The 72,089-nt window shown below is 33.1% G+C and overlaps 1 protein-coding gene and 2 non-coding genes across 3 annotated transcripts; 2 read left to right on the top strand and 1 right to left on the bottom strand.

The window, feature by feature from the left end:
* Positions 1 to 12,775: 12,775 nt before the first annotated feature.
* LOC128040730 (small nucleolar RNA R71) lies at positions 12,776 to 12,882 on the bottom strand. Its single transcript, XR_008195536.1, has one exon. It is a non-coding gene; the product is annotated as a small nucleolar RNA R71 (small nucleolar RNA).
* A 30,109-nt stretch (positions 12,883 to 42,991) lies between these two features.
* On the top strand, positions 42,992 to 46,020 carry LOC105781014 (laccase-7). Its single transcript, XM_012605580.2, has 6 exons — positions 42,992 to 43,151; positions 43,469 to 43,620; positions 44,068 to 44,312; positions 44,427 to 44,555; positions 44,650 to 45,621; positions 45,726 to 46,020. The coding sequence occupies exons 1-6, from the start codon at positions 43,059 to 43,061 to the stop codon at positions 45,854 to 45,856; spliced, it is 1,722 nt and encodes a 573-aa protein (XP_012461034.1). The 5' UTR covers positions 42,992 to 43,058; the 3' UTR covers positions 45,857 to 46,020.
* An 18,783-nt stretch (positions 46,021 to 64,803) lies between these two features.
* LOC128040715 (small nucleolar RNA R71) lies at positions 64,804 to 64,910 on the top strand. The gene has a single exon (XR_008195521.1). It is a non-coding gene; the product is annotated as a small nucleolar RNA R71 (small nucleolar RNA).
* The last annotated feature ends 7,179 nt before the right edge of the window (positions 64,911 to 72,089 follow it).

Raw genomic sequence — 72,089 nt, 5'->3', positions numbered from 1 at the left:
AGCATTATGCGACTTAGGTACAAGTATAAATCTAATGCCTATGTCTATTTTCAGGAAGCTTGGAATAGGAAAGGTGAGACCTACAACTGTCACATTACAATTAGTTGATCATTCATATGCACATCCAGAAGGTAAAATTGAAGATGTGTTGGTAAGAGTTGACAAATTTATTTTTCCAGCAGATTTTATTATTCTGGAATGTGAGGCTGATAAAGAGGTACCAATCATACTTGGGAGATATTTTCTAGCAACTGGTAGAATATTAATTGATGTACAAAAATGTGAATTAATAATGAGAGTTAATGATCAACTGATAACCTTTAATGTTTTCGATGCTATTGATAACTCTTCAAAAGAGTTTATTTAAGGCCTCTAAAAAGAATTAATTGATAGTAATTAAGTGCATACATTTGCGTTTCTAGGATATTTTTAGAACATTGCATAACAAAGCTTGGATTGTGATATAATTGTATTTATTTGTTACTTTTATCATCTAGGTAAGAAAGGTGTGGTTTTATGTGAACGCAGGTGTAGGAAGAGTAAGAAGATGAAAAGGGAAAATAAGGGAAGTGAAGATTGATTGCTAGCAGAATTGCCATGGCAATTCTGAGAAAATAACTCAGCACCCTATCCACGTCACTCTCAACCAGCTGGACGTGTACCAAAAAAACCAACCTGAAAAGAGGAATGAAAAATATTTGTTGAGGTAGGACGGATCTACCCAATAAAAGAAGAAAGAAGAAGGAAAAAAGGATGAGAATTTGTGTGAAAAAGAGAATAGTGACAGCAATCCTCTCTCTGCATAGAGAAAAACTCCATTGGAGTATTTTAGAGAGTTGCAGCTACAAAGAGCAGAATACACACGCAAAGAAGGGGAATAAACATCTATCCTGCTTTCATGTATGATTGAAAGATAAAAGAGAAGCTAGACTGTGGTGAGAAATCCTGCAGTTCTGCCTTTAGTTGTCGTAATTTCTGTGACTCAAACTTATTTAAAAGTTGATGAATTATTTAAATTTAGTGTTTACTTTTTCCCCCATGAACTAAATCTTTTCTGGGTTGGAGTTATTTGGGTGGATGTTTATCATCTTTAATGTTCATGATTTGAAATTGCCTCTATCACTATTTCATTCGATTTATGCCTATTTTAAATACATACATACAAGCTCTAGACGTAGCCGATTGAATGCTGTGTTCATAGATGTATTTTTAATTCTAAAAAGGTTAATTATACTGGATCTAAAATTTAGATTGATGCAAATGAATATTTGACAGAATATTTGTAGCACTCTAGACATAGATGTTGCGAGTTGTGCCGAGAAGAACGTTCATTGCAGTTATTAATCTAGAGTTCTGTAGACATAAAGTAACTTAGATTTTTAGCTTAAATCTAGCTATTGAAAGAGGTAGGTGTAACACCCCTAACCCATGTCCGTCGCCGGATTGGGGTTACAAGGCATTACCGAACACAAAGCTTATTTTAAATTTTATGTTAACTTATGAATTTTTTTATACACAACCGAATAATGCACTATATATAAAATATGTTTTTATATAGCATAAACAAAAATGAAACAAATCAAGTATAACAAATTTGAATGCTTAATAATTAATTCAAGTACATATACTAATCATTCAAGCAAATTAAAAGTGCACATTTTACCATTTCAACCTAACTCAAATAACCTAGACATATTCACCATCCATATTTCACAATCCCCATATAGTCAACATAAGCATATTAGGTCATTGCATATAAATTATTTAATCCTTAGCATATTATAAAAAAATATAACCAAACTTATTTTAATCAAACACTATAACCGAATATGCTACATAACCAAATTATAAATTTAACGAGTTAATAGCTCACTTAACCAAATATACAAGCACATAATAGCGAATTTGGCAAATACCTATGAGGCCAAATATATATATATATAAATATATTCAAACTTAAACTTAACCTAATGAAGCTTGGCTATTATATACATATACATATAATATCCCATACCATTACAAATCAAATAATTCACTAATGGCTTAACACTTTCATATTTCCATGTAAGATTTATACTTACTATACTCAGTAACTTAATTTATCACCCACTATCAAAACATAATAACAAGTTAAACAAAACTTACTTAACCAAAATTATACACACAAACATAAACACAAAGAATTATATTACATGTATAACAAGCTAAGGCTCAATTCTTAAATCAATTCAATATGCACAAATAAAAACTCATACCATAGTCGAATATACATAATTAACAATATCATTTCAAACTCATTATCAAAGGTTTATGGATTAAACATAGCTCTATACTTATAAATCGAACCGAATCTATATAATACCAAAAGCCAAATTACACCATACAAGTATAATATACTTGCTAGTATCTATTCACACATATATTTCATTTAGCAACAATATATATATATATATATATATATATACATTCGTAATTTAGTTCAACTCATAACCAATCAATCTATCGTCCAATGCATAACAATTATACATGTACTAATCACAAGCTTATACCATAATCAAATATGCATAATTATAAACTCCATTTCAATGACCATAAAGACCATATACATAAACACCAAATTCGATCACAAGAAGATGAGCCATTTTTGAATGGCCATTTATATACATGTTCCAAAACTAACCAAAAACATAAGCAAGCCTATACATGCCATAATATCGAGTTCAAAAATTTATCAAAATACCCAAAAGATGTCGATAGTGTGATAGACTTTTCTGACGATCCCGGAGCTCGTATCGTGACTTCTAAATCTATAAAACAAAGGTAAACAAGAACACATGCACAGTAAGCTTTTGCAGCTTAGTAAGTCATAGGCAAACATTATTCATTTTAACATTAATATCAAACCACTTTACCAAGCCAACCAAATCAAATAAAAGTAAACATTTAACTTTATAAAGCATAATGCACAAATACTCAAATACTTGTATACTTAACAATTTATAATTCAAAAACTATAATAATAGGCCAAATTTCCTTATACTAACGAATCACTTATAAGCACGAACATGCTCACATATTGTTCATATATCAAATAACTTTGTATCATCAATTCAATATACAATTTACCTTAATTCATACCTGAACACTATTATTATTTCGATTTCACATTCGGACTTCACTTAACATTGCCCATTGAACCGTTTGGAATTAAAAAGGATACACAGATACTCAGAAAGCTCGTACAATGCCAATGTCCTAGACGTGGTCTTACATGTAATCACGTACGGATGTCACTGTCCCAGACAGGGTCTTACACATAAACACAGGTCGATGCCGACGTCCTAGACTTGGTCTTACACGAAAACACATATCGGGGTTTTATGTCATGACATAAGTATCCTATCTATTCCTAGGGTTCGTACGGGGCTTTTAGGCGTTGATTATCGATTGAATCAAACTCGAAACAAAATTCCTATCTCAATAATCCCATTCCGCCAAAACATATAACAAATAAAATAATTTAATTTATCACTTATCATATATATATTCTTGAATTTAACAACATTTAAATGCTTATCGACTTACCTCAGATATCGACAGACGAAATCAACTACTCGACTACTTTCGAGTTTCCTCGATCTAATTCTGTTTTCTTCAATTCTTGATCTTAATCAAGACTTGAAAGTGCCAAATACCTAGCTTGTTTCTTATTTTATTTCTCTTTTAGTTTCGGCCAAGAATAGGTGATAATGGCCTCTTTAATGTTTCTGTTCTATTTTTATTATCATTATCATAATAACTTTATAATATAATATAATATATATTATAAGCTTTATAAATAATATAAAAACTATATATATAATATAACATAATGCCATCCACTATCTAAATAAATGGCCAAATTTCCTATTAAGGACTTCACGTTATAAATACATTAGCAAGTTAGCACTTTACATATTAATTAGTTAATTTCACATTTTACGCGATTAAGTCCTTTTATTAAATTAAATACACAAACAATAAAATTAATTCATGAAACTTTCACACATGTAAATTCACACATGATTAACACAGAAAATAATATTAAAATTATTTTTTAGACTCAGGTTTGTGGTCCCGAAACCACTATTTCGATTAGGGCCAAAATCGGGCTGTTACAACTCTCCCCCTTAGGGATTTTCGTCCCCGAAAATCTTACTGGTGAATAGGTTTGGATAACTCTTTTTCATTGTATCTTCTGACTCCCAAGTTGCTTCTTCAACTCCGTGTTTATGCCACAATACTTTAAGTAACATAATTTTCTTATTTCGTAATTCTTTGATCTCACGAGCTAGAATGCTAATCGGTTCTTCTTCATATGACATATTAGAGTTAATTTCAATCTCCGTCGGACTAATCACATGCGAAGGATCAGATCTGTATCTACGAAGCATTGAAACATGGAATACATTGTGAATCTTTTCTAACTCAGATGGCAATAACAATTTATAAGCAACCGGCCCAATACGCTCTATAATCTCACACGGTCCAATGAATCTCGAACTTAATTTACCTTTGCGACCAAATCTGAGTATTTTCTTCCACGGTGAGACTTTCAAAAACACTTTGTCCTCGATTTGAAATTCTATATCATTTCCTTTTAAATCCGTATAGGATTTTTGACAATCCGATGCTGATTTCAGACTGTCCCGAATCATTTTCACTTTCTGTTCAGTCTCTTTAATCAAATCGACCCCGTGTATCTTATTTTCACTAAGCTCGGTCCAATACAATGGTGTACGACATTTACGACCGTATAAAGCCTCGTAAGGTGGCATTTTAATATTAGATTGAAAGCTGTTATTATATGCAAATTCAATCAAAGGTAAGTATCGTTCCCACGTACCTTCAAACTCGAGAAAACAACATCTCAACATATCCTCAAGTATCTGAATGATTCGCTCGGATTGACCATCTGTTTGTGGGTGGAAAGCTGTGCTAAAATGTAGTTTCGTACCTAAAGCATCTTGTAATTTCTTCCAAAACTACGATGTGAACCTCGGGTATCTGTCTGAAACAATAGAAATAGGCACACCATGCAACCTCACAATTTGTGAAACATACAATTCAGCAAGTTTATCAAGTGAAAAATCAGTACGGACTGAAAAAAAGTGAGCCGATTTTGTTAATTTATCAACAAGAACCTAGATTGCATCTTTCTTGCTCGGTGTTAACAGTAATCCGGATGCAAAATCCATCGTGACCAGGTCCTATTTCCACTGGGGAATCATAATCGGCTAAAGTAATCTAGACGGTACTTTATGCTCGGCTTTAACTTGCTGACAAATTAAACATTTCGAAACAAAGTTAGAAATGTCTCGTTTCATACCGTGCCACTAATAGTGCTGTTTCAGATCGTTATACATTTTTCTACTACCCGGATGAATAGAAAATCGACGATTATGAGTTTCATTCAAAATCATCTAAATTAACTCTGAATTTTTCGGAACACATATTCAATTTCTAAATCTCAAACAATCCTCAGCATCAACTAGAAACTCTGAATCAAATTTTAAATCACACTAGGCCCTTTTTGCAATTAAATCACTATCGACTTTTTGAGCTTCACAAATCTGTTGAACAAATAACGGTTTTTCTTTCAACTCAGCTATTATCGCACCATCATCAGACATAGCTATATGCGCGTTCATTGCATGCAAAGCAAACAGTGATTTTTAACTTAGGGCATCAGCCACAACATTAGCCTTTCCCGAATGACAGTCAATCACAAGCTCGTAATCTTTTAGCAACTCTAACCACCGTCGTTGTCTCAAATTTAGATCCTTCTGGGTCATCAAATATTTCAAGCTCTTGTGATCAGAATAAACATGACATCTTTCGCCAAACGGATAGTGGCGCCATATTTTCAATGCAAATACAATAGCGGCCAATTCCAGATCGTGCGTCGGATAGTTCTTTTTGTGCGGCTTTAACTGTCTCGAGGCATAGGCTACAACTTTACCTTCCTGCATCAAAACATAGCCCAAACCATTTAAAGATGTATCACTATAGATAACAAACTCTTTACCCGATTCTGGCTGAACTAATACTGGAGCTTCGGTCAAAAGAACTTTCAACTGATCGAAAATTTTTTGGCACTTTCCTAACCACTCAAACTTAACATCTTTCTATAGTAGCTTTGTCATCGGGGTCGCAATCATAGAGAACCCTTTCACGAACCATCTACAATAACAAGCAAGTCCTAGAAAACTTCGAACTTCTGAAACATTTCTCGGAGGTTTCCAATTAAGTATAGCCAAAACCTTACTCGGATCAACCCGGATACATGATGCTGATATAACATGGCCCAAAAAACTGACTTCACGTAACCAAAACTCACATTTACTGAATTTTGAATACAACTGTTTATCTCGTAAAGTCTGTAACACAAGTCTCAAATGTTCGGCATGCTCTGCCTCATCACGGGAGTAGATTAGAATATCATCTATGAACACTACCACAAACCGATCCAGATACTGTCTAAATATCCGATTCATCAAATCCATGAAAATAGTAGGAGCATTAGTAAGTCTGAAAGGCATAACAAGAAACTCATAATGTCCGTACCTTGTTCGGAAAGCAGTCTTTGGCACATCAGAGTCTTTAACTCGCAACTGATAGTAGCCTGATCTCAAATCTATCTTCGAAAACACTGAAGCCCCTTTTAGCTTATCGAACAAGTCGTCAATACATGGCAATGGATATTTATTCTTTATAGTCACTTTATTGAGCTGCCAGTAATCAATGCACATTTTCATCGTTCCATCTTTCTTTCTCACAAAGAAAACTGGTGCACCCCAAGGAGAGAAACTTGGTTGTGCGAAACCTTTATCAGTCAACTCTTTCAACTGTGCTTTCAATTATTTTAATTCGGTCGGTACCATACGATACGGAACTATCAAAATTGGAGTCATCCCCAGAACTAACTCAATACCAAACTCTACTTCTCGAATATGTGGTAAACCCGATAATTTTTCGGAAAACATATCTGAATACTCACACACAACTAGCACTGATTCATTCTTCTTTTCGGTCACCTTACTATCAAGAACATATGCAAGATAAGCTTCACAACCTTTTCTTACATACTTCTGAGCCAACATTGAGGATATCACTGCTGGTAAACCATTCAGATCATTAGATTCAATCCCAATAATCTCGTCATTCTGGCACCTTAAATTGATAGTCTTTCTTTTGTAGTTAACCACAACATCGTGTAAAGTCAACCAGCCCATACCTAGAATTATATCGAACTCTTCAAATGGCAACAACATCAAATCAGCCATAAAACACAAATCTCGAATCATCAACGGACAATTCTTACACACTTTGTCAACCAAAACACACCGGCCTAGGGGGTTTGATACTCCAATCACAAACTCAGTAGACTCAACAAGCAAAGTCTTACTGGATACTAAAGACTTACACACATATGAATGAGTCGAACCAGGATCAATCAGTGTGATAAAATTAGTATCATTGAGAGTGAAAGTACCAGTAATAACGTCTAGGGATGAAGCCTCATCACTTACGCGAATGGCATAGGCTCTGGCAGGTGCGCAGGCCTCGGATCTAACAGCTGTATCTTTAGTCGCCCTCTGACTGCCACTCATATTACCTGTGTTTCTGGGTGGTCTACCTCTAGCTGCAGTGTTACCTGATCTCGTATTCTGTACCGAATTTTGATCCGCTAACTCTGGGCACTCACGAATGAAATGATCCCTCGATCCACATTTAAAACAAGCTCGATCATGCAATCTGCAACTGTCGGAATGTCATTTACCATAATGTTCACACTCGGGTTGATTTGATCTGACATTACCCACACTCACTACTGAGGTAGCTTTCAAGCTCACAGGTGGTCTATCTCGATCACGTCGTGAATACCCGGTAACAGTCTTTGAATGGCTAGTATCATCTCGAAACTTCTTTGAGGTCGACTGAAATGACTTACTAAATGATCTTTTACAGAAATCTCTAGCTTCAAAGTCAGCTTTTCTCTTCTCTTTCCCGAGCTCCTCGGCTTGACAAGCTCGTTCAACAAGTACCACGAACTTTTTTATCTCAAGTATGCCAACTAATAGTTTAATATCTTCATTCAGCCCATCTTCAAATCTTTTACACATAATAGCTTCAGTCGAAACACGCTCTCAGGCATACCTACTAAGTCTCACAAATTTCTGTTCATATTCTGTCACTGTCATCCGACACTGTTTCAGTTCAAGAAATTCCTTGCGTTTCTGATAAATGAATCTCTGGCTGATGTATTTCTTACGAAACTCAGTCTGAAAGAATTCCCAGGTCACTCGCTCTTTCGGAACCACCGATACTAGTGTATTCCACCAGTGATATGCAGTGTCCCGTAGCAAAGATATGACACATTTCAAGCACTCATCAGGGGTGCAAGATAACTCATCAAACACTAGAATAGTATTATCGAGCCAAAGCTCAGCTCGCTCAGCATTATCATCATCAGTGGCTCTGAACTCTTCAGCCCCATGCTTTCAGATTTTATCGACAGGAGGCTTAAGCAATCGGATTACTCAGTTGAGGCATAACAGGTATCGGAGATGGATTAGTCGGGGGTAGAGGTTGTTGTGCAGTCGGATTAGTCCGGATATATTGAGTAAACCAGTCGTTCATCATTTGGTAAAAGGCTCGTTTAGCCTCTCCCTCCTGGTTACTCGAGGTCGGTCTAGAATCTACCGGCTCTGTCCTTTACACTGGAGCAGGCGCTATACTCTCAATATCATCAGCTATGGCTCAATCGGGATCCATTACTATACGAAAACACATTTTTAGATGTTAGAATTTATCACACTATCCCAGTATAAAATATGGCATGTATAGCTAGACTCATACGCGCTACGTTAGTCCTAGAATCGACTAAACCGTAGCTCTGATACCAATCAAATGTAACACCCCTAACCCGTGTTCGTCGTCAGATTGGGGTTACGAGGCATTACGAGGCTTATTTTAAATTTTATGTTAACTTACGAATTTTTTTTATACACAACCGAATAATGCACTATATATAAAATATGTTTTTATATAGCATAAAAAAAATGAAACAAATCAAGTATAACAAATTTGCATGCTTAATAATTAATTCAAGTACATATACTAATCATTCAAGCAAATTAAAAGTGCACATTTTACCATTTCAACCTAACTCAAATAACCTAGACATATTCAGCCATCCATATTTCACAATCCCCATATAGTCGCCATAAGCATATTAGGTCATTGCATATAAATTATTTAATCCTTAGCATATTATAAAAAAATATAACCAAACTTATTTTAATCAAATACTATAACCGGATATGCTACATAACCAAATTATAAATTTAACGAGTTAATAGCTCACTTAACCAAATATACAAGCACATAATAGCGAATTTGGCAAATACCTATGAGGCCAAATATATATATAAATATATTCAAACTTAAACTTAACCTAATGAAGCTTGGCTATTATATACATATACATATAATATACCATCCATTACAAATCAAATAATTCAACTAATGGCTTAACACTTTCATATTTCCATGTAAGATTTATACTTACTATACTCGTAACTTAATTCATCACCCACTATCAAAACATAATAACAAGTTAAACAAAACTTACTTAACCAAAATTATACACACAAACATAAACACGACAATTATATTACATGTATAACAAGCTAAGGCTCAATTCTTAAACCGAATTCAATATGCACATATATAAAAACTCATACCATAGTCGAATATACATAATTAACAATATCATTTCAAAATAATTATCAAAGGTTTATGGATTAATCATAGCTCTATACTTATAAAGCATAATCGAATCTATATAATATGAAAAGCCAAATTACACCGTACAAGTATAATATACTTGCTAGTATCTATCCACACATATATTTCATTTAGCAACAATATATATATATATATATATATATATACATTCGTAATTTAGTTCAACTCATAACCAATCAATCTATCGTCCAATGCATAACAATTATACATGTACTAATCACAAGCTTATACCATAATCAAATATGCATAATTATAAACTCCATTTTAATGACCATAATGACCATATACATAAACACCAAATTCGATCAAAAGAAGATGAGCCATTTTCGCATGGCCATTTATTTACATGTTCCAAAACTAACCAAAAACATAAGCAAGCCTATACATGCCATAATATCGAGTTCAAAAATTTATCAAAATAACCAAAAGATGTCGATAGTGTGATAGACTTTTCTGACGATCCCGGAGCTCGTATCGTGACTTCTAAACCTATAAAACAAAGGTAAACAAGAACACATGCACAGTAAGCTTTTGTAGCTTAGTAAGTCGTAAGCAAACATTATTCATTTTAACATTAATATCAAACCACTTTACCAAGCCAACCAAATCAAATAAAAGTAAACATTTAACTTTATAAAGCATAATGCACAAATACTCAAATACTTGCATACTTAACAATTTACAATTCAGAAACTATAATAATAGGCCAAATTTCCTTATACTACCGAATCACTTATAAGCACGAACAAGCACACATATTGTTCATATATCAAATAACTTTGTATCATCAATTCAATATACAATTTACCTTAATTCTATAGCATGATATAAATAGATACCTGAACACTATTATTATTTCGATTTCACATTCGAACTTCACTTAACATTGCCCGTTGAACCGTTCGGAATTAAAAAGGATACATGGATAATCAGAAAGCTCGTACAATGCCAACGTCCCAAACGTGGTCTTACATGTAATCACATACCGATGCCACTATCCTAGACAGGGTCTTACACGTAAACATAGGTCGATGCCGACGTCCCAGATGTGGTCTTACACGAAAACACATATCGGAGTCCTATGTCATGACATAAGTATCCCATCTATTCCTAGGGTTCGTACAGGGCTTTTAGGCGTTGATTATCGATCGAATCAAACTCGAAACAAAATTCCTATCTCAATAATCCCATTCGGCCAAAACATATAATAAATAAAATAATTTAATTTATCACTTATCATATATATATTCTTGAATTTAACAACATTTAAATTCTTATTGACATACCTCGAATATCGACGGACGAAATCAACTACTCGACTACTTTCGACTTCCCTCGATCTAATTCTGTTTTCTTCAGTTCTTGATCTTAATCAAGACTTGAAAGTGCCGAATACCTAGCTTGTTTCTAATTTTCTTTCCCTTTTTTCGGCCAAGAATAGGTGATAATGGCCTCTTTAATGTTTCTGTTCTATTTTTATTATCATTATCATAATAACTTTATAATATAATATAATATATTATAATATATTATAAGCTTTATAAATAATATAAAAACTATATATATGTATTATAACATAATGCCATCCACTATCTAAATAAATGGCCAAATTTCCTATTAAGGACTTCACATTATAAAGACATTAGCAAGTTAGCACTTTACATATTAATTAGTTAATTTCACATTTTACGCGATTAAGTCCTTTTATTAAATTAAACACACAAACAATAAAATTAATTCACGAAACTTTCACACATGTAAATTCACACATGATTAACACAGAAAATAATATTAAAAATATTTTTTAGACTCAGACTTGTGGTCCCGACACCACTATTCCGATTAGGGCCAAAATCGGGCTATTACAGTAGGTTATAGTAGTAATTCTCTAAGCAATTGATTAGACAATATTTTTCCATGACCTTATTTTGATATGAGCATTTCACCTGAATAATTCCAGCCCTATTCATTCAACAACAAAATTACTCTTTCTTTTCTCTGTAAATTGCCACTACATTTTATTTTTCATACCAATTTTCTGTTTTTAGCATTAAATTACATTAATTCATTATACCAACATCTTATTTAGTTTAAGAGTATTTCTTGCTATTTAGTATAGATAATAGGATTATAATAACTTAATCAATATTTTACCCATTTCAGATCTCTCTGGAGACAATACTAACTTATCATTTATTACTTGAAAGACGTGTACACTTGCACAATTACATTAGTTATTTACACACAACAAATTTTTGGCACCATTGCCGGGGATCAACAACATTGGTGAAAAGTTGATTTGTTATTATTCTTATTATTTTTATTAGAACAATTAATTAGTATTTTATTTTATTTTTCAGGTTTTGTACTAGTGCATGAGAAGAAGTATTCCAAAGGATACAAAATACTATTTTGATCTTGCGGTTGAAATGACATTAAGGCAAAGAAGGAAAACATTAAGAGAAATTGAGAGGACTATAAATGATCCAAACAAAGAAGATCAGGTACTCCAGAATGAAAGGAATGCTAATATTCCTCAAATCTTAGATGACAAAGATAGACCCATCAAAGAACATGTAGTGCTTACTTTGGGTGATCTAAGTCCAATAATTGTTAGGCCACAAATTCAAGCCCAACACTTTGAATTAAAACTAGTAATGTTTCAGATGGTGTAGACGATAGGGAAGTCTAGTGGTTTACCAACTGAAGATCCCAAATTACACTTGAGACTTTTTCTTGAAGCCTGTGACTGATTCAGGCAATAGGGTGTTCCTAAAGATGCCATTGGATTAAAATTATTCCTTTATTCATTGTAAGATCGTGCCAGATCATGGTTGAATGCATTACCATAGGTACGGTGGTGTCTTGGAAGGAACTATGCCATAGATTTTTGCTTAGGTACAATCCTCCCAACATGAATGCCAAACTAAGGAATGACATTACATCGTTCAGAAAATTTGAAGATGAAACATTATATGAAGCATGGGAGCATTTCAAGAAATTAACTAGAAAATGCTCGATGCATGATTTTCAGTATTGGATACAAATGAAAATGTTCTACAATGTATTAAATGATCATACGCGAATGGTGGTGGATGCACCTGCTAATGAGACATTGCTTGACAAATCCTACAATGAAGCATATGAAATTCTGAAAAGAATAACAGACAATGATTATCAGTACCCCACTACTAGATTTGGTACTAGTAGAAGAGTAGATTGAGCAATGAAACTTGATGCGATTACATCATTAACAGATCAGGTATCATCTTTAACAAATATGATCAAAACTCTGAAAAGACCCTCTGCATTGCATGAATGAAGGTTGTAGAACTAGCATGTGTATATTATGTAGAAGATCATGTTTTTTATGAATGCCCATCCAATCCAGCCTCTGCGTATTACATGGGAAATTTTAATTGTAGCAACAACAATCCTTACTCCAACACCTACAATCCTGGGTGAAAGCAACATCCAAATTTTAGCTGGAGTAATCAGGGAATGGAAAATACCAACATTGTTAATAGATAGAATGCAACTAGTGTACCACTTGGACACAGCCAACCAATGACGCAGCAAAATGTGCAACAAAGTTCTTTGTCTTTAACATCAACTATGGAAGCTTTATTAAAAGAGTATATGACTAAGAATGATGCAATTTTTTAGAGCGAGACAGCTTCCTTAAGAGCATTGGGGAATCAAGTGGGACAAATTGCCATGACATTAAGCTCTAGACAACAAGAAGCATTGCCTAGTGAAGCAAAAATTTCTAGATCCCAAGGAAAGGAACAATGTAAAGCCATAACACTTCGAGTGGCATTCAACTTCTAGGAGTTGTTAATGATGCCTTATCTAAAGAGAAAAGTTCTGAAGTTCCTGGAAGCATAACTTTCAAACCAAAAGTGGAACAAACTATAAAATATGGGAATAGACAAAAGCATACAAAAGCAAATTCATCTTGTTGAGCCAATACAAATGACATGGCAAGACAACCTCAACAACTGGAAGGAAGGTCACCGCTACCTTTTCCCCAGCGTTTCCAAAAGTCAAAACAAGATGTTTAATTCAAGAAATTTCTAGAAGTCTTAAAGCAATTACACATCAATATACCTTTGATGGAAGCATTAGGACAAATGCCTAACTATGTGAAATTTATGAAAGATATCCTATCCAAGAAGAGAAGGTTAGCGGAGTTCAAAACTATTGCACGTACTAAAGGGTGTACATCAATGCTAAAAAACAAACTGCCACCACAATTAAAAGATCCAGGGAGTTTCACTATACCCTATTCAATTGAAAACCATTTTATAGGCAAAGCATTATGCAATTTAGGTGCAAGTATCAATCTAATGCCTATGTTTGTTTTCAGGAAACTTGGGATAGGAAAGGCAAGACCTACTACAGTCACACTACAACTAGCTGATAGATCATATATTCATCCAGAAGATAAATTGAAGATGTACTGGTAAGAGTCAACAAGTTCATCTTTCCAGTAGATTTTATTATTCTGGAATGTGAAGCAGATAAAGAGGTACCTATAATACTTGGACGACCTTTCTTAGCAACTGGTAGAACATTGATTGATGTATAGAAATGTGAGTTAACAATAAGAATTAATGATCAGCAATTGAATTTTAATGTGTTTGATGATTTAAAGTGTTCAGATCCAGATGAAGAATGTCATGCTGAAGAATTTGTTGACATTGTAATTCAAGAAGAATTTACAGGACATATGCATAACAATTTTGATACAGAATCTGTCAAATTAAATGAAACAGACCCGATTGAAGAATCTGAAGAGCTAATAGAAACTTAGCAATTTGAAATTAGATGCAGAATGAGCTTTGAATAATTAGATTTATCAAGTCACTCTTTCAATCCTCCTCGCTCATCAATAAAAGATCCACCGGTGCTGGATTTAAAGCCATTACCAGTGCATTTGAAGTACCCTTATTTGGGAGAGAACGATATATTGCCTGTAGTTTTTTCTACCGATCCTGCAAGAGACCAGGAGATGTAATTACTAGAGGTTTTAAAGAAATCCAATAAAGCTTTAGGATGGTGAATTGCGGATATCAAATGAATTAGCCCAACAATCTGCATGCACAAAATAATACTTGAAGATTGCCATGGCAAATCTATTGAACAACAAAAGAGACTTAATCCTATCTTGAAGGAAGTAGTTAAAAAGAGTTATCAAATGATTGGAAGCTGGAATTATATACCCATTTTGTGATAGCTCTTCAGTGAGCTCTATTCAGTGTATACCCAAGAAATGATGAGTCATAGTAGTCAGCAATGATAACAACAAACTCATTCTCACACATAATGTCACAGGTTGGAGAGTTTGTATGGATTATCGAAAGCTCAACAAAGCAATCAAAGTTAAAATTACAAATTGGAGAGTGTTTAATAACTTTATCCTGACCCTCAACAACCTAGCCTTCAAGACACTAGGGAATGAAATGACATGCACGTATGTGAGGATGGCTGCGAAACTCTTGAACATGTGTTCCAAGATTGTGTAACTACGAAGGAAGTATGGGGTAAGTTAGAGATTAGGCAGCTACAAAATCTTTCAACAGTTGAATATAGTGAATGGATGACATACCTACTAGAGAATGGAACAGGTAGGTAGAAGAGTTTAATAATCGGGGCTATTCGGGCAATCTGGACATCTAGGAATCGGGTCTTGCATGAAAGGCATAATCAACCAGTTCAAGAAATTTTGGAAATGGTGAAAAAATATACAACAGAATGGGGAGATGTTAGAAAAAACTTATCTTTTAGATTTCGTATACCAAAAGGATAGACACTACCGATGTCAAATTTGATCAAAATATACTTTGATAGATTTTTCCAAATGATCACAAAATATACTAAAATTTAATTTTAGTATGCTTTCATTTTAGTTATTTAATTGTTAAATTTTAAGGGTGATTGTCTATACGTGTTACCTTGTTTAAACTTTCATTTTAGTTATCTAAAGAAATCTTTTTTTGGTAAAAAAATTAAGGATTAAAGCTAAAATTGTAAAAACTAAATAATGCATTAAAATTGTCATATTGTACTTGTTTATCTTATTTTCAAAATTGCAATTTTTTCAATATTAAAATTTTAATTTTAAAATATCAAAATCAATTAAACAAATTGTTGGAATTTTTTATTCCTTGACATTGTCAACCAAGTTGTTATTGTTGTCGAAACCACTTTTAAATTTTTTAAAAATGGGAATCGACTTTGAAAATGAAAAGGGGAGTCGCCGCTGATCTTTTATTGAGGTGAGAGTGGATCACCTTGAAAATAATTTTAGGTCTGCGAATTTTGAGAAAACAGGTTCGGGAGTCGGTTACGCACGAGGAAGGGTTAGCACCCTCGTGATGCCCAAAATTGGTACCGAATTGATTGTTTAATGTCTTAGTGTCGAGGATTTGAAAAGATTTTAAAATATGATCCTTTGAAAAGAATTTTTGAATGAAACGAATCTGAAGATGAAACTCATTTATTTTGAAGAAATAGATTGTCACACTCAGTAAGTTAGAGTGTAACATTTTAAATCCACGAAATTAAGTTTATCCCTTGACTTTTAAAACTCGTATATTTTGAGAAGGATATCTGATTATTTGGGTCAAATGAGAAAATCAAAACCCAGTAACTTAGGGTTCAATTTCACAAATTTCCTAAATATCAAATATTGCCTTTATTATTACTTGTTAGAAGAATCCTCGTCTCGAGAAAATAATATATCATGTCCAATGAGTTAGGACACCACGTATCGAATTCCCGATAATGATTTTTTTTATGTTTAAAAAAGGATACTCAGTTTCTTATATTCAATGAGGAAGATTGGAATCCCGTAAGTTAAGACACAATCTTTTCGAAGATCCCAAATGCCGAATATTGCGTTATTTTGAAAGCTTTTGAATAAAATGATTTCGAAGCTTAAACTATATCGAACCTAATTTTCTAAGCGAGTAAAGTGCGATGGAATGTACAATGTGAAGTGATAATTCATGAGTCAAAGTGTATACAAATAACCTTTAAATATAAATGAGCAACACAACACATACATACACAAGCAATTGTCTAATATAATATGTCCATACTAATATTAACAATTAAAGGCTAAATGAGTTGGAAAATTAATCCCGAATGGAACATCATGTAATCCAATACAAAAACATAACAAAGACAAGAATTGAAAATTTTATGCATAACAATTTAAATAAAATACACAAAGGTTTGAAATATAAAATTCAATAAAATAAATAAATGATACTTGAATGAATTTCAAAGTCAATATTACAAAAATATATAAAATAATATACATAAGTTAATTTAAATAAATAATAGAACGAAAAACTTCATATAATAGTATATGTAGCAATATAAAAGAGTTGAAATAAGCAAAGTATATAATAGAGTACTTTAAGAGAAATCCATATTATATAAAATAGGTAAATATATATATATATATATATATATATAAAATAATATGAAATCAAATATATTGCGTATGTATATATTAAAAATAACTTAATATAAATTGTGTATAATTATATAAGAGCATTATTGTATAGCTCCTTTTAAAAAATATAGAAATATAATAATGAATTTTAAGTATATTATAAAATAAAACATCAAGAGATATATACAAATCATGTCAAATTTACATAAAAGATATAAGAATGTGATAAATTTAAATAATGATATATAATAAATTGGGAATAATATATTATAATATAAAAACTTAAAATATTAATACATAAAAATAATGTATATATATATAAATAGGTAAATAAGTGTATGTAAAATAATGTCATCAACAATTATAACAACAGTAACCTTAATAATAATAATAATAATAATAATAATAATAATAATAATAATAATAATAATGATAATGGTAGTAGTAATAATGATAAATTAGTATTAAAGTAATCATTTTAGTAGCAAAAATAACAAATTACTAATTTATAACTAAAGCAAAAATTTAGGGGTAAAACGTGCAATAAAATGAAATGAAAGGGACCGAATTGAAAGTCTTTTGAAATCAGAGTGACTAACACCGAAATTAAACGCACAAGTCCTACGTGGCATTCAAGTCAGATCATTGGAAATAGCGTCGTTTCAGACATTCGTCTCCTCAACTGACAGGAGGACGAAATTGAAAGCAGCATCGGATTATGTGACCAAATTAGAAAATAATAAAAATTAAACTGAAGTAAATCTAAAACAGAGGGACCAAATATGCAAATAAACCAATGGAACAAAACGCTCGGATCCTCCCCGGGTCGGGTCACCGCTCGGATCGGGTCTTCAAACGGCGCCGTTTCGCAGTCATTATATTGACTCTGAACATCAGCGTTTTAATGACCCCCCTTTTTAACTAAAAGAAACCCTAACTAAGCCTATCACTTCTATTAAAAATGAAAACCTAAACTAAAAAAACTATGTGCCGCTTTGTCGATTCGTCTCTTCCAAAGGCCATCAATCTCCGATTCAACTCCGATCACTGCAGAGAAAAGGTGAAAATCCGTCCTCCAGGTACGTCCCTCCCCTCTATCGTTTACCATTTCAGACTTAGCCACTCGAAGGCTCTTCGATCCCACACCCGATCTCCGATTATGACGAAGAGGGCGAGGGCTCGGCTTCTCACCAAAGGTAAAATCCTTCACATTCCTCCCGTTTCCTTTTCTCAAACAATAAATAAAAAGGAAAAGAAAAAGGACCGGAAAATGATAAGAACTAAAAAAAAGAAACTCGAAATCACCTTTAAGAAATTGTTTTTTATTTGCTTTTTCAGAATTTTTTTTTGATACAATCTCCATGTGTGTGTTTTTTGTGTATTGATAACGTCCCCCCAAAATACAAAAGGCTCCCTTTCTCTTATAGCCGAAATCAATGAAAAAAATCCCCCCCGAATCTTTTTCTTTACATTTTTTTCTTATTTTCCTCTTTTTCTTGATTTGCTGTCGATTTCCACTCTTTTTTGTTTGCTTTCTCTGCCTTGTTGCCTTTGTTTGTCCTTTCTGCAGGTATGACATATGGAGGGTTGACGTGGCACATACGGAGGCGCGCGTGAGGCCAAGGGAATGCCCTGGTGGCTGCGGCACTGGAGGCTCGCCCTAGCTGCTAGGGTTTCTGGTTCCTTTTCTGTTTTGGGCTTCAATGTAATTGGGCCGGGGTATCGGGCTACTGTAATTGGGCCATCGAGTTTAAGTTTGATTTTAGTGTGTAATTTTGGACATTTTATTTGGTATTGATCTGTGTACGAGCCGGGCAATATTGGGCCATTACAGCTGCCTCTCTTTGCTCGTTGTCGTGTAACGGGAATAGAGCAAAGACTTTAAAATGGCCAATTTTGCCCGGTCGTGTTGGACCTTGGTGCTCTTCTTCTTCGAGTAGCCTCATTCCATCCTACTGCATCTTCAGAGGTATAGGAATTGGTGTCTTGATCCATTCCACCGCAACGTCGGGGAGATAGGATTCGTAGCTTGTAGCTTCTAAAAAGAACAAAATTTGCTATCTCTAGTCGGCAAGACTTGGTGCGATCTACTCTACTGCAACTTCAGAGAGATAAGATCTATTACTTTAATCCTCTCCACTACTGCTTAGGGAGATAAGATCTGATGCGATCCACTCTACTGCAATTTCAAAGAGATAAGATCTATTACTTTAATTCGCTCCACTACTGATTAGGGAGATAAGATCTGATACGATCCACTCTACTGCAACTTCAAAGAGATAAGATCTATTACTGTAATCCGCTCCACTACAACTTCTGGGAGATAGGATTATCGACTTCAATCTACTCCACTACAACCTCAGGGAGATAAGATTTGCTTCTTTGGTCTGCCCCACTGTGACTTCAGGGGGATAAGACTTGTTTTCTCAATCTGCTCCACTGCAACTTCAGGGAGATAAGACCTGATGCGATCCACTCTACTGCAACTTCAAAGAGATAAGATCTATTACTTTAATCCGCTCCATTACAACTTCAGGGAGATAGGATTATCGGCTTCAATCTGCTCCCTTACACTTGAAGATAAGATTCGCCGTCTTCGATCTGCTCCGCTACTGCTTAGGAAGACAAGGTCTGTAATTTCCAACCTACTCCACTGCTGACCAGGGACATAGGACTTGTGGCTTAAATCTGCTTCCTTACACTTGAAGATAAGATTCGCCACCTTCGATCTACTCCGCTACTGCTTAGGGAGACAAGATCTGTAATTTCCAACCTACTCCACTACTGACCAGGGATATAGGACTTGTGGCTTAAATCTGCTTCCTTACACTTGAAGATAAGATTCACCGTCTTCGACCTGCTCCGCTACTGCTTAGGGAGACAATATCTATAATTTCCAGCCTACTCCGCTGCTGACTAGGGACATAGGACTTGTGGCTTAAATCTGCTTCCTTACACTTGAAGATAAGATTCGCCGTCTTTGATCTGCTCCACTACTGCTTAGGGATACAAGATCTATAGTTTCCAACCTACTCCACTGCTGACTAGGGAGATAGGACTTGTGGCTTAAATCTGCTTCCTTACACTTGAAGATAAGATTCGCCGTCTTCGATCTGCTCCGCTACTGCTTTGGGAGACAAGATCTGTTATATTCGCTAATCTATTCTCTGGGGAACATGACCTGTATAATGAACCTAATTATGCCTAATGATTAGGATGGTATGATCAGAATGAATCAAATGCTCCTAACTAGACATGTGTGAATGGTGTTCGCATGAATGCAGAATTTTATTTTTCTGAGAATGATCTCGCTTAGGTTGTCATTGCTCGAAGTTTATTAAGGCTTTATCACTAAAGTTCTATAACACCTTCCTTCTCGTCTGGAATTTTCTGAAAAAACATTTAGCTAGGTTACCCTCCACTGTAAACCTCGAAGTTATATTCACTGGGGCACAAAATTTGTACTATCATTCTCCCACCATAATCCAATGGTAAAAATATGACTTTTCCTCAATCCTCTTTTATCACAATTCAAAGATATAGGATCTTAATCTTTCTAGTTCCTTACACCATTCCCAAGGTGTCGTACCAAAGACTTATGCGCAGATGAAGGCTCTCTTCTCCGTGGTAACCTCTTCCTCTTGCCTGGTGATCATTGCTTGCTTGTTTATTTAAGCTTTGTCACCAACATGGCATCTTGTTAATCAATGCATTTGACAAAAAAATCCAAAGAGAAAATCTGAATTTAGACTCTTCCTTCTCAAATTTCCAACCTTTAAATTTGGTGCGTTCTAAACAATAGTCCTGTTTCAGGTTCCCGTATTATTTAGAAACTTTTCAGAGTAATATGTAAAACTTCCTTTGTGAAATTTTTATTAGTCCATTGATCATTATTTCAATGCAACATGCTTGCAAAAAAGGGTAATGACAATGGATAAGAATAAAGTTGGTTCTAAGCATAGCTCAAAATGAATAAATTATCAAAAACAGTAAAGAAGGATAATAAAGAAGTTGATCGGGAATGTATATCTTGGAAAAGGAAAAAAGTATTCCAAGAACAACAAATTCAATATAAATAATATGAGAATTAGGTGCCCCAGATATCGCAGCTTGAACTTCTCTGTACAAACTTTCTAAAGACCATTTTGAGTTTGACATGTGTTTAGGAGATCTACATTGCTTTGTCAATGCCCCAAGATGTCGCCTATCCTTTCTTATTGTTTCAGGCATAGCAAGATCACCACATGCCCCAATATGATCAAAATTCGAGTTGCTCTAATCACCTCATGCCTCATTTTAATCAATGTTTGAGCCGCCCTTTTCGGGTTTTCAACTCAAATCCCCTTTGGCCTAAGGTGCCCTTTGCGGGTTTTCCCCTTAGCCTTTCCATCATTTTTTTATTTTTCATTTTCTCTTTTTCATTTTTCACACATTTTTTTTGGCTCGAAGTGCCCTTTGCGAGTTTTCACCTTGGTCCTTTCTTCTTCTTTAAACGAAGTATTTCTTGACTAGATCTGAGTTTATAGGACTAGCAATCTCACTCAGGACCAGTGCTCTTCTGAAAAAGGTCTTCTTTACAACATAGGGACATTCCCGGTTTGGCATTCATTTCCCTCTAGAATCCTTTCGAAGGATCTTTTTCAACATCTAGCCCTCTCGTGGAATTCTCTGAGATGACCCTGTTCATTATGGGCTCGTATCATTTGTTTCTGGTACATCTGACCCTGATGAATAGCTTTTAACCCTTTTTCCTAGGTCCAACCGATCACATCGCGATTGGATCCATTCTGGTTCATCCAACTCTAGCTCAACTAATACCCAGAGAGAGGGGATTTCAATAGGTAGAACTACTCAATCTTGTAAACCAAAGAGAGGGGTGCTGCCCCAGTACAGATGTTCAACAAGCAAGGAGGGCAAATGGTAATTTCTCATGCCGGTCATTGCAAGTCTCAGTCATTTTTTCGCAATTCAATACTATGGTATCTGATTTTGAATTGATCACAGACCTCAGCTATCATACTAACATTCATGATATCATCTTTTCTGTAATTCTATACCGGCATATGATGACATTGACGCATGAAGCAACCTCTACCTGTTTGAAAAGTAACTAATGAAGCAATTCCCATTAGAAACCTTCGATGGTGATGACGACCATGCCCCATTTTGCTCAAAACTTGAGTCGCCCTTTTCGCGTTTTCAACTCAAAACCAACTTTGGTCACAAAGCACTCTTTGCGGGTTTTCACCTTGGCCTCTCCTTTTCTTTTCTTTTTTTCTCTTTTTCATATTTTTATTTTGACTTTGATTGATTTTTTCTTTTTTTGCTTTTGACTTTGATTTTTTTTTGAATATGAACTCATATGATTAGGCAAGTCCTTGTTATCCTCTTTCGACCAGAATCAATGTTTTTATAGATAAAGTCCTCTACATAAGATCTCTCACTTTCATCTTGTATGCGAAAAACCTTCTTTGGTATCAGATTTCTTTCATAGGGCCTTTTGGGGCGCAACTACGATAGAAAACTTTGGATCTTCCTCTTTAATTAAAGTAAAATCTAACAACATCTTGAAGGGATGGAAACTCGACTTCAAATGGGCAAAGCTATGCTGAGTCAACGAGAGAGGCATTGCCCTGACAAAGAATTGCATCGCTCATACTGGAAATTTCTTACATCGCGCTGTTGTGCAAATTTCATTATCAGCGGTTAACCCGGGCATATCCTGGTATGACCATACAAAGACATCTTTGAACTCTAGAGGTCACTCAACAAGGTGTTGTTTCATCTTTGCAGTCATGTCAATTCCAATCTTCACCCAACTCACAATTTCTAATGGTTCCTCGTGAGGTAGGATTTGTCTATCCTCTTGTTCTACCATCATCAACAAGTACGGAGATAAGCTACGATCTATGTCATTTTCAAAGTCATGAGATCCCTCTAAACACATACCTTGCTCAAAAGGAGAATCTGAGTTTGTAGCAGTGTCACTCATGTCTTTGATATCTGAGGACCCATAATAAGTACCGAAGAATATACAAACGAATGTATAAATTCATGAATAATTATTTGTACCATGTGATTATTAATGAATGAATAATAATTTGGAAGAAAATCCAAAAGAATGAAAGAATCTGGAATTGTTTGTAAAGAATGAAAATATTGGCTCAGTAATAATTGCAAATATGTATTTCATTAAAATAATAACGTTCAGACATGAGCCTATTTCACAAAGGAATTTCTATCATTTCTAGGCTAAAACAACAAAAATGTTCTGAACATTACTCTAAATAAGCTCTAAAAACTACAGGGGTTTCTTCCGCAGTCTAATTGCTTAAAACACTCCCAGGGTTATAAGGGCGGATATCTAACAAGGTCCCTTTTCATTTGTGTCTTCAAATATGTCATTGATGTGAACACTTCCCAACTCTATGTGTATGTTTTCCTCCTCTTTAATTTTCTCACAAAGCTTCATCTCCTTGTCGTCCATCATGCCCAAGGTCTTGAATTTCACGCTCTCCTGGGTCTCGTACCCCTTCTCGTGATGGAACTTACAATGGTTCCTTGTCTTTCCATGGTTTCCTCCTGAATCAGAAATAACTAATCCCCTTCCTGCTCTCACATCTACCTCATTATCATCATGATTGAGTAGTGGATTTTTTACGCTAGACGAGTGATCAAATCTGACAACACCCATGTTAATGAGTTTTTCAACCAGTTTCTTGAAGGCAATGCAATTCTCTATTGAATGCCCCGTAATTCCCACATGGTAGTCACATTGTGCGTTCACGTCATACCATTTGGAATACAGGGGCTGCACAGGTTTTAAGTAGAAGGGGGCCACCACATATGCATTAAATAGGCTTTGATATAGCTCTTTATATGACATCGGAATTTGTGTGAACTGAAGCCTTTCTGTATTTGTCTTCTTTAAAGGACTCTGGTGTCTGGTGGTTTCTATCTTTGGCCTACCCACAGTTATTGGCTTTGAGTGGCCCTTGTTATACCTGCCTGCATTATCCCATTTATTTCCCTTCTTCGTTGGGGCCTTTGTAGTATCTAGGTACTCCACCCTCGCCTGCTTTGTTTCAGCTAGGTTATCAAGAGCAACAGGAAAATTGTTCCTCAAATTGGATTTTAGGCCTGTCAAATAATTCATTGGTGTCGATGTACCAGTCTAATAATGTTGGGATTTGATAGTAAAGAGTGCCCCGTGTGAACGCCTATCTGGCTGGATCTGTGCACTTATCGGAGTACAATCTAGGGAATAGGCAAGATCCTTAGTATTAACACCAAAGTGGACCACTGGATCTTTCCTTTTCCTAACTCTCCAACTAGCAATCGATTGAACTGGCTCATCATAGTTCTCTGCAATTCTAGCATCTAATATCTCATTTCCTGTTGAAATTCGGTCAATTGCTCCTGCATCTATATGTGCATTCGCTCTAATTTTTCCAACCTTTGTTCCATTTCTCTAGTCTTTGCTTGGATACCGTAAGGGTGTTTGTTTGGTTGGTTTTCCAAATTAGCTGAAATAAATTTACTCAATTAGGCTATTTTAATTATGTCATGTAATGTCATGTAATGCAAATGCATGAAATGAATGCCTAAAGAGACATTGATTCTGATTCAATTACATTTAGGAAACTTTTCTAGAAAGTAAATTCCTTTACATAAAGCAGATGCATGTATGGCCTCGCCCTTATATTCCAAGAAACAACATCGATCTTTTTCTTCATCCGCATGTTTGTGATAATCTCACCAATTTCCAATAGATGCCACTGCTAGCTCCTTTTCTTGATCTTGGTCGCGATCCATCCTCTGCCCATCTTCATAAGGCTCGTCAGCTTCTTTAAGGGGTTGGAATGTCGAAGGCTGTTAGACGATTGCCTTGAATCTGCAGGCCACGAAGCAAGGTCACGAACTCCTTCATCACCATTCCTGTGTTTCTTAGGATATATTCAGGCAGACGTATTACTTTACACTTTATCAAGGAATCCGTATTCCATGATAAGCTTTCTAATTTAGTAATTGGATTTGAATCAATATCTCTTTCCTAAGATGCAAATGCAATGCAAACACAATCAAAGAACAATAAGAGGGGTTAGTACAAAACAGAAGCAAACAAGGAAAACAAAAGTACCTAATCAGGTGATCATTAAGGATTTGAAGGGGCTCTACCTAGGATGGGTTCCTAAGGTCTTCTACATGCAGCTTGGTTCTTAAGTCAAGGTACCCGAACCAGCAGATTCCTCGATCTTCACCCATTATAGACTCATACAGACCAAGTTCGGTTTAGGGGAATACATTTCCCTATGGCTGCACGGAGATGAAAATCTCAAGAAAACATGGGTACGGATGTATTCCGAAAGTGATCCACTATCCTGCACGGAGGTGAAAACCTCACGAAGGAGTAGCTTCTCACTCCCACTTAAAAGCACAAGACTAAATAGTCTTATGCAATATAATGCCAAGGTATAAAGACACAATTTACAATAATCATACAAACAAAAGCAAGGAGAAGATCGTAAATTTTTTTTAAACCCAATTTTAATTTTCGACAATAAGACAAAACAATCAATTTTACGGCCTGACTCTCTTGGCGGTCCCTAGTGGAGTCGCCAAGCTATCGAAACCACTTTTAAATTTTTGAAAAATGGGAATCGACTTTGAAAATGAAAAGGGGAGTCGCCACCGATCTTTTATTTAAGTGAGATTGGATCACCTTGAAAATAATTTTAGGTCTGCGAATTTTGAGAAAACAGGTTCGGGAGTCGGTTACGCACGAGGAAGGGTTAGCACCCTCGTGACGCCCAAAATTGGTACCGAATTGATTGTTTAATGTCTTAGTGTTGAGGATTTGAAAAGATTTTAAAATACGATCCTTTGAAAAGAAATTTTGAATGAAACGAATCGAAAGATGAAACTCATTTATTTCGAAAAATTGATTGTCACACTCAGTAAGTTAGAGTGTAACATTTTAAATCCACGAAATTAAGTTTATCCCTTGACTTTTAAAACTCGTATATTTTGAGAAGGATATCTGATTATTTGGGTCAAATGAGAAAATCAAAACCCAGTAAGTTAGGGTTCAATTTCACAAATTTCCTAAATATTAAATATTGCCTTTATTATTACTTGTTAGAAGAATCCTAGTCTCGAGAAAATAATATATCATGTCCAATGAGTTAGGACACCACGTATCGAATTCCCGAGAATGAGTTTTTTTATGTTTAAAAAAGGATACTCGGTTTCTTATATTCAATGAGGAAGATTGGAATCCCGTAAGTTAGGACACAATCTTTTCGAAGATCCCAAATGCCGAATATTGCGTTATTTTGAAAGCTTTTGAATAAAATGATTTCGAAGCTTAAACTATATCGAACGTAATTTTCTAAGCGAATAAAGTGCGATGGAATGTACAATGCGAAGTGATAATTCATGAGTCAAAGTGTACACAAATAACCCTTAAATATAAATGAGCAACACAACACATACATACACAAGCAATTGTCCCATATAATATGTCCATACTAATATTAACAATTAAAGGCTAAATGAGTTGGGAAATTAATCCCGAATGGAACATCATGTAATCCAATACAAAACATAACAAAGACAAGAATTGAAAATTTTATGCATAATGAATTTAAATAAAATACACAAAGGTTTGAAATATAAAATTCAATAAAATAAATAAATGATACTTGAATGAATTTTAAAGTCAATATTACAAAAATATATAAAATAATGTACATAAGTTAATTTAAATAAATAATAGAACGAAAAATTCATATAATAGTATATGTAGCAATATAAAAGAGTTGAAATAAGCAAAGTATATATAGAGTACTTTAAGAGAAATCCATATTATATAAAATAGGTAAATATATATATATATATATATATACAATAATATGAAATCAAATATATTGCGTATGTATATACTAAAAATAATTTAATATAAATTGTTTATAATTATATAAGAGCATTATTGTATAGCTCCTTTTATAAAAAATATAGAAATATAATAATGAATTTTAAATATATTATAAAATAAAACATCAAGAGATATATACAAATCATGTCAAATTTACATAAAAAGATATAAGAATGTGATAAATTTAAATAGTGATATATAATAAATTGGGAATAATATATTATAATATAAAAACTTAAAATATTAATACATAAAAATGATGTAAATATATATAAATAGGTAAATAAGTGTATGTAAAATAATGTCATCAACAATTATAATAACAGTAACCTTAAAAAAAATAATAATAATAATAATGATGATGATGATGATGATGATGATAATGGTAGTAGTAACAATGATAAATTAGTATTAAAGTAATCATTTTAGTAGCAAAAATAACAAATTACTAATTTGGAACTAAAGCAGAAATTTAGGGGTAAAACGTGCAATAAAATGAAATGAAAGGGACCGAATTGAAATTCTTTTGAAATCAGAGTGACTAGCATCGAAATTAAATGCACAAGTCCCACGTGTCATTCAAGTCAGATCATTGGAAACGGCGGTGTTTCAGACATTCATCTCCTTAACTGACAGGAGGACTAAATTGAAAGCAGGATCGGATTATGTGACCAAATTAAAAAATAATAAAAAATTAAACTGAAGTAAATCTAAAACAGAGGGACCAAATACGCAAATAAACCAATGAAACAAAACGCGTGGATCCTCCCCGAGTCGGGTCACCGCTCGAATCGGGTCTTCAAACGACGCCGTTTCGCTGTCATTATATTGACTCTGAACGTCAACATTTTAATGACCCCCCTTTTTAACTAAAATAAACCCTAACTAAGCCTATCACTTCTATTAAAAATGAAAAGCTAAACTAAAAAAACTATGCGCCTCTCTGTCGATTCGTCTCTTCCAGAGGCCATCAATCTCCGATTCAACTCCGATGACTGTGGAAAGAAGGTGAAAATCTGGCCTCCAGGTACGTCCCTCCCCTCTACCGTTTACTGTTTCAGACTTAGCCGCTCGAAGGCTCTCTGATCCCACACCCGATCTTCGATTACGACGGAGAGACGAGGTCTGGGCTTCGTACCAAAGGTAAAATCCTTCACCTTCCTTCCGTTTCCCGTTCTCAAACAATAAATAAAAGGAAAAGAAAAAGGACCAAAAAATGATAAGAACCAGAGAAAAGAAACTCGAAATCGCCTTTAAGAAATTATTTTTTTATTTACTTTTTCAGAATTTTTTATACAATCTCCGTGTGTTTGTTTTTTTGTGTATTGATAACGTCCCCCCAAAATACAAAAGGCTCCCTTTCTCTTATAGCCGAAATCAATGAAAAAAATCCCGCCCCCCGAATCTTTTTCTTTACATTTTTTCTTATTTTCCTCTTTTTCCTGATTTGCTGTCGATTTCCACTCTTTTTTGTTTGCTTTCTCTGCCTTGTTGCATTTGTTTGTCCTTTCTGTAGGTACGACATATGGAGGGTTGACGTGGCACGTACAGAGGCGCGCATGAGGCCGAGGGAATGCCCTGGTGACTGCGGCGCTGGAGGCTCGCCCTAGCTGCTAGGGTTTTTGGTTCCTTTTCTGTTTTGGGCTTCAATGTAATTGGGTCGGGGTATCGGGCTACTGTAATTGGGCCATTCAAGTTTAAGTTTGATTTTAGTGTGTAATTTTGGACATTTTATTTGGTATTTATTTGTGTACGGGCCGGGCAATATTGGGCCATTACAATTGTAATATTGAAATTAATTAAATTAACTAAATTTTAAAATTTTATTTTACGTTTTTAGATTAGTTTCAAGGAAATAAACTCAAAAAACTTATATTTAATAATTGTCTCTGAATTTAAATTAATTGCAATGATTTTTCTTTCCTTTTAACTTAGCATGGAAGATTTATTATCATATAATAAAAAGAAATTTGGGTTTCATAAACAATTATTAAAGATAAGTTATTGGAGCAGATATTAATTGGGAAACATAAAATAAAATTTTGAAAAATTTTAAAAGGAGATTAAATTGATTAGTTTAATTAATTTCAATATTATACTAACAAATAGGCTAACACTATCACGTGATTACTTTTTCTAATAATTTATTTAATTGACTTTATTGTTTTGAAATTTAAAATTTCAATATTGAAAAAGAAGAATTTATAACTTCCAACAATAGGTAAACAAGTATAATTTGACAATTTTATAAAGAATTATTTTAATTTCTACCATTTTTCATTTTAATCACTTTTTTTACCTTGATCAAGAATTAAAAACAAACTGTAGAGGTGACAAAAATAAAAGCGACCTAGAAGGGTGATCAAAAAGAAAGTGTAAACATGAAGTGGCATATATAGTCATCCGCTGTTAGAGATTTAATAGTTGAGTGACTAAAATAAAAACACCTCAAAAATTGAGTGCCAAAATTATAATGATTTTATTTTAGTCACCCACAATAAAAACACTATAAAAATGAGATGACCAACTAAATAATTTACTCAATAATTAATTAATAAATTTCACACTTTTAATCTCAATCATAACCAAAAATATTTATTGGTACATGCCTTAGTTCCTTGTTAATTTTTCCCATCAAACTTCAATCATTTTATAGTTTGACAGTATTTAGAGCCTGCACTACAGCAACAACAAGACTCTAGCTAGATATAGGGACGGATCCAAGATTTTATTTTAAGGGGGTGAAAATTTTAAATTCGAACAATTTTTTTTTTAACGTGAAAGGTATCAATTCTTCTCGTATATATATTTTTTTCTTATCAAAGAAATCAATTTAATGTTTTTTAAAAAGCATGAATGATTTAATTGTAAAAAAATTAAAAGAAAAAATCACACTATATAAAATTAAATATTTTTTCCAATATTCAAAAAGAATAACTAATACTATACTAAAAATATAAAAATGTCATTATAATTCTAAAATTAAATTAAAAAATGTGACCTTAGTCATATTTCTCAATACTAGGCATCCTAAATTGTACTATTCGCTTTTCATAAGATCGAATTCATCAATGATAGACTCCATTGAAAATTCTCGAACTATCTCTTTTTCGATATATGTCACCAAGTAAGTGAAAAGAATAACTAATACTATAATAAAATATCAAAAATATCATCATAATTCTAAAAATTAAATTAAAAAATACTTGACCTTAGTCTTATTTCTCAATACTAAGTATCCTAAATTGCACCCTCCACTTTTTCATAAGATCAAATTCATCAATGATAGAATCTGTTGAAAATTATCGAGCTATCTCTTTTTCGATGTATGTTACCAAGCAAGTTGAAAGAAAATCATCCTCCATTCTATTGCGAAGCCTTGTCTTCACAATTTTCATAGCTGAAAATGCCTGTTCGGTTGTTGCAATAGACACGAAAAAGTTAGCACAAGACGAATAACTCTATCAAGAGGAGGATAAATACTTAACTTATTTGTCTTAGTTAGCATTTGACACAACATGACAACCGTAGAAGCTTTCTTCAACTCCGTGCTTTTATGAGCAGCAAGTTGAAAATTCTCCAATTGAATCTTCATGTGTAGCTTTTATTGCTTTGCAAAATCGTCCGGATAAAAATAATTCATAAGCTTGCAGATATCTTCTACGAAAAGCTTTGTAATTATCACGTGGATCCAAAGCGGAGCTAAGAACAAGCAAGTCCACTACCTTATCATTAAAGCGAGAATTCATTTTTGTTAGCAATGAACCGATACCAGCAATGAATATATCAAACCGATAGTGATGCTCAATTGTGAGGTTATCTCTCTAGATGCGAGATCGACCCCGACCAACTTTGTACAAAGCACTTAAATTAGGAACTTCTATCTCACGATCTTTACAAAATAAATTCACTTTCTCAAACAAAGGATTCCACCCATGTTTTCTGAATTTTTGGAGAAATGTTTTAGTTTATGACATCAGCTACATTGCATTTAGTGTATCCTGCAATTTCTACTGCAATGCTTGGTAGAGATCATAAGTGATTCCAAGCATCTCAATCATGAAATGCAAGATGAAAAAAAATTCAACGGATGTTATTGCATCATATATTCCATCAGCTTCACTCATTTCAGTAAGGTTGTTGGACTTGATGATATCTTGTAATACAACACAAATGGAATCGAACATCCTTATCAAGCTATCGAGAGAAGCTAAATGAGATCCCCATCGGGTATTGCCTGGACGTTCAAAGTAGCGACTTGATTTTTCCTTTGCCAATCAACTTCACGATATGAGATGCCTCAATGTCTGTTAATTGATCATGTCACTTGCTTGAAGAAGCAACCAAATTGATTATACTAGTCAAGTATGAAAAAAATTTACAAATAGGAATAACCTCCTTAGATGCAACTACTAGAGTTAATTAGAGATGATGAGCGAGGCATTGAACATAGTATGCAAATCATCACTTTTTTGAAAATAACGCTTGCAAGCCATTCAATTTGCCATGCATATTACTTACACCATCATATCCTTGACCACGAATATCATCCACATTGAGGCAATGGCGTAAAAGAACTTCACATATTGTTTTTTCCAAAGCTAATGAAGTGGTGTCCTTCACATGAACCAAATCAAAGAATTTTTCACGTAAAAAACCATCTTTATCAACAAATCGCAATACAATTACCATTTGTTCTTTCTTTGACTCATCACAAGCTTCATCCACTATAATGCAAAACTTTGAATCTCTTATATTCAATCTCTTCCCGAATAAATCCTTGGATTTTACTCACTAAAATAGAAAGAATGTCCTTTTGAACAGTCGGATTGACATACTGTGCATTTTAAGGGGCATTTTCTAAGACAATTGCCCTGACATCTTCATTATAAGAAGGTAGAAGTTTTATTAGTTCACAAAAGTTACCTTGATTTCTTGAATCTATGCTTCATCGCTTCCTCTGAAGGCACAACCTTAAAATACAAGCCATTTGACAACATCTATTGATACCATGAGATATGGCTGATTTCTTACAACTTGTTCATAATTTTGTTTCTTAATAATCCTCTCAATATTTTGCAAGGAGTTCTAAAGATCAAGATAATTTTTCATTGCATTCTTATGTAAAGAATTTGTATCCTTACCCAAGTGAGTGAGAAAAGGACATTTAGATCATTCATTGACCTTCTTCCATGATCAAAATCCTTGACTTGTAAAAGTATTGATATAATGCCCAAATGGTTTTTTGAAGAGAATACAAGGAAGACAATATGCAACATTCTTACATGGTGAAAACTCGAGCCAATCCGGGAATAACTTGTACCAAGATGGGAGAAATCGACATCCATTCTTATAAATATGCTGAGGAGATATTGGAGCCTTACTTGGAGGGATTGGTTGATATGACCCAAACTTAACGTAAGCTCGACAGACTTCACCCTGTTGATTCGGAGGGTAATCCCAAATAGATTTTTGAAGTCCCGGTCACACTTTAAAGAAGAAGCATCAAACTCCTTTGTTTTGACTTTCGGTACCTTACGAGGATGTTCAAGAACTTAAGAAGATTCGATATATCATTTAGGATATTGGGATTGAGAAGACTTGATGTCTTGTTCAAGAGCTTGGGATGACTCAATATATTGCATTTAGCAACTTGTGATTGAGAAGATTTGATATTTGATTTTTCTCTAGTAATAACAGAAGGTTGAGGAATTGATTGATCATTATTTGAAAAAAGTCAAATAAATAAAGAAATGTTATAAAATAAAGAGAGATAGAGAGAATAAAGAATAAAAAATATGAAAGTAATAGAGAATGTACTTTATTGATCAAAGGGATGATTTACAATGCTTCATTAGAGTCTCTATTTATAGGGATAAGAAGAATAAAAGAAATAGAGATCTAATTCTAAAAACTATTAGAATTTAAAGTATATCAAAACTTTATCTTTATCATGGTGGACATCCACTTAATAAGATATTCATAACACTCCCCCTTGGATGTCCATTGGTAGATAATGTGCCTCATTAAAACATTATTAGGAAAAACCCTGTGGGATAAAAAAAACCTAATAAAAGAAAAAGAGTATACAATCTTCTATTACAAGTTGCCTCGTTAAAAACCTTTACCAGGAAAACCCAATGGGAAAAAATCTTGGTTAAAGGAAAAGAGTACAACTTGTTTTTAGACTCCCCCTGATGGCAACATTACATTACATCTTTGAGTTGACGTATTCCAATCTTGTGTAGTAGTCTTTCAACTGTTAAAGTTGGCAATGCCTTAGTAAAAAGACCAGCTAAATTATCACTAGGATGAATTTGTTGAACATTTATATCACCTCTTTTCTCAATATCATGGGTGAATAATAATTTTGGTGAAATATGTTTCGTTCTATCATCTTTGATGTAACCACCCTTCAATTGAGCTATACATGTTGCATTATCTTCATATAAGATAGTTGACATCTTTTCATGTAAAGGCAAATTACATATCTTCTGGATATGTTGGGCCAATAACCTTAGCCAAATACACTCTCGGCTTGCCTCATGCATTGCTATTTCTGCATGATTGAAGAAGCGGCAAGTACTGTTTGCTTTGTTGAAAGCCATGATATGACAGTACCCCCACATGTAAATAAATATCTTGTTTAAGATCGACCTTTATGTGGATCTAATAAGTATCAAGCATCAACATAGCCAACTAATAGGGATTTTGAATCATTTGAATAAATAACCCCATATTAATGTTTCCTCTGAAATATTTAAATACATGTTTAATTACATTCCACTATCTATATGTTGGAGAAGAACTAAATCTTGCTAACAAGTTTACAGCAAAAGTTATATCAGGTCTTGTGTTGTTTGCAAGATACATCAATGCCCCTATGGCACTTAGATATAGTACTTCAGGACCAAGAAACTCTTCATCATTCTCACAAAGGTGAAATTGATCTTTATTTACATCTAACGATCGTACAACCATTAGCGTACGTAATGGGTGTGTAACACCCCTTACCTTATTTGACACCAGAATAGGGTACGAGGCATTACCGGAACACATACACTTGTAAACGTATTTAACAGAGTTATAAAACTTCATCTAAATTAAAACTTTCAAATTATTAACATGATTTTATAATTCTTCATAATATATCCTCAAAATATTATATTCATAAGAAATAGGACTTACGAGACCCGTCACATATTCATGCAATTCACAAGTCTTAATAATTCAATGCTTCATTTCCATTTCATTCAATTCCCAAATTTCTCATGTTCACAATTCAAATCATTAAGTTCAATACTAATACGTATTTATCATTTAACTCAACGTTTATTTATTATACCATTCATTAACACATTTATGAAATTCTCAATTTTTGCAATGAAAATATCACTTTAGCTTATGTAACAACATCAATTCAACTCATCATCTTGGTATAAATTCACTACCACTTATCCATTTACTATAATTCTTTTGGGCCGATTTTTCACTTACCATCCTTAATCAAATTAGGGAATGGTTATGGAAAATTGAGTACTTCACTTCCACTTTGCCATAGTATAACTATGGTCTTATGTATGATCACTTATCACTTGTCCCTGATCAGATAAGTGTAGCTAAGCTACCACTTATCACTTGCCACTTGTCACTGATCAGATAAGTGTAGGTAAAGCTACCACTTATCACTTGTCACTGATCAGATAAGTGTAGCTGAAGCTATCACTTATCACCTGTCACTTGTCACTGATCAAATAAGTGTAGCTGAAGCTACTACTTATCACTTGTCACTGATCAGAAGTACTCAAATCCGACGTTCCGCTCAATTTGATCATTTATTCGGTTTTCGTATTGTTATTTTATTCTCAATTCAATAACAAATATATCTCATCATACATTATATAATTCATGAAATTAACATGTAATCATTAAATTTCAGCCATATGAACTTACTATTTCATTATCTTTCCACACTCGTTTCCTATGCACATCACACAATGTATAAACATATCATTCAACCATAATCGCAAGCTAGTGTATGTAAACATAACTCTTTTTGGAACTAACCACATGATAAACCATTTCACTAGAGATTACATGATCACAACTAAATATGTTACCATTTCAACCACTACTTGGCCAAAGCCTAAGCATGTACGCCAAATATGTTAGCCAAATACACATATAGCATAAACATTATAAGCAAGGATGAGCACAACATTTATTCATGTATCATTCATGACATTACTTCATGCCAAATCATATACCGAATATACCATACACACATTCTATGAAACTTTTTCACACATGAGCTTAGACCATGACCAATAATGCACAAATATAAGCATCATTTCTATTTCATCGTTTATCAATTATAATCAAGCATATGACCAATTATACACAAATAATTCATATATTTCCCAATTTTCCTCCTTCTTTTCTCCATTCCACATCCTTAATGTGTATAACACATTTAAACAACATTATCCATACATCACTATTTTTTCCTGTATGTAAATTCAAGTTGTCTGTCTGAGTCAGAGTCACTAATTTATTTATATCTCGAGCTACAAAGCTCCAAATTAAGATATGTTTATTTTTCCTAAAACTAGACTCACATGTCTTCTTACAATAAAATTTTCAAAATTTTTGGTTCAGCCAATAAGTACAGTTTATTCTTTAAAATTTTCCTTGTTTCACTGTTTGACAGTTTCGACCCCTTTTCACTAAAAATTAATTATCTCTTTGTATAGAATTTGGATGATGTCCCTGTTTATTTATATTGAAAATAGACTCATTAAGGATTTTAAATATATAAATTATAACCATAATTATTTTCATACAATTTTTAATGATTTTTCCAAATCAGAATAGGGGAACCCGAATTCATTCTAAACTTATCTAACAAAATTCATTATATCTCATGATTTACGATTCCATTACTTACACTGTTTCTCCTATGAGAAACTAGACTCAATAACCTTTAATTCCATACTTTTTCATCCTCTAATTCAATTTCCACGATTTATGGTCATTTTTCAAAATTAACCTATTGCTGCTGTCCAAAACTGTTTTAGTGCAAGATGTTGATAATCAAATTTATAACACCCTCCTTTCCTTTCTCTACAATATTTTGTATCAATTCCTCTTGTTTCCCTTCACTAACATATCAAGAACATAGAACCTTATATAATAAAACCCTACATTAACATCAATTTCATGCTTTTTCAATAATATCAAACTTAAAAATATATTGAAACCTTGATGTTCTTACATTGCTCTATTGATTTGAATCTTTAACTTGATTTTCTCTCTCCTCTAGCTTCTATTTCTCGAATGTAACTTGATATTCTAGCTCCCCATAGTCTCCTTAACATTTTTCTCTCTTGGTAGCTATGGAAATTCTTTTAATTTCTAGGTGAAAATGGTAAATTTTTTGTGGAAGGACCAAATTGTAAAGAAAGCAAAACTTTCTTTCTTCCCTTCTCTTCTAACGTGAAATGCATGGGAAAGGAACATGATTCTTCATATTTTCTTCCACATATATATATACTAAATAAAATAATAATAAAATGATAAAATGTCATTTAAAATCAAATTAAAATATTAATAAACTAATATTTATTTATTTATTTAATCTAAAATATCTCCAACATCATCATTATTTTCTAGATTTCTCTTTCTTCTAATTGACCATTTTGCCATTTAGATCTTTTAAACTTCCATCCTTGAGTCATCACTTAATTTGATAAAATTACGATTTAGTCCCTCATAATTCTTCATCTATTCAATTTGGTCCTAATTCATTCATTTTCCTTAGTTTCTAGATTATTCCACCCTTAAAATATTTACACTATTGGTCCTTCAAAATTTTCATATTTACACTTTAACCCTCAAATTTTGAGTATTTACTCTTGATAACAAAAACTTTTTTCACTTTTGCAATTTAATCCTTTCTTTAATTAATATGTCATAATATACTTCCCAATGTTGTCATAACTCAAAATTATCATTTTGTCACTTTACTTCCTTACTATATCAAAGATAATATTTTACTGTAAAAATTTTTGGGGTATTACATTTCTCTCCCCCTTAAAATAAATTTCGTCCTCAAAATTTTCCTCGTCGAATTTGTAGTCCCGAAACCAATGTTCCGACTAGACCCAAAAATTGGGCTGTTACAAGGTGTGCTTTATCCATGTAAAATTTCTTTAATATCTTTTCCATATAAGTTGATTAATGAACATGAATTTTATCTTTTAAATGTTCGATTTGTAATCCAAGATAAAACTTTATTTTTCCAAGATTTTTCATCTCAAATTATTTCTTTAAACAATTTATTGTATTTTGAAGCTCTTTAGGAATTCCAATAATATTTAGACCATCAACATAAACAACAATTATCACAAAATCTGATCCAAACCTTTTATAAAGACAACATGGACAAATTGGATCGTTTTGTAACTTTCTTTAACAAGTATTCATTAAGAAGATTTTACCTCATACATCTAGATTGTTTTATTCCATATAAACTTTTATTTAATCTAATCGAGCACTTTTCTCAAGAAACTTTATATCTTTTCAGGATTTTAAATCCTTTAGGGATTTTCATATAAATTTCACTATCAAGTGTACCATATAAATAGGATGTAACAACATCTATTAGATGCATGTCAAGTTTTTCACGTACTGCCAGACTAATAAGATATCTAAACGTGATTGCATTCACCACAAGAGAATATATCTCTTCATAATCAATGTCGGGCCTTTGCGAAAATCCTTGTACTACAAGGCGAGCTTTTTATCTTACAACTTCATCAATTTCATTTTGTTTTCATACAAATACCCATTTACATCCTATCGGCTTTTACACCTTTAGGTGTTTGGACTACGGGTCCAAAAACTTTACATTTAGAAAGTGAACTCAGTTATGCTTGAATTGCATCTTTCCATTTTGGCTAATCTTTTCTATTTTTACATTCCTAAGTAGATTTAGGCTCAAGATCCTCATTTTCTTTTATTATTTTAATAGCAATATTATAAGCAAAATTGTTGTCGACAGCTATATTTTTTTTTCGATTCCATTTTTTTCTCTTATTGACATAACTTGTCGAGATCTCTTTATTTTCATCATTTCTATTTTCACTTTTAGGCACCTAAATCTCTTCTTGAGCTTTATAATTAGTTATGTCATGGGTCTCTTCAGGAACCCCCGCCTCTATTATATAACCATATTGAATGTTTGCTCTTTTCCTTTTACGAGGATTTTTATCTTTGGAACCAACCGATCTTCCACTCTTCAAGCATGGATCGCTTTCTTTTGCAATAACAATTTTCCCTATCAGGACATCAATTCGTATTGGAGCATTTTCAGCTGGTTGAGATTTAATGAATCTGGCAGTTGATTTGTAAAATAAATCATCTGTTGAACTTCTGGTTCACATTGCTTTGTATGAGGATCTTAGACATTGATAATTCATTTCAAATACTTTATTAATCCAATTTTTTATTCTCTCCCCCTAATGTTGGGAAAACTGACAACTCATGTCATAATTAAATCTCGAATTAATAGCTCAAAAATATGATAAGGAGACTCATATAAATATACATTCCCAATCTCTTATTATGAACCATCTTTTTGTGTTGTGGTGCAGCAGTTGGAACATATACCGCACATCCAAAAATTGTAAGATGGGAAATATTTGGCTCTTGACCAAAAATAAATTGTAATCGGAAGTATTTATAATTTACTGGCTTGATGTGGACAACATGTAAATCAATACAATCTTATGTTGAAATAGAAAGTTTTGTTCTCATAAGTAATGATTTAGCTATTAGTTGGAGGCATTTGATAAACAATTCAGCTAAATCATTTTATGTGTGAACATGAGCTACAGGATGTTCAACTTTTATCCCAATTGACATGCAATAACCATGGGATGTAGACTCACGAACATTAGCAAGATAAATTGTTTTAATTGCATAATCTGAAATTAATAATTTAAACAAGCAAATGTCAGGTTGCAAGTTGATAACGCATGTGATTATTTTGTAGATGCATCTACCAAAATCATATAATATCAAAACCATCCACATGGTGGATAATGGGCCTCTATTAATTTCAAAAATGTAAGACATTAAATCTCAACTTTAAATAGTGAGTTTTTAAGAATCAATTTTCATTGAGAACAAGCAACAAATGAGAATTCTTTAAATTAAAGGATCTTTTGGTTCTTTAATGAATGCCTATATGAATTATCAATTAATTTTCACATCATATATGATCCAGATGGTCTAATTGGTCACACCAAGTAGTAAATGCATTTGTATCAAGAAACTTCTAGTTTACTTTAACATGTGTTTCAATTGTACTAAATTGTAACAAATTGATAATTTTATTATCATTTCTTTTAATTTGAATCCATATATAAGTACTATTGTGACTTACTACTGAAATGTACAAATCAATGTGAAGTCTATAATGCCACTAAGTCAATAAATATAATTTCCAAATAATTATATGAAATATTCACTTTAGGAATAGTAAATTTGTGCTTTTAGATATTAATATATTAGCTTTTCCGGAGCTTTCAACTAATTTTGTACTATCAAATATTGGAATAATATTTGTTTGTTTCAGACCAAATAAGATAAATATTTTCTATTTATAATGATAGAATTCATTACTACATTCTCATATCCTTCTTCAAAGAATATTAACAAAAACAACATATTTGGGCATACGGCACATGTGGCTAATAATATTTCATATCACGTTGATAACATAAGCTATCTTTACCCTTTGAAGAGTTATCTTGAGAACTCTTATTGTTCTCTTATTTATTACTATGTTCCCACTTTTAGTGGTCCATGAGTATATCTTTTATTTTCTTTATGTTTACATTCACTTCGGGGAATGCAACAAATCTGGTAGGATAGACTTCTAAATGCCTCTATTGATTTTTTATTTCATAATCACCATCGTAAACATATGTGGATTTTAAATCAGAATCTATTCATTCATGTTGTCATGATTATTCTCCAATTATAATAAATATGATATAATAAATAAAGCATAGTAAAATATACCTGAAGATCTTTAACATCATTGTCATCACCTTGAATATTATCACGAGCATCCATTCTGAGATTGAATCTTTTAACATCCTGAAGATTGATTTGTGGGACGGCTTCGAAAGATTTTGAAAAAATAGAGAATCATCGTGTTGATAACGTGTTATAAGATAAAGAGGGACGGAGAGAATAAAGAACAAAGAAAATATAAAAGTAATAAAGAAGGTACTTTATTGATCAAAGGGATGATTTACAATGCTTTATTAGAGTCTCTATTTATAGGGATAAAAAGTATAAAAGAAATAGATATCTAATTCTAATAACTATTAGAATTTAAAGTATATCAAAACTTTATCTTTATCATGATGGACATCCACTTAATAAACAAGAACATAATTTATGCAAAAATATTTACCGAGAGGTCTTTTGTGTAAGAAGCCGAGAGGAATATAATTTGTATTTTTTTTACTTTGTGCTCTCAGTCTCAGCATCAAAGTCCTTTCTTTTTCTCTTGGTAGTGTCGGTACCTTACTAGAGGATGCTAATTCCTTAGCAAGACATACAAATCAAAATAAAAGAAAGTCGCTAACCTAATATGTATAGGTATAAGCCAAATCACTTAATTCTGGAATTTGAGTTTAAAGTTCATATTGAGCCTCTAAGTTTAGTCTTTCAAGACCCATCATACATTAATATTTGATTATTATTAAAATTATATAATTAAAAACTGACAAATACTTTGTGAAATACAATTTAATTATTACAATTTAAAGTTATATAATAAGTTTAGACTTAAGGGGACGAATTATATGAAATACAATTTGATAAAAGAGAGCGAATATTATACAATGTAGATATTAAATTTAAAATCCATGATAATTTATATATAAAATTTAAATATCTAAAAATTCCAAGGCAGTCCCCTATATTCATCTCATGCCGGATACTGGGAATCTAGGTGTTGACGCATTGCAACCCTTCAATTTGATGTGCCATTTAATTACCTCAAAATTGCACTGTAATTAGATTCCACCTAAAAAGATTACCCCATGGATACGAAATGATGCTAGAGATCATTTAGGATCTTAGTACCAAACGTTATGATTAATTTCAAAAGGACTGGCTTGGAAAATAAAATATCATTTTATGGTTTTTAATTTTTATGTTTAATGTAAAATATTTGGTTTTGATGGCCAAATTTGAACACCCTGATAGCGAAGGTTGGACTAATATAAGTAAAAGTATTATAGAAGATTTTATATTAAGAGTTGGATAGTATTTTGCCTTTTTTACTAAGAAAAAGTAAATTAATTTTTGTACATTAGATCAAAGAGTAAATTGGCCATTTTGTTAAAAATTTCATTCATTTTTACTGTTTAAAACTGGTCTTTGTATATCAGCATGAGATACACGTAGCATGTCATGTGTCACTGTTTTATTATTTTATCAGGCATGCTAATTTTTAGCAATACAAATAAATAAAATTTTAAAATAAAAAGATCAATTTACTCTTTAATATAATGTTCTCATTTTCTTCGTATTGGTCGAGGGTGTTTGATAAATAAAGTTTTGGGCTTTTTTTAGTTGATTTGGGCATAAATGGAGGATTGTATAGTCAAGCACTCTAATTGTAGTGTATGGTGGATGGAGGTTTGGAAGAGCTTGTTGAGTTAAAACCTCTAAAATAAAATAAAAAACACAGGGATGAGAAGAGTTTTAACAGCTGATTGGAAATGAGGTATGTTGAATGACATATTTGACCATGTTTGCTAAAAAAATACATCCTTTGACACATGCTCTCAAACCTAATAGGGGTGCCAAAATATTAGTAGACGACAACGTCATGTTTCTTAAATATTTTTTTTTACTTGTTTGGATATGTATCTATTTCTTGAATATTTATGTACTCTTAATTTATTTTCAATTTACTTGTATAAAATGATTTCTTATGCAACTTTATATTAATTGAAATATGCTACTTGACAAACTTATTTAGAGTGTGACATAATTATCACTAATTTACATACTAAGAACACCACATAATTATCATTAAGAATATAGTTTACAATTATATTGATACACTATTAATATTTATCAATTTCCACTAGGTTAATATTTACAAATAAAGAATTTAAGAAATTTGTTTATTTAAAATTTAAAAATCTTCACTAATTAATTTTCATAATGAATATTTTAATTCATTGGTAATAGTATTTTATTTCAATAATTTCACCTAATAAAAATTAAAGTATTATAAACAAATAAATGCTTAACAATAAAATGTGTCATGCCCTTATTTATCATTTTAAACGTATTAACTTTTAGTTAAATTTTAAAATAAATATATAATAAAATCAGTTGGTCAAACCAACCACCGCAATCAATAATTAACACTCAATTATCAATGCTATCAGCTTATTGCCAAATACGACCGTTTTCTTGTTGAAACTCTAAAGCAGAAAATCTTTTCCCACTCTTTTTGTCTAGGTTATTAAGTAATTGATACGCTAAATATTTTAATCATTTTTATCGTGTAGGGTTGAGTTGACATTTTTATCTCTAAGAAAAACGATTTCTTCAAGTTAATAAACTATCGCCGAAATATGACGAAAGTTCCAATAGGGAACCTCGCACTTCTTACATAAATTGAAGCTCCTTCTTCAACCTTTGCCTCTCACTCCTAGCAAAGCATTTTCATTACCTTCCTCTGTTATTTCTTCAAGCGAAATGGGGCGCCTTGTTTTCTTGTTTGCTTCCTCTTTGCTTCTTATGGTGGCTGCTACAACAGTTTCAGCTGCAATATTGGAGCACTCATTCTATGTAATGAATTCTACTCTTATTCATTTTCTTTTCTTCTATGGATTAAATTAGCCCCTCCTTTACCATCCCAAGCTGGTTCAAAGGTTTTGAATTTCAACTCAATCAAATGCATGAAACCAGAAGGATGGTTTTATATTCACACTCCTCCCAATATCCGTCATTACATATCTTACCTCTGTAACACCAGGCACTTTGATTTGAGGCTATGGCTTTTTAAACACACCCTTCACTTTCCTTTCCTCAATTTACCTCCTTGATAAGTTTTCTACCATTACAGTTTGATAATCGGGAAGTTAATAATTTGAATTTGTTGGCAGGTTAAAAATTTGACTGTTACTAGGTTGTGCAACCGCCAGGTGATTACAGCAGTAAATGATAGCTTCCCTGGCCCAAGCCTCCGCGTTCGAGAGGGTGACAAACTGATTATTCACGTCGTTAATATGTCACCTTACAAAATAACAATTCACTGGTAAACCTTCATGGAAAACTACAATTGAATTTACTCAAATTCACCAACATAATTTTCCTGCTAAGCGCTAGCTGTTTCCAGTGTCAAATTTTGCTTGTTCGTTTGTGAAATTATTATTGATTCATTCCTCTGGTTTTATTTAATTCAAAACAACATTTTTAATTATCTTTTTAAAATATGATGCATGTAACCACGAACAAGTCAATCATTTGGGAAGCAAATGCAAGCAAACGTATATCTTATTCCCATGTGATCCACTTTTTCTTTTTTCTTTTTCTTGAAAATTCATGTGAACCATTTTTATATAATACAAAGATTGCTCAACTTCAACTACCAATGATTTAGTACTAATTAACCAAAGTCCAATACTAAATATATAACCTGTTTTTCTATTTATATGCATTCTTATGATTTAATCATTTGCTGACGGTTTTGTTGCTTGAACAGGCATGGCGTTTCTCAGTTAATGAGTGCCTGGTCAGATGGACCTGAGATGATCACTCAGTGTGCAATTCGCCCCGGAAATAACTATACCTACAAGTACAGAATCACTAAACAGGAGGGAACCCTTTTCTGGCATGCTCATTCCTCCTGTCTCCGTGCCACCGTCCACGGAGCAATCATCATCCACCCCAGGGCTCGCCACTCTTACCCATTCCCAAAGCCCTACAGGGAAGTTCCCATCTTGTTAGGTATATATGGCTATAGGGAACCTGAGATATTACATTGAATTCATTAATTATCATCAGATATATAAATGTTTCTTGGCTCAAGATTTTAGCTTACAAATAGCAATGCGGTTGCAGGTGAGTGGTGGAATGCTAATGTCATTGATGTTGAAAACCAGGCTCTAGCCCTTGGCATTGGTCCTAACATTTCAAATGCTTATACAATTAATGGATGGCCCGGTGATCTCTATCCATGCTCTCAAAACCGTAAGTGACTGATTACAGATTTATGTTGTCCATGAATACTTCACATGTTGTAACAATCAATGTTTAATTTAACTTAATTTAATTATATTATCAGAAATGTACAAGCATAGGGTGGAGCAAGGGAAGACTTATCTCTTACGTATTATCAACGCTGCAGTCAATTCCCATCTCTTTTACAAGATAGCCAATCATAACATGACTGTTGTGGCTGTTGACGCTCGTTACACCAACCCATATGTCACCGACATCGTGGTTATCTCCCCTGGCCAGACGGTTGACGTTTTGCTGACCGCGGATCAGCCGGTTGGGTCGTATTACATGACCGCTAATAATTATGCAAGTGGCAGTGGCACTGCAGTTGGTGTACCGTTCAATCCTACTACGACGAGGGGTGTTATCATCTATCAGGGTGCACGGTCTTCAACAAAGCCGCTAATGCCGGTAGTACCGGCTTTCAATGACACCCCCACGGCTCATAAGTTTTTCACCGAACTTACCAGTTTGGTCGGTGGGCCTCACTGGGTCCCTGTCCCACTTAATGTGGACCAAAAAATGTTTGTTACCGTTGGAATGGGGCTCGATGTCTGCCCACCAAACGTTTCTTGCCAGGGTCGTCCACCTGTTGGGGCAGCGCTCTCGGGCAACATGAACAATGTATCCTTCGTGCAACCTACTAAGTTGTCTTTGTTGCAAGCCTTTTTCTTCAACGTCGGAGGAGTGTACACCACTGATTTCCCTGCCAATCCCCCGGTTCAGTTTAACTTCACCAACCCTAGTATTAACGCCGACCTACCTCTGCTATTTGCTCCAAAGAGAACCAGCATCACCAAGGTTAAGTTCAACTCCACTGTGGAGATGGTGTTGCAGAACACAGCTCTTATTGGAGCGGAGAACCATCCCATGCATCTCCATGGCTTTGATTTCCATGTATTGGCGCAAGGGTTTGGGAACTTTAACCCTGCCACTGACACACTGAAGTACAATCTTTTCAACCCCCAAATGCGCAACACTGTTAGCGTACCTGTTGCAGGATGGGCTGTCATCAGATTCGTAGCTAATAATCCAGGTTAATTTTCTTACATCCATCATTTAATTTTTTTATTCTTTTTAACTAGTTTTTGTCAACCTAGAACTTGAACTCAATTTTTTTAATGTATCTGAAATGGACAGGTGCTTGGTTTATGCATTGCCACTTTGAAGGGCACAATTCAGTAGGCCTGTCCACTGCCTTCATTGTTGAGAACGGACCAACTCCCGAAACAACCTTGCCTCCCCCGCCACCGGATCTTCCAGAATGCTAGACATTTTTTGTTTTATTTATGAAACTACCACCTGACCTTCTTTTTACAAGTTTACATAAACTTATAGCTTAAATTTTAAATTCAAAATAAAAAGAAATTAAACTTAATACATATGTAAAACTCAAAACCTAATTCAAAATTAATTTAATAAACATATTTGCTAACATTGCATTTTTGCCACGTCAACATGATATACTTGTGATCACTACTTGGAAGAACTTGATTGGTTAACTTTTCATCTTTTAAGGGTTCAATTGGATTTTAAATTTTGTTGAGGCCTTAATAGATTTTTTTCACTGAGGACTTTTTTTTACTAATAAGCCTTATTAATAAAAATGTTAAAAATAGTATTAAATAATTGGCAACATGAAAATCAATTTTCATAAGTTATTGAAAAAATTTAAAGAGGTTATTAATAAAAAATAGTACAAATATCTATTTTTTAGCACAAAATTGTTTGGGATAATATAATTTTTAGCCTTCTAACTTGGTAGCCAGGATCAGTTTGGTATCTGTATTTCTTTGTCCACTTTGGTATCACCAAATTCATTTGGTCCCTGAACTTGAAATATATAAAAGTTTGATGATATGACACTTTGAGATTGTGGCACATCATCACTTGAAAATTAAAAAATTATATAAATTTTTATGTGATGACGTGGAATAATTTTAGAGTGTCACTTACAATGTTATAATAATGTAACACCCCAAACCCGGTCTAAACATTATGACCGAATCTGACAATGTCACATTGTAACACCCCTTACCCGTATTCGACGCCGGAATAGGGTACGAGGCATTACTAGAAGACATACATTTGCATACGTATTAAACCGAGTTATAAAATTTCATCCGAATTAAAACTTTTAAATTATTAACGTGCTTTTATAATTCTTTACAACATATCCTCGAAATATTATATTCATAACAAATAGGGCCTACGAGACCCGATATTTACTCATGTAATTAAAAGCTTTATTTCCATTTCATTCAATTCACAATTTCTCATGTTCACAATTCAAATCAATTTCTCAATCCAATATATATATTTCGATCATCTAAGAATATAATTCAAGTTACACGAACTTACTAAAGCTAAATTGCAGAAATACCAAAATTTAGGGACATTTTGGTAATTTTCTATTTTCCTCGAATTTCCACCCAATCTTGATATAAATTAATATTTCATTCAATTTATTAATTTAAATAATAAAACAATCCATTTCATGCAATTTGGTCACTTTTTGACATTTTTACAAATTTACCCTTAAAATACTACATTTATTCAATTTAGTCTTTGAACCTAAAACATGCAAATTAGCCATTTTTAATGAAAACCCATGCTAGTTGAATAATCATATATTTTCCTCCTCCTCTCCATTCCACATCCTTAATGTATATAACATGCTTATATGTAACATTATCTATAATTCCACTATTTATTTATTTGTTCATTCAAAGCTGTCCACTTGAGTCATTGTCACAAAATTATTTATATCTTGAGCTATATAACTCCAAATTGAGATCCGTTAATTTTCTCTGAAACTAGATTAACATATCTTCTTACTATAAAATTTTCAGAATTTTTAGTTTATCCAATAAGTACAGTTTATTCTTTACAGTCATCCTTGTTCTGCTGTCTAACAATTCCAACCCTTCTTCACTAAAAATTAATTATCTCCTCATACAGTATTCGGATGATGTTCTCGTTTTTTTTTTCTCTTGAAAATAGACTCATTCTTGATTTTAAACATATAAATTTAATCCCATAATTATTCTTATCCAGATTTTGATAATTTTCCAAAGTCAGAACAGGGGAACCCGAATTCATTCTGACATTATCTCACATAATTTATTATATCTCATGATTTACAATTCCATTACTTACACCGTTCTTATCTGAGAAACTAGTCTTAATAAGCTTTAATTTCATATTTTGTTCATCCTCTAATTCGATTTCAATAATTTATGGTGAGTTTTTGAAGTTAGCCTACTGCTGCTGTCCAAAACTGTTTTAGTGCAAAATGTTGATTACTAAGTTTATAACTTCCTTATTCATTTTCTCTATAATATTTTCCATCACTTTTTCTTGTTTTCCTTCACTAATATATCAAGAACATAAGACTTTATTTAAGAAAACTCTACTATAACATCATTTCCATACTTTTCAATAATAACAAACTTAAAAATATATTGAAATCTTGATGTTCTTACCTTATCCTATTGATTTCAATATTTAACTTGATTTTCTCTCTCTCCACTTCTATTTCTTGAATCTAACTTAATATTCTAGCTCCCTATTGTCTCCTTGTTATCTTTCTCTCTTGATGGATATGAAAATTCTTTTGATTTCTAAGTGAAAATGGTGAATTTTTTGTGAAAGGACCAAATTGTAAAGAAAAAAGTTTCTTTCTTTCTTTTCTCTTCATACATTGGATGCATGGGAAGAAGATGATGATTCTTCATCTTTCCTTCCATATATATACTAAATAGAATAATAATAAAATAATAAAATATCATTTAAAAATCAAATTAAAATATTAATAAACTAATATTTATTTAATTAATTAATCTAAAATATCACCAACATCATCATTGCCTTCTATATCTCTCTCTCTTCTAATTGACCATTTTACCCTTTATAATCTTTAAAAATTTCATCCTTGATTCATCACTTAATTTGGTAAAATTGTGATTTAGTCCCTCAAAATTCTTCACCTTTTCAATTTGCTCCTAATTCATCCATTTTCTGTAGTTTCTAGATTATTCCACCCTTAAAATATTTACACTATTGGTCCTTCAACTTTTTCGTATTTACACTTTAACCCCTCAAATTTTGAGTATTTACTTTGGGCAACAAAACTTTTCTCACTTTTGCGATTTAATCCTTTCTTGAATTAATATGTCATAATATAATTCCCAATGTTGCCATAACTCAAATTTCCCTTTTTGTCACTTTATTTTCTTATTTTACTATCAAGGATACCTACTTTCTTACTGTAGTAATTTTCGGGGTATTACAGTAGTAATTTTTGGGATATTACATTTCTCCCCCCTTAAAATAAATTTCGTCCTCGAATTTTCCTTGTTTTGTTTTGATCATGAACTTCATCATTTCTATATTCTTTCAATTATCCTTTTCTATCCATTCTTATCACTAACATTTCTAGTTTTTATATCATTTTGTACTTCCTTTTCAATAATATTCTTCTTTTTACTTAATCGAGCTCTTATTTCCTCTCTTTCCACTTAACCAAAAGTCCTTTCTTCATATAGTTTTCTTAAAATCATCTCTATAATTCTATAGTTCCCTTCTGCACATATTTACCTAGCTTAGTATTTGTATTCATTCTCTATCCTTTCATTTCACAATTTATTTTTAATTCAATATTTCAAACATGAATCAGAGGTAAACTTTTACCTTGTAGCGAAAATTATTTATCTTTTTTTAGCAGAGGCCCAGTAGATTAGACAGAACACTTAGGATATACGAAACTGATACGGGGGTGCATTATTATGCATTATTAAATAGAAAGCACTAAAGTGTTATATAGAGAACATAAATGTGCTAATAATAGGAGAGCACTAGCGTGCTATTAATCAGAGAGTGTGCTAGGGTCCTTTAATAATATACCACTAATATCCTAGTAGTTCTAATCTCATCTACTTGGGCAAATTATATCATGCATGCATATCACTTTTACACTTTTCGCATAATGCTTTTACATTCTTTACAATTTAATCCTTGTACCAATAATCCGTATATTTATATATTCTCTATCTTTAATACATGTATTATATTTCAAAATTCATTATTCATCCGTAATTTACTAATAATCCATATCATGTACTTCACATATCACGTTTACATGTTTTGCAATTTAGTCATCAGCACAATATTTCTTTTAGCAAAACAATACACTTTCTAAATATGCATGCAAAACAGAACAATAACCAGTCATAAACCGACCAGACCAACAGGGCTTTTGTCTAACATTATAATTAGCTAACAATCTCACAACATAAAAACTCTATCAGAACTGAACAATTACACATACATATCACTGAGGATAAAAGAATATATATAATATCCAGAAAAGATTTCGACTATAACCTTCACACACAGACATCTTTAGCACTTAATTATCATTTCTCTGACTAATTCTGTTATCACGAACCTCACTTTATTCCACTCAGTAAAAAAATTCTAGTTAAGACATACATTCTTTTAGGTATCATACCTAAATATTTTGTCTCATCAAATTTAACTTATTCTTTATTTACTCTCTTACTTGTTTACTTGCTTGCTTGCTTAAACAACTCATGATTATAACTTACTCCTTCCTTGCTGAAATTCTTTTCTCAACTGATAACTGAAATATTCTTAATCCTTATACTTACATGAATCTGTTTATTGTAATTTTACCTGAACATTCATGTAACATAATTTCTTTATTATCCCGTTGAATCATTTGGAATACTAAAGATACTCAGGTCTCCTATTTGATAATAACATGCCAAAGCCATGTCTTAGACATGGTCTACATGAGATGTTTCCTGTACTGCCAATTCCATATCCCAGATATGGTCTTATATGAGAGTTCTCATATCGGTGCCCATGCCATGTCCCAGACATGGTCTTAAAAGGGACCTCTCATCTCGGTGCCAACGCCATGTCCCAGACATGGTCTTACATGGGACCTCTCATCTCGGTGCCAACACCATGTCCCAGACATGGTCTTACTTGGGACCTCTCATAATCTCAATGATGCCAATGCCATGTTCTAGACATGGTCTTATGCTGGCTCACATATCGATGTCGATGCCATGTCCCAGACATGGTCTTATACGAGATCGCACGACGATGCAATATCTCAGATATGGTCTTATATGGAAATCACATATCACATGTTACCATGGTCCAACTATGATCTTTTCCGTCAATTCATCACATATCACTGAACAAAAGTACTCATTCCAGTGTTCTACTCAATTTGATCTTTTAATTTAATTTTCATACTATTATAATATTCATGTTTCAATAGCAAAGACATAAAACAAACATCATATTATTTCTAATTTAACAATTAAACATAAGATTCTATCATATAAACATACTAATTACAGTTATTCAAGCAAGTGTACATAAACATACATTCCATCTATTTGTGTATATTTACTTACCATATTTACCTAATCAAATATGTTGAGCACAAAACATCATATGCGCGCCAAGCAAACGTGGATGAACATATCACCATATAAACTTTCATTTTATTCTAGATTTCTACATTTCTCAACTCATGGTTGTCTTACTTCATACGTTAACACATACTTATCATAAATTTTATATTCATACCTTTCTAAATTTTGTTTTATCATAAACGCATTTCAATCACCTCAACATAAATTTTTTAGCATTATTGGAAACAACTCGGTTAGAAGTCATCTCTGTCTTACAAAACAATTTCATTGGAGTCAGAAGATATTACATTATCACGAGTAATAATATGGCATGTATAGCTAAACTCACATACATTATGTTCGTCCGAGAATCGACTAAACCATAGCTTTGATACCACTAAATGTAACACCCCAAACCCGGTCAAAACGTTATGACCGAATCTGGCGATGTCACATTGTAACACACCTTACCCGTATTTGACGCTGAAATAGGGTACGAGGCATTACTAGAAGACATACATTTGCATACGTATTAAACCGAGTTACAAAATTTCATCCGAATTAAAACTTTTAAATTATTAACATGCTTTTATAATTCTTTACAACGTGTCCTTGAAATATTATATTCATAACAAATAGGGCCTACGAGACCCGATATTTACTTATGTAATTAAAAGCTTCATTTCCATTTCATTCAATTCACAATTTCTCTTGTTCACAATTCAAATCAATTTCTCAATCGAATATATATTTCAATCATCTAATAATATAATTCAACTTACACGAACTTACCAGGCTAAATTGCAGAAATACCAAAATTCAGGGACATTTTGGTAATTTTTAATTTTCCTCGAATTTCCACCCAATCTTGATATAAATTAATATTTCACTCAATTTATTAATTTAAATAATAAAACAATTCATTTCATGCAATTTGGTCACTTTTTGACATTTTTACAAATTTACCCTTAAAATACTACATTATTCAATTTAGTCCATGAACCTAAAACATGCAAATTAGCCATTTTTAATGAAAACTCAAGCTATTTGAATAATCATATATTTTCCTCCTCCTCCTCTCCATTCCACATCCTTAATGTATATAACATGCTTATATGTAACATTATCTATAATTTCACTATTTATTTGTTCATTCAAAGTTGTTCACTTGAGTCATTGTCACAAAATTATTTATATCTTGAGCTATATAACTCCAAATTGAGATCCGTTAATTTTCTCTAAAACTGACTGACATATTTTCTTACTATAAAATTTTCAGAATTTTTAGTTAAGCCAATAAGTACAGTTTATTCTTTAAAGTCATCCTTGTTCTGGTGTCTGACAATTCCAGTCCTTCTTCACTAGAAATTTATTATCTCCTCGTACAGTATTCGAATAATCTTGTTTGTTTCTCTTGAAAATAGACTCATTCAGGGTTCTAAATATATAAATTCTAGCCCATAATTATTTTTCTCCAATTTTTGATAATTTTCCAAAGTCAGAACAGGGGAACCCAAATTCATTCTGACCTTCTCTCACATAATTTATTATCTCTCATGATTTAAAATTTCATTACTTACACCATTTCTTCTATGAGAAACTAGACTTAATAATATTTAATTCCATATTTTGTTCATCATTTAATTCGATTTCCATAATTTATGGTGATTTTTCGAAGTTAGCCTACTGCTGCTGTCCAAAACTATTTTAGTGCAAAATGTCGATTACTAAGTTTATAACTTCTTTATTCATTTTATATATAATATTTTCCATCACTTTCTCTTATTTTCCTTCACTAATATATCAAGAACATAAGACTTTATTTAAGAAAACTCTACTATAACATCATTTCCATGCTTTTTCAATAATAACAAACTTAAAAATGTATTGAAATCTTGATGTTCTTACCTTGTCCTATTGATTTCAATATTTGACTTGATTTTCTCTCTCCTTCAGCTTCTATTTCTTAAATCTAACTTGATATTCTAGCTCCCCATTGTCTCCTTGTTATCTTTCTCTCTTGATGGATATGGAAATTCTTTTGATTTCTAAGTAAAAATGGTGAAGTTTTGGTGAAAAGACCAAATTGTAAAGAAAAAAAGTTTCTTTCTTTCTTTTCTCTTCATACGTTGGATGCATGGGAAGAAGATGATGATTCTTCATCTTTCCTTCCATATATAAACTAAATAGAATAATAATAAAATAATAAAATATCATTTAAAAATTAAATTAAAATATTAATAAACTAATATTTATTTAATTAATTAATCTAAAATATCACCAACATCATCATTGCCTTCTAGATTTCTCTCTTCTAATTGACCATTTTACCCTTTATAATCTTTAAAAATTTCATCCTTGAATCATCACTTAATTTGGTAAAATTGTGATTTAGTCCTTTAAAGTTCTTCACCTTTTCAATTTGGTCCTAATTCATCCATTTTCCTTAGTTTCTAGATTATTCCACCCTTAAAATATTTACACTATTGGTCTTCCAAATTTTCTTATTTACACTTTAAGCCCTCAAATTTTGTGTATTTACTCTTGGGTAACAAAAATTTTCTCACTTTTACGATTTAATCCTTTTTGAATTAATATGTCATAATATAATTCCCAATGTTGCCATAACTTAAAGTTTCCCTTTTTTCACTTTATTTTCTTATTTTACTATCAAGGATACCTACTTTCCTACTGTCGTAATTTTTGGGATATTACAAATAACCTGATCAATGGTTGACCTAGTCAGACGACTAGTTGTTGATTCAATCGATTTGATCAATTCAAGTGCTAGACTAACAATAATAAATAATTAAATTTTCATAAAAATTATAATATATATAAATTATTAAACCAGTTAACTTGTAGTTATTATACTAGTTTTCGACTTTTATTATTTTCAGTAATTTCTGATTCAATCAGTTCAGCCCATTTGCTTGGATTAGTATATTGGTTGGTTCTTGGTCCAACCAATCCAATCGACCAATCAATTCATGGTCCAAGAACATTAGGAATCACATCAAATCTTGACGGAATTTGAGTTCAAGGGCCAAAATAGGTCTAGTTGCCAAGTTCAGGTATCAAAGTGAACAAAAAAAGTAAAAGTACCAAAATAGACTTAATTGCCAAGTTTAGGGGACAAAAGTTATATAAGTGATAGAATCAATTACAAACTAACATATGTGTCATTTGAAATTGAAAATAAAGACTCTCTGTCTAAATGAATATGATTAGCAACTTTAGCCGGGGGTGAATGAAAAACTTATTGGCCAAACATGAATTCCTTCATTAAGCCTACCAAGATGTGTGGTTCAAAATTTGCGTTTCTTGAGATCTGTTTGATGACCACATGCCAGTCACGCTTGCAAAGTTCTTGAATTCTAGAAACCAAGTCTCTATCCATATGTCTCTTAGGGCCACCAAGGATATCTTTGATTTCTGTATCACAATTAGTCTCCACTACAACTTCTTTTCATTTGACCCTCCAAGCATATTGTAATCCATTGTAAATGGCCCAAATCTCAGCTTGTTCAATACTATACCTCCCAATATTTCTCCCAAATCCCTATAAGCATTTACCATGCTCATCTCTTGCAACGGTTGCCAAAGAAGCAATGCTTGAAGATGAGTTGTATTCGCCATCTACATTCAATTTAAAGGAACCAGTGGGTGATGGGAGACATCTGAAATCTCGACTATTATTGTAGGAAAGGACCCCAACCCTCTCTGTTCTCGTCTTGATACACCTTGCCCAACACCAAGAAGATTGGATGACATTTACTGAGTTCAAAGGAACATCATTAAAATCATATAAATTTTTTTTTGCTTAGTTTCCAAAACACAATGTCGAAGAAGGATGGCCAGGCCACGTCTTGGAATTCTAATATGAGGGTATTTATCAAACTTGCTCAGATCCAATCCTACAAAATATAAGAGAAAAATTTGGGTAAAGAGATTTGAAAGGAGGATATGTTTCCAAATTTCATTAGCGTGTTGGCATTATTTTAGGACATGAATACAAGACTCTTCAACATATCCACAAATAACACAAGAAGGATCCTCAAAAATCCCCATTTACACCGCTCCAAATTAGTTAAAAGGCGATCTTTCAAGACTAGTCAAAGAAGTTGATGAATCCGTTAAGCCCCGTCAAGACTCCATACTAACTTCCATTTGTCATCTTAAGGGTTAAGAGAATTTTTTAAGAGCATATTATAAGCTGAATTTATTGTGTAAACACCATTTGGAGACCACCTAGATATGAAAGTATCCTGTCCAACCAAGGAATTTGGCACTAGAATTCCCACAATATACGAAATAACATTGCTATTAAGAAAACATTGTAGATAATCCCAATTCCAGTCTGCATTGGTAGAAACAATTTCATTTAGAGTGATAAAACTGTTTATGAGAGAAGGGAATCAATAGTAATTAAGAAGATGACCAAAATCCGCTAACTAGTTGTATGTCTGAAATTTCACAATAGAACTACCACTAATAGACCAGAGGAGGCTTTGGAGAAGCATAGCCCAAACCTTTGTTAGTGAATTCCAAATGAATGAGCAGTTACATCGAGAAATGTCTTTTGGAATAGTCTAAAAAATCTTATATTTGGAGTGGAGAACTTTAACCCAGAGGTCATACTTGTTTGTAAAAAGATTGAAGCCGAAATTGAGTAAGAAAGAATCATGTTGATCTTTAAGGCAGCGAATTCCAGTCCCTCCATTAGACTGAGGTTGACAACAATCTTCCTATTTTACCAATGACACCTTTTTAGTGGAAGTTGCACTTCCCCAAATAAAAGCCCTTGTAATTCTTTCAATTTCTGTACAGATATCAAGTAGAATCTTCACAGTTTGTATGAAATAATTTGGAATCGATAACAACACAAATCGGGCTAGAGTAATCCTTCCTGCCATGGAAAGCGATATTGCATTCCAATTATCAAATTTATGTCTGACTTTATCAACAACAAAACTAAAAAATATTCTTTACGACTCTTTTATGAAATAGAGGCAAACCCAAATAAGTTTCCAAATCTTCTAAGTGGCGATACCCAAGGATATTACATATATTTGCAACATTGTGAGCATTATTGTTTTTTGAAAAATAAATGGTAGTTTTCTACTCATTGACACTATAACCCGATGCCTTACCAAAAGTAAGTAGAGCCTCCTTTATTCTGTGCGCTTGATCAACCTCAGCTTCAGCAAATAAGAATAATTCATCAGCAAGGAGAGGTATGATGGGTGGTCCATCCTTACCCAAGATGATTGGTTTCCAAAATTTTCCTTCAACATCTCTGTAAATTAACTGGCCTAATCTAGAGTACAAATATATATGGAGATAAAGGGCATCCTTGCCTAATACCCCTCTTAGGAATAAAACCCGTTGAAAGTCTACCATTCCACATGATTTGCATTGAGACCGACGAGATATAATCCATAATGACCTTGATCAAATTCAGAGGGAAACCAACATAAACTAAGGTATCTTTAATAAAATCCTAGTGAACTTTATCATAAGCTTTCTCTAAATCCACTTTAATAGCCATCCACAATTTCTTCCCCTTATTAGTACACATAGAATTGACAATCTCTTGGGCAATGATGATATTGTCCGTAATTTGCCTTCTTGCCACAAAATTCACCTGATTTTAGGCTATAAGATTAGGAAAAATAGACTTGAAATGATTGGCGATGATTTTAGTGACAACATTACTAATTGGACGAAAATGAGATAAAGAAACAGGGTTCGTGACCTTTGGTATGTGAACCAAAAGCGTGTTGTTAATAGAAGATCTGAGAACTTTACTGGAGAAAACATCACGAACCCAGGAAAAAACATCCAATCTAATCGTATCCTAGTGGTTCTAGTAGAAAAAAGAATGGAAACCATCAAGGCTAGGGGCTTTTAGTGGAACATGCTAAATAAAGCATTTCAGACTTCCTAAAAGTTGATAACCATGGCTAAAGAATCCATAGTGTTAGGATCAATATATGGAAAACAAACCGCTTCATTATGCAAGGTCTTATTATCATAACACCAGTTGTCTTCAATTTTCAAAGAAGAAATTTTATTTGAATTTCACTTTATAAGAGCTTTATTGTGAAAAAACTGTGTTGTGGTCCCCAAATTGGATCCAATCCATTCTCTATTTTTTCTTCTAAAGTAATTCCTCCTCATCAAGAACCTTTCATATTCTAATCGAAGCATCAATTCAAGATTCAAGAGATATCTGGAGCATCTACGGTCAAGAGCAGCCTAAACTTTACCAATACAGTAAGCAACCGACCTTTTCCTTCTGATAATGTGTCCAAAAACCTCAAGATTCCACCTTTTAAGGTTGGTAGTAAGGGAAGTGAGGTTATCAATAATGTTAGTATCATTACTCCAATTGTCACGTATGAATTGATTAAAACCCAAATGGGAAGTCCAATATACTAAAAATGTAACGGTCGTGGTTGAGCAACTTGATTGGGAGCAGTTGTTGATAAGTAAATGGGTCTGTGATCAGATTTTAGACGAGGGAGATGGGAAACTGAGGTAACAGAATGCAACGACACCACTCATTACTCCCAATTACATGATCTAGCCTTCCAAAAATAACCCTTCTTCTCCGTGTAAATTGAGGACCTTTGAAACCAAGATCCGTCAAGCCATTGTTAAGAATAAAGTTCTGAAATAACTTGCATCTAGAAAAAAATGGATGCCCTCCTAAGGCTCGTTGTTGGACTGAGAAATTTTTTCTAAATGGTCCCATAAGATTTTGCATTTTTGTTTGTTTAAAAAACCAAAAAAAATTTTACTAAAACATTTTTGGAACCCCTATTCTTCCCCAAACAACAATGAATAAAATGTGGGTGATTTAGGACAATCTGAACCTAAATGCTATTTTTCTGACAAATCCATAACCCCCAGCAAAACATCTAGCTTCAATTTTGTGCGAGCAATCCGACCATCTACCTTCATACCATTAACACGAGTTTCAAGGGAAGCCACAACATCAATACCAAACTCAACAAAGTAATCTCTAAACACCCTAACAAAATTTGGTGATGCAAACCCTTGACAGTTCCAAACAAAAATATTTGGTAACATTAGACAGAAGATTAAAAGAAAATATGAAAACCACAGACCCACCTCAAGCATCGAAAGTGGTCGTTTCCCTAGAGCCTGAAAACTCCCCTTGAGAATTATTAGAATTTGCTAGCAGACCATCAAAACCAATCCTATCTACAACTCTTGGCATTGCTTTAGCAATAGATTAACAACTGAATGCCTTCACTTTAAATTTACTACCTTTGCCTTGTAAATTATGAGAACCTCTCTTTAACCATCTGTGGTCCCCAAATTTCAACAGAGATGAGGAAGCCCTTGAAGTCATATCACCAAAAGGAGTATTGGGTTTTCGATTTTCAACAAACTTGGAGCTAAATTTTTCCACAGAAGTAACAAATGTGTCTTTCGTTAGCTAACTTGGAGCTTCAAATTGATGTACAGTAGGACTGGAACGAGGATTGCCCAATGATAACCCCCTGTTAGGTGCTTCGGTCTTCGAAGAAAGTGGGAATTTTTTTGGGGCTTGTGTCGACAGCATTGCTCGAAAAAGGAAGAGGAGAAGAGACATCAGTGCCCAAAATAGCCATATTTGAAAATCATTAAAATAAACAAACCTGGGCCTATCTTAGATGGTCCACTAAGCCCTTGAAAGTAGAGCCCAGCAGAAATTGTGGCTGATGTCTTGGAAGAAATAAAATCCTTCTTAATAGAAATATTAGAGTTTGGATCAGCCAGACCCAAAGCCCCATTTGTTTTTTCATTCTCCAGACCTCAACCCATAGCATCATTTCCAGTAGGAATAGCAGAATCATGTATGCTGATTACCTACACATCACTCTCTTTATGGGTTGATTTGCCTTCGCTTAAGGATTTGTTATAAATGACAACCTGATAGGATTAGAAAGAACATATGTTTTCTCCCTACTTATTGATTAATTTTCTCCCATTTAGTTATTTTTAGCATATTTTTAGCATTTTCAGTATAGTAAATTGCATTTTATAACTCAGTGGATCTTAACCTATTTATCTTTAATTTTGTCATGTTTTGGTACCAATGTCGCTACATGAGTATTTCCAGATTGCATCCAGAATTGTTGTCACACCTAATAGTTGTCTGGATAAGAACAAAAAGGTGTGAGCTGTCCAGTCTGGTACAACTAAATTGTACGTACAGATGCAGCATGATTCTGATGAAAGGACAACTATGTTATTTAGATAAATATTAGTATTCATATGAAAAGGAAAGAAAATGTTTTTTTGGGGTATTATCTTCTTCAAACTATATTTTGAAGCTTTTCGGCTATGGCGACTTAAGCCTCCTATAGGTGAACGGACATGAAAGGGATGCAGATTAGCTCTTGACGAGGAGCCCTGAGTTCGATACAAGAGGGAGTTGAGAGATCAGGTAGAGATTTTCTAGGAATAGTACTTTCCACTTGTTTCTTTTATATTTCTTTTTTTAAACACTAGAGATTGCTTTCTATTTCATGTTAGTACAGAAGTGTACATGATTTTTGGGTTAAATGTTATTTTATTCAATCTTGCTTCTACTTTTTAATCTTTGGGTTTGAATATTTTAAGCATGAAAGTGTTATTGCGGTCACTAACACTGGACAATGCAGCAATAGTTCAAGCTAACAAGCATGACAACGGAAGTTGCTTGAAGATTAGAGGAATTTAATCCACTTGTTCTTAATATTGTTCCATTGCCATCATCAGAAGGTGGGGTGAATGTGCATGTTTAAGTCTTAAATTAAATATAAAAGTTAAGTTTGGTAAGATATTCATTGCAATTTAATAAATCAACAATCACCTACCCTTTTATACCTTGTGAGCACTTAGTATTTTGTTGAATATTCATGTTGGGGATCCCATTTTTCATTACTGTATTTTATCTTATTGTTTTCAAGTTATTGCTTCGACAACTACTCTCACAATTTATCCTGTTTCTATCTATTTATTGCACTGACATTGATAGGCAAAAGACAACCATCCACATGGGATAGATATCCGACAGGCTCATATCTGTCTACTATGCTTGCATCGACAGTGTACGCTTGCACATTATTGTTGTGACATTAAACAAACGATCAAGTTTTGGCACCGTTGCTAGGGATGAAGTTTGTTTGATGTTTATTTTTGTTTGCTTTTATTTCATAATATTTAGTTGTTACTAACTTCTTTTCTTTTTGTCGCTATTTTCACATTTTATTTTAGGTGTTGTATGACCTGAAGCAATTCAGAGTTTATTGCTGATTTTGATCCAGAAATTTAAAGAACCATTTGGAGGAGACTTCGATAACAAAGTAATATGGCTTTACCAAGAAACTATGAAGTCATACCCCCGATGCAGCACCAAAATGCTAATGACCCACCTTTGCCGCAAGACGCTCAAATAGAAAACAGAACTATATGAGATTTTGTAGTACTTGTCTTGGATGACTTGCAACCGGGAGTTGTTAGGCCAACAATCCTAGCTGGAGATTTTGAACTCAAGCCAGTAATGTTTCAAATGTTGAATTCTAATGGGCAATATGATAAAAAATATACAAGGGACTAGTGACGTTGTACCTATACAAGTCGTTCAACAAGTTGATGTTCCTACCTTTTGTTGTGAGATTTGCATTGACAACCACATCTATGAAAATTGTCCACAACATGCAGAGAATGTCTTTTATGTCAGTAACATCCACAACTGTAACACCCCTTACCCGAGACCGTTGCCGGAGTCGAGCACGAGGCATTACTTAACTTATCTTACTAATTCGGAGCATAAAAATTTACTTTTGCAAATTATTTTCACTATTTACAGCAAAGCTATCCAATTGCGCAGCAGTCACTAAATTAATTATAACTTGAGCTACAGAACTCGAAATTTAATTCCGTAAATTTTCCCTGAAACTAGACTCATATATCTACTCACCATAAAATTTTTAGAATTTTTGGTTCAGCCAATTAGTACAGTTTATTAGTTAAAGTCTCCCCTGTTTCACCACCTGACTGCCCTGACCTCTAGTCACTAAAAATAAGTTTTCTCACTGTAGGATTTTCATATGAAGTTCTTACTTGTTTCTACAGAAAAAAACTCAATGAGAAATCTATACATATAAGCTATAACTCATAACCATTTTTGTACAATTTTTAATGATTTTCTAAACTCAAAACAGGGGACACCAAAAACTGTTCTGACCCTGTCTCACGAAAATTCACATATCTTAAAATATAAAATTCCTTTCACTACACTGTTATTTTTCCATGAAAATAGACTCAACAAGCTTTAATTCCATATATCATTCACCCTCTAATTAATTTTATACTATCTTGGGTGATTTTTCAAAGTCATGTCACTGTTGCTGCCTGAATTCTGTTTCTTTGCAAAATTTCATCCTTTCATGATTTCCATACATAATTTATCACCTAGACTCTTATAACAACAAATACCTTCATACTTAACCATTTTAATAACCATACATCATCAAATACTTACACATCACTCATTAGCAAAATCATCATTACAAACATACAAAATAACTAAATCCCTATACATGCCATAACTCAAACGTGTTTCGATATAAAATACCGAGCAGTTGTAGTTGATAGTGTGGACGATCTCCGACTTCTTTAGGATCCTTGAAGTAGCTTTGCAATACTATAAGAGAAAGAGAAATAAAAGAAGTAAGCATAAAGCTTAGTAAGTTTACTAGCAAATAAATAACAATATTTAACTTAAATAATTAAACTCAATGTCTATATCTCTAGTTTACTCTTTAGTTAATCTCATACTAGTTCTCTTACTTGTTTACTTAGAATACTTGTGTGCATAACTTACTCAATCCTTGCCGCATCGTTGAACATCAATTGATAGTATAATAAGTTCTTAAGTCTTACAACTTACCTGAGCTTGCCATTTATACTTTAAACTGAACTTTCATGAACATGATTCATTTACAAGCCCGTTGAGCTACATTGGAATAATAAGGATACTCGGGTCTCTTCTGATAATAACATGCCAAAGCCATGTCCCAGACATGGTCTTACATGGGATGTTCTCATGTTGGTGCCCATGCCATGTCCCAGACATGGTCTTATAGGGGACCTCTCATCTCGGTATAACGCCATGTCCTGACATGGTCTTACATGGGACCTCTCGTCTAAGTGCCCATGCCATGTCCCGCACATGGTCTTACAGGGACCTCTTATGATCTTAAGGATGCCAATGCCATGTCCCGCACATGGTCTTACATGGGATCTCTTTACCCAAATGTCATGACATTCGTATCCAAAGACCATCCTTATGTATCAACGGACTTTTAAATTTTAATTCTCTATCATTTCATGCTTGGATCATCATCAAATAAATTCATAAAATAAATTCATAATTGCTGGAAATTAACAGCATTAATAATAAATATTGAAATATTGCATTTATTTACCGTAAACTTACCTCGGTACCAATTATAGCCAAATTCACCAACTTAGTCTTCAACTTTATTCTTCCTTTGTCTAACCTCGAGTTTCGTACTTCTTGATCTAAAATAGTAAATTTAACTTATTTAATAATCACATTCATCAAAACAGCCCTCGACTCTAACTTTTCAAAATTACAATTTTGCCCCTAAACTTTTACATAATTACATTTTTGCCCCAATGCTCGGAAATTAAACTTCATCTCTTATTCTTATGTTTTATAACATTCTGAACATTTTTCCCTTCTATGGCAACATCAAATTCCCACTCTAACATGTACTTATGAACATTAGGTATTTTTACCGATTATGTCGTTTTACTCGTTTTCACTTAAAATCGCTTAGCAAAGTTGTTTAACATAATTTCTAGCTTCATATTCTATCATAAAACATCAAAATAAACACTTTTCACCTATGGGTATTTTTCCAAATATAAACCCTAGGTTAAATTATTGCTAGAATAAGCTAAATTAAGCTACTGGGATCTCAAAAACGTAAAGAACATTAAAAACGGGGCTTGGGATCACTTACTATGGAGCTTGGAAGCTTGAAAACCCTAAATATGGCTTCCCCCCTTGCTGATTTCGTTCATATGAAGAAGATGAGCATAATTTGCCATCTTTTTCCCTTTTAATTCATTTTAATTACTAGATTACCAAATTACCCCTAGCTTAAAAATTTTCTATTTCACTTATCTCATGTCCATTTTTGTCTACCAAGTTACCAATGGTATAATTACCATATAAGGACCTCCAATTTAAAGTTTCATAACAATTGGACACCTCTAACATGTAGAACTCAACTTTTGCACTTTTTACAATTTAGTCCTTTTGACTAAATTGAGTGCCCAAACGTCGAAATTTTCGAACGAAATTTTCACAAAATCATTTTGTGAAATTGTAGACCATAAAAATATAAGAAAAATAAAATTTTTCTCATCGGATTTGTGGTCCCGAAACCACTGTTCCGATAACCTCAAATTTGGGCCATTACAATCCACAACAATTCCACCTCTTATAATAATTTTGCATGCAATCAACAGTATCAGAGAACTCAGAATGTTGGACAAAATGCTGCGACATTCTGATATGGGAATAAGTGCTGTTACCAATGGCATGTTGATATGAATTTACTTGAGCACGTCTAGGAATTTCTTGAACTAGGCTTCCTACTTCTGCTTTTGAAGTCTTTGAGGGTAAGGTGGTGGGGGATTTTTAACTTGAACTAGCTGATTCGTCTTTTGTGGCAATTCTGCATTCAACGAAGTTGTTAGTTGCTCAAAATTGACTAGGTTAGAAGTTACCTTATTAGATTTTGTAGATTCTATTTCTAGTGAAGTTGGAATTTCAACACTTGGTTGAACTTCCACTGAATCTTAAGCATCAGTTGGCTTCTCTTCAACTTCAACATATTTGGGCTCTAATGTTTTTCTGCTCCTCAATGCCAATTCTTTACAATGCTTTTTTCTCGAATTTTTTTGATTTTTTGTATCACTAAGCAGAGCACCTTGTGGTCGGTTCCTAAGTTCAATAGCAAGTTGACCCATTTGATTCTCCAAATTTCTTAAAGTGGCATCATTCTTTGCCATATATGCCTTCAATAGATTCTCTAAGCTATTGGAAGGTTAAGCTTGAGTTGGTTTAGGAACTTGTTAGGAAAAATAGGTGATTGGGTCGGTCTAGATTGTGCATAAGTATTACTGGTTCCAGCCCTTTGGTTGGTCTAAAAAAAATTAGGGTGGTTTCAGTAAGATGGGTCATAAAAATTGGATTGTAGTCCTTGCCTTCCTTGGTTTTGGTTTTATTTGTCCATATAATACACAAATTTTGGGTTTGATGGACATTTTTTGAACAAGTGCCCTTCCCTATAATAAACACAGGCTATAGTCTCAAATTGATTCGGTGACTGAGATGCAAAATTATTAAACCCATTAGTAGTAAAGTTTTTAAACATTGAGGATATCGAGGATACCTGAGATGCAAGTGAAGTGAGAGTGTCCACTTTATGTACTTCAGTGACTCATTTTCTTGATGTTGCTCGATTGGTTGGTTATTTGATAGTTGTTGCTGAAAATCCTTTTGATGATTTCATAAGCCTCGTTATAGGACTTAGAAAAGAGAGCATCATTAGTAGAAGCTCTACTACCATTCTCGTGTGAGCATTAGTAGAAGATCTACTACCATTCTCGTGTGAGCATTGAGACCGTTATAAAACGTCTCTAGTTAGATGCAATGTGAGATTTCGTGATGAGGGTATCTTCGTAATAGTTCTTTAAACCTTTCCCATGCCTCATACAATGACTTGTCATATATTTTTTGAAAGGTAGTGATCTCATTCCAGAACTTAGCATTCTTGCTAGGTGGGAACTACTTCATAAAGAATCGTTCTGCTAACTCTTGCCATGTTGTAATGGAATTTTATGGAAATAAGTTCAACTACGCTTGAGCTCTGTCCCTTAGTGAATATAGGAACATCTTTAATCGTAGCGTATCTTCGGGTACTCAGGATAATTTGAAAGAATCGATCACCTCCATAAACAATCTTAAGTGAAGTTGAGGACCTTCAGTAGGCATTCCATTGAATTGACCCACTGTCTAAAGCATCTAGAACATGACTGGCTTCAGCTCGAATTGTTATACCTTAAGTTTAGGTATCCTAATACCCAGATTAAGCTCATGAAACACTGGCACGACATACTGTCTTAGAGCACTATCCCTATCAACAGCAATAAGGATAAGATTTTAAACTTGATTCACTCCATTTCCTTGATTTAGATTGTCAAAGTTCATCTTTTCGATACTTCTCTGAACTATTTATCTTCTCCTTTGTCGAAAATTTCTTTCAATTTCAGGATCTATGGGGAGTAAATTGATAATTCTATCAATACTCATAAACACATGAAACAATCATAGAAAAATTAACTAAGTTAAAATTGAATAGAAAAAAGAAACCAAAATCCAAAATTAACAAATTCACAAATAATGACTTTTAAAATAGTCCTCAGCAACTGCGCCAAACATTTTGAATGACGGAAATGTGCAAGTGTACAAAATCATTATCAAGTAGTAAAGTGATAAGTAAATCTCGAGTTACTGTACCCACAGGGAGTGTGAAAGAAAAAAATTATGAAATGTAAATCAAACACTTTGGTGATGGGAAACATATGTTGTTTTGAAGAAGTGATTTAAAAACTAAAAATTAACTAAGTAATAAAAATAAAAAGTACAAATTCCAATGCACGATTTCAAAAGGATGAGTTTTAATCAATATGGCATAATTGTGTTAGATCAATTACATTTCTTAACTTAGAATTACTAAACCCATGCTCATGTTGTTACGAATATTTTCACGGCACCTTAGTAATTTGTTAACTCACGCATATACATACTTACTAAATTAACCAATATCTTCAACATTTCTTAATGTCAATTCAAACTATTAATCAATCTTCATAAGCACATATAAGATTAAGTGAGGTAACAATATATTTCTATATTGAAACAGTTTAATCACAATAATCTTGCAAGCTAGACTAATGTATCGTTTAATATCGTCGCTAATTTAACCTTCACTAGCTTAGAAGATTAAATGTGCACCAATTAAATATTGAGTCATTTAATTACAATTTCAATATGTTTAATAATTAATTAATTTGTTACCTTACATTTGACAATGCAGTATAACATAAGCATGATTTTATTTAACTGAACAACTTACCAATGCCTATAACAACACAAACATGATTTTAATAATTTAAGTGGGACAAAATGCAATCAATCTAACACGAATTAAATTTAAGCCATTTTAATTAGAAAAATAAAAACAACACAAAAATTATCCATATTCATGATCACAACATAAACAAGAAAATTAAAGAGAAGGGAACTAAGAAGCAAATCCAAGATTTCTCTGAAGCCAGACTAGTGCGCTCATCTTCTTCTCTGCTCGTTCTGTTGAACTGAGGCCTTTACGAATAGTTGAATACTGCTATTCCAAGGTGGAAGAAGGCTATTTATCAAAAGGGAAATCGGTAAGGGAAATGGAAAAGAGAAAGTTAGTGAAAGAGAGAGATGTGTGGGAATGAATGGTGTCTTGAATGAGGTAGCAAAGATGGGTATTTATAGGTGTGAATGGCTACTAAAAATAGAAAATAATTAGCAGCCATACACTCTTCCTTAGCCGGCCATACAACAAACAAGTTTGAATGTTTCAAACATTACTATATTTAGCTTAGGGCAAATATTTAAAGGCACGAAAAGTGGAGGGGTTTGAATGGAGTTTATGGAAACTTTGAGAGCTATTTTGCAAGTAATTAAATCAGATAAATAAGCTGATTGGGTCAACTTATTGGGACAGTTTTGGTTTACTTGATGCAAAAATTTCTCCAGCGGTTTAAGCTTTTCGAGGTGTCTACTGAGCCAATTTTCACCTTTTGTACAAAATTGTTAAAAATAAACCAAGTTTATGAAAATTGATTATAAAAATAGTTAAAATTAAATATGTTAATAAAATAAATGTAAATTAATTATTTTATAATTAAAGTGTGAATTTTGACAAAATTTACTACGAAACTACATGAATTTGAGCTCAAAAGGTGCTGAAAAAGTCTATATATTTTTGTGTTTCTAGGCTATAACCTTTCACATAGCTTGGGCACATGGCAGTTTGACCCCTATTTTTTAAATTTTCCCATATTTTTGTAATAGTTTCAAATTGATCATTGGTTGATGTCAGTTTAATTTTAGAGTTACGTAAGCTCAAATTAAACTTGATTTTGGTTGTACTGTATAGTTTATATGAATGTATATGTATTTATTTAGTATTTAATTGAATATCTAAATTATTAATTGTGTATAATTGTTTTGTAATCTTTTGTAGCACCTTATCACCTAGGTCAGGCGATTTGATCGGGTGGGGGTGTTGCAGATCTAACCCTATTTTTCTTATAGATATAAAGTTGTCGACAAAATCTAATTGTGTCATCTCAGATGAAGTGAAATGAAAAATGCACAAGGAGTGAGTCACAGTACTCTAGTTCCACTAATGTATGGCAGTGAAATGAAAAATGTATTCTCTAGCATGATAAGTCAATGGTTTAGTGCATTCGTGCGAGCCAACTCTGTAGCTATACAACCTCTAGCCCCGACCGTGCCTCTTTCAGCACCCCTATGTCCTCAAAACCCTAGTCCACCAATTGTTCACTGACCTCCAACTGATAAGTTACATAAATGTGGGGCTGAGGAATTTAGGGGCAAAACTAACGACTATCTGACCAAAGTTGATTAAATGTTTGAGAATACACAATGGCTTTTCCAAGAATTAATTTGTTTTCCCGAGGATAGCTTGAAATGTGTAGTTTCATTATTGAAAGATGAAGCATATTCATGGTGGAATACATTGATAGAAATGGTTTAGAGAAGAAATACATCAGTTGTCTGTATTTAGAGAAGAAACAAAAAGAGTTTCTTAAATTAAAACAGGGAAACAAGTTTGTAGCTGAGTATGAACGAGAATTTGTTCGTTTGAGTAAATATGCTTGAGGAATTGTTCTAAATGAGTCTGAAATGTGTATTCGATTTGAGGATGGATTGAGATGATATCAGAATTTTGGTTGGAGCCTTGAATTTACATGGATTTGTGGATTTATCCGAACATGCTTAGAAAATGGAGGAAATTTGTAATGATAAGAATAAGTCAGAATTAGAACCTCGAGAATTTAGTAAATGAGGATCAGCTAGATCGGCTCTGACTCCTCCGAAAAGAAATTCAGAAATGATTTCAGTCATTTTACTTCACCTTCGAGATACAATGGAGAGAGAGAAAGACCGAGCAATCTAAGATCGGTGAATATACTAGCTACTAGTGCGGCAGTGTTCGAAATAGGAATAAACTAGTTTGAGATCGCTGCGGTAAAAATCACTTTGGTGAGTGTCGATTCAAAATGGGAGCTTCTTATTGATGTGTTTCCATCGATCATTTTCTGAAAGATTGCTCGAAGAGGTTCAGTGGTACTGGGTATCAAACTATTAAACTTGATACGACTCCATAGAGAGGTAGATGACATGGAAAAAGTAGAAGTGTTGTAGCTATTCGGGGAAAAGCCATTGGTAAAACTGAATGATCAGAAGCCAAAGCACCTATCAGGGGCTATGCTATTAAAGCTTGTGAGGAAGCTTCTACTCCAAACGATATTGTCAGTACATTCTCTCTTTTTTATTTTAATGTATATGTATTGATTGACCCTGAGTTAACTTATTCCTATATATGCACTACATCAGTAAACAAAAAGAACATACTGGTTCTTGACGAAATGTGCAAGTACACACAGTAGTTATCAAGTAATAAGTAAGTAAGAAGAGTATTGTCTCCATAGGGACTGTGCTTAAATCAATAATTGTAAAATTAATATTCACAAGTTGGTTAAGAAAACACAATATTTTAAGGTGAAAGATGTTGCAATCAAATTAATCAACTGTATGCAATGAATTAACCTAAATGTAATGAAATATGCAATGGGATGGTTTAGCAGCAATTGACAATCAAATTAATCAATTCATTTTTTATCATGTTTAACAATGTTCCAAAAAATTTTATGGCAACTCGATCATTCATTAACTTGGAATCTAATATAAGTTCTTTCAAAGTCTTATACTTAAGAAAACATGTATATTACTATGTCCATATTTAACTAAGGATTCCTTAGAATTTATGTGAAGCAATAGGGACTAGGTCAGTTTGAAATAATTTAATCATATAAACCTAAATTTATGCAACATAATAGAATTCTTTTGGAATCATTACGAGCCTTTAATTTATTCTGGGTCGGATATAAATTAAGTATGCACATTCCAATTATTGTTGCCATTAATCACCATCTGGGTCGAATTAAGCAACTAATTCTAATGCATTCAAACATATTTTAGTGCATGAATAAAATGAATTATTTTAATTAAAAGAATGAACAACTAATGCACAAAACAATATAAACATGAAATGAATGAATTTAATCAAAGCATTACAACTATCCTAGCTGAAACAATTTAAATCATCATCATTAATGGAAAAATAATCAAAAAATTAGCAAACATGTTTAAAAATTAAGAACAAATTAAAGATAAAGGAAGAAGAAACTCTTGATGAATTTAGTGATTCCCCGAAAACTATTCGTTCTGGCTTCCTCCAATTTCTGTGGTTGCTCTTTCGCAAATTTCTCCTAAAGGTGGTCGACCAAGAGAGATTTTCTCAAGGAAATGCCGGCTAAAACAAAATGGAAAGATGGGGAGCTTTAGGCATGGAAAAGAGGAGAGAAAGATGAGAGAATCTTGAGTGTTAAGGGGATGAAATAAAAGGTGAATGGAAGAGGCTATTTATACTTGAGGTAGAGCTTGGGAGTTTGCTAAAAATAGCGTGCACATCCATTAAGAATATTCTAAGCATGGTTGGCCATTATTTGTGGGATGAGGGATTGATGGTTGATTGATTTGTCACTGATTCTTCCTTGATTCATGGCATAGGGTTAGACGGTAACCAAGAGACTTAGCTGTGATTGATTTGTAATTTTTTCACACATGTAACGACTTTCCTCCAATTGTTCCAAATCTAATTTGGGCTGCTATTCTGTGTCTTTTCCGAATTTGGGCTCCTCTTCCCCTTATTGGATAGTTTGGCAACCCAATTAGAAAATAGAGTAATTCTTTCTAGCAACTATCTTCCAAGCTGGGTTAGAGCAATTTTTATAAGCCTAGTTCATCAGCTTGTCATCCATATTGTTAGATATTTAGCTCACTTGTATGTGTTTCCTTACTAGCTCTCAGCATTGAGTAATTTAATGGTCCATACTATAGCATTTTAAGGAAGAAATTATCATGTAGCATAACTTAGTAAAATCATGTAAAATTAACACCTAATTATGTAAAATTACAAAATTTACTTAAATTATGCCCAATGTCTCATTATGAACTAAAATTACATAATAAGATATCCAATTTTTCGGGATTTGTATAAATTCCAAGTAGAAAGGAGCTAAATAAACCTATATAATTTAGACTTATCACATACATGTAGACTCAACTGATTATACTACTAGAGTAACCAATCCACTAAGTCAGTGTGTTTTAATTAACAAGATTTGTAAAATATGTCCACTAAGAGTTCGGGGTTATGATTTTCCTGCTGATTTGATGCTAGTTTTGTTTGATGAATTTGATATCATTTCCGGTATGGTTGGTTAACTGAGCATGATATGATAGTGAATTGTAGACAGAAGCATATTGCACTGAAAAGTCTGAACAATGAATCTATCTGTGTTGAATCCAGGGGAATAGAGATCATCATTGTTGGCTCAAAAACTGATTAGAAAGGGTTGTGAAGCATATATCGATTGACATGAGGGTGTCGAAATCATAATTGATCAGGTACCAGTAGTGAATGAATTTATTGACGTGTTTCTGGAAGAATTATCAAGGTTATTGCTAGTCAGAGAAGTTGAATTTGTGATTGAAGTTGCACTTGGAACAGCTCCGATTTTGATTGCGCCATATAGAATGGCTCCTACTGAGTTGATAGAGTTTAAAGCACAGTTACAAGAGTTATTATATCACAGTTTTATTCAACCAAGCGTGTTGCCTTAGGGTGCACCAGTGTTATTTGTGAAAAAGAAAGACGAGTCGATAAGATTGTGTTTAGATTTCAGCAATTGAAAGAGTTACGATAAAGATTAAATATATGTTGCCTCGAATTAACAATTTGTTTAATCAGCTAAAAGGAGCTATGGTATTTTCTAAAATAGATATTCAGTCTGGTTATTATCAATTGCAAGTTGAAGAACCTGATGTACCAGAAACAACATTTAGAACTTGTTGCAGCCACTATGAGTTTCTTGTAATGTCATTTGGTTTGACCAATGCGCCAGTCGTATTTCTGAATTTAATGAATCGGGTTTTCCAACCATAATTAGAGAGGTTTTTCGTTATTTTTATCGGTGATATTCTGATATATTCGATGAATGAGTCCGATCATGCCCAACACTTAAGAACCGTGATACAAATTTTGTGCGAGAACTTGTTATACGTGAAGTATAGTAAATATGTGTTCTGGCTTTGAGTGGTTGGATTTTTAGGACACGTAATTTCTGCAGATGACTTTTGAATAGGTCCTGGTAAAATATTTGCGACTGTGAATTGGACAGCTCTGAGAAATATTTTCAAGGTGAGTTTATAGTGAAGCGTCGCTTAGTGGTATTATTGACGTTTTGACTCAGCCTAAACCCAAGAAAGAAATTATTATTTATAGTGATGCCTCGCTTAGTGGCTTGGGCTGCATTCAGATGCAGGATGAAAAAGTAATTGCTTATGCCTCAAGACAGTTGAAACCTCATGAGAAAAACCATTCGATGCATAATTTAAAGTTAGCAACAGTCATTTTTGCTTTAGAAATATGGTGACATTATCTGTATGGTGAACAATGTCATGTTTTTACTGACCATAGAAGTCTAAAGTACCTGATGACTTAGAAATACTTGAATT

Source organism: Gossypium raimondii, chromosome 4 (genome assembly GCF_025698545.1).
Source record: "Gossypium raimondii isolate GPD5lz chromosome 4, ASM2569854v1, whole genome shotgun sequence".
In the NCBI taxonomy this organism is placed as follows: domain Eukaryota; kingdom Viridiplantae; phylum Streptophyta; class Magnoliopsida; order Malvales; family Malvaceae; genus Gossypium; species Gossypium raimondii.
This window is presented reverse-complemented; position numbering and strand designations above follow the sequence as displayed.

Bases quoted from the DNA above. Each gene is read 5' to 3' on its own strand.
- LOC105781014 (XM_012605580.2), top strand. From the start codon at position 43,059: ATGGGGCGCCTTGTTTTCTTGTTTGCTTCCTCTTTGCTTCTTATGGTG. The intron at 43,152-43,468 runs GTAATGAATTCT...ATTTGTTGGCAG, and splicing joins TATTGGAGCACTCATTCTAT to GTTAAAAATTTGACTGTTAC. The intron at 45,622-45,725 runs GTTAATTTTCTT...TGAAATGGACAG, and splicing joins ATTCGTAGCTAATAATCCAG to GTGCTTGGTTTATGCATTGC.